The sequence below is a fragment of the Verticillium nonalfalfae genome, assembly GCF_003724135.2.
Source record: "Verticillium nonalfalfae strain VnAa140/NRRL 66861 chromosome Unknown scaffold_157, whole genome shotgun sequence".
NCBI lineage: Eukaryota > Fungi > Ascomycota > Sordariomycetes > Glomerellales > Plectosphaerellaceae > Verticillium > Verticillium nonalfalfae.
The window spans coordinates 1-61,390 of record NW_021167382.1 but is presented as its reverse complement, the minus strand read 5'-3'; the positions used below and the strand labels follow the sequence as shown (position 1 = coordinate 61,390).

The following is a 61,390-nucleotide window of genomic DNA, read 5'->3' as shown; positions in this document are numbered from 1 at the left end:
GGCTGATGAGAGTACGGCCGAGCCCTCAGAATGATCTTCTCATGCCTGCCCCGTATCCTACCTCGCAAGGATCAAACGCGAAACACCATGATCGCACGTTGCACTCTCGCGATCACATCATCAAAATGGACGTGCCGAAAGTTTCTTGGGACCAGGGGTGAGGGAAGGAGGGGAGGGAAGGGGGTGTGAGCTTTGACGCGACGAAGATATCCCGGCATCATCGGTGTTGGCGAGGAAACTTTACTGTCGCATTTCATGGTCGCCCGGCATGATCGCAGAACACAAACGAGACGAAAGCCACGGCGAGCGCAGCGCTCACAAGGACACTTGTTAGTGGAACTTGACGTGGGGGTAGGGGTGCGGTGTGCAATTGGCAATTGACCCTGGCTGTCGTCTGCGTCGTCGTCGTCGTCGTCGTTGTCGCGGTTGTTCGGCTGTTACGCCAGAGTCAGTGAGGCCCACATGGTTGACCGATCGCGACAGTGCAGCATGAGTAACCATGACAGGTCAGTTTCTCCGTCACGGTAGTACATGACCGATAAGATCCTGCGAGATATGCGAGGTGACACTGCGGCGTGCAAACTGTGAAGTGAAGCACACCGACTGAACATCGACCTTTCCTCCCACTTACCCACACAAGAGCAAGTCTGGCCAAGCGTCTGCCCCTCTCTCATCGTCGCTAATAAGGCCTCATCGTGTCGACGCCAGGTGGGTAGCCCCTCCCCCCCTTCGTCTACCCGACAGGGAGTGCCCGATATGGTCGGCGACTTGAGATTTGGACACGAAAAGCGACAGAAGGTCTAAACATGATCGACGGGTATCTGTGTAGATCCCGCAGCGCGCGATCTGTTGGAGTGCCAGCTTGGTCGTCAGTCTCCCTACATCGGGGCAAAGAGCCTAGATGAGGAAGGATGGCCGTGATCAAGAAGGGAGAGCTTGCGAGAGGACCTCTTGAGTCCGACAACCTGGGATTGAGGTCTTGATGCACGAGGGGCAGGATCTCATATGTATGTCACATCTCACATATGCAGAGAGTCAGCATTGCATCGAAAAAACAGAGCGAACAGTGAATGATGATGGGTGCGAGGCCTCTTGTGGCACACTCATTCGCCAGGAAACTCAGTCTTCCGACTGGCGAGGTTTTGCGTACCATGGGCGGCCCACATCTGGTTCGATACCGGGCCCCGTGATTGAATCCAAAAGACCAGGGCAGGGGTCACAGCACAGGATCGGGTCTTGCGTTCAGAGCTCCCTATGCCCCGGTTTCTCGATGAGGTCCTGCGCGGTTCATGTACTTCGCCGATTCTGGCAGCAGCGATCCCAACTTGGCATACGATCAGGTAAAGATGGCATGAGAGTCCGTGTGTCGTTTCGACTTTCATCGTCTAGAACCAAGTTGCCGTTGGTCTTTAATTTGGTCGACAGGGCTGTTGGCGAAGAAAAAGGTTTGTGCCTGCGTCGAGTTCATGCTTGCCCGTTTGGCCTGCGGATCTCAGTCTGAGGACGCCAGTGACGAAGCCTCGCAGCAGTGCAAGGGGACCCCTTGAAGCGACAACCACGATGGACGCAGGCGCGGCAACCGGCCTGAGCTTTTTTGGTTTTTGGGCGAGATGAAAGCGAGACGAGATTTCAACTCGTCGGATGAGATGGTTGGAGGGTCTCGTGACCCACCAATCTTTCGCCGGCACACATCATCCGGAGTTGACATATGCTTCTCAACGGCCAATTCAGGCCTCTTCGCGCCCCTTGCGCCGCGCTCCGCGTCATTAGTTGATCTTTAGGTCGACTAAGGTGAGACAGTGTGGTTTGACGGAGGCCTGGCGATAACGTGACGCACGAGACGGGCAGTGATGTGTGCCCACCAGAAACGTCGGTTCAGCGAGAGTGGTCCAGCGCCTGGCGCCAATGACAAACGAAGGTCGAGGTTCGTCTCAAGACTTTCAGTGTGTTAGCACACCACAAGCTCATTCCCCCCTCCCCCACCGAGCAGATCCGAATAGGGCCCAAGATCTTTGAACGCCACGATCCGGCAGGCTTGCTCTGACCGGCACATGATGCCGACGATGAGATGGTGTGCACTCTGTCATGGATGACGATTCGTCCCAGATATCGGAAAGCAACAGAGTCGACGAGTTTGTTCCCGCGGAAAACCTTGTATCGCGCCTCACCATCATGACCCTAAGCGTGCACTGCAAGAATGCCGGCATTCAGGTGACGGGAGAGTATCGCTGCCCAGCCTCATCAGTTTGTCAGCCACGGTGGCGGCATGTTGTCATCATCAAAGATTTCAATTTACCCCTGCATGGCCTTGTCTCAGAGCCAGCTCAAGTCCTCACTTGCATCATCTTGGCTCCAAGTCCGTGAGCGGGTCAACAGCATCTCGCAAGCGTGATCTCATCTTCGCTCCATCTCATCTCCGCTTCAACGGCAACAAGTCGAAGGGCGTTACGGGTGCTGCAGGGACGGCAGGCGGTCCCCCTACGATGTTTGGTTTGATGGCCCGATCACAAACAATAGACGACTACAGAGTCTGTGGCTGTCGTATCCACGTCAAGCCGTTTCGACCCTCCGCCAGCCGCCTGTTGCACGCGCACAGACCCAAATATGACAAGCGACGTTGATCAGATTCGTACTGAGTAGCGAGCGTTGACGATAGGCCAGATGAGGGAGCCCACTCAGGGGACGGGCCAGTGTCCAGCTTGCTGCACTCGGGCTTCGTTTGACATTTTGAGATGTGATAGGGAAGCTGATGAATTGCACTCATGGTCTTGCGGCGCTCCACTCCACTTGCAGTATTTTGTTACAGACAGTACTCATGTCAGGTCGGATGACACGGAGGCTTGCCACCAGTCAGTAGCCTGGAATCCTCAGAAATGTCTTGGTCGTGCTGATACTTGATAGTGGATTTGGTCAATCAGCAGAACGCCTCCTAGTCTCGAGCTTGTGATTGGCGACGTCAACAGTTGTGTAAACCGCTGAACCCCGCAGGGGCAGGTTCTGGGGTTGACCAATACAACCCAATGGTAAGGCTGAGCGGGCGCGTCAATTACATGGCCCCTGGGGTTCGGACTGCCTGAACAAAGAGCCCGCTGTTGGCTTTTGGCTAGTTGGGGAAAGGGGGTCTCTGGGCCCTTGTCGCACGAATGGCGACATGCTCAGAGCTCTGTTTCAAGCTGTAAATAACCAAGCGTGCGTGACTTTGCAGCTTCTTCTGACGTCTGACTGGCCGATGCGGGCTGAGGCTTGCTCGGTGCTCAGAACTGCCGAGCGTAATAATTACGCCTCTGGATTCGGAGACCATCTGGCAGCCTGTCGTGATCGTGACGCGGGAGAAAGCTATACGTCTGTGCTTGATTAGTTGGCTCACTAAAACATTAGCAAAGTACCTGAAGGCGGGACGGATCGTCTAGGCCCTTTCCTCTACCGTCACCCGATATTGGTCCATGTCACATGCCAGGTGTTCCTTGCCATATGAGCTGCTCGCAAGACATGGACCGAGTGCCTTGTCACTCGACCATGAGGTCGTCACGATGCGCCTGACCCAGCTTGTCTCCTCGGGTGTCCATTGGGGTGTTTGGTGCTATGGGCTCGATATGCGAGTTGGGTGGGTGGTGGATGGATAGATGGATGCGGAGACCCGATCCGCCGTACCCATTGGCCGGCCATGAGTTGGGATGAGAGAGCTGAGGTTGCAGCAACGGGACGGCTTGATAAGATCTTATCTTCTGGCACAGCCACGGCCCTGTGGACCTCATATTGAATGGGGTCTGAGAGTCGATTCCTATGTTCCGAGCTCACGGGCTGTTTGAACCCCAGCGTCGAGTTGCTTTCGGTGATAAGGTCATCAGAAAACCTGAAAATCGCAGTGGCTGGCCTGCCTGTCTGATCTTTCAGACATTCCATGGTCTTTGGGTGACGGCTCGCCAGATGGTTGGTCATGACCAACCAACACCGAGACAGTACATGGACGACCTTCACCCACTAACCGCATTTCTGGGTCTTGCGCACTGGCATCATCGGCCTGCAGCATAGCTAAGCCCGATTTAGCCCCTGCGTAATTGCTTTTGCATCGGGTCTCTCCTCCCAGCGGGCCGGATTCAAGGTGTTACAGCCTGGCTCGGCCACTGAGATGAATGACGGCTGGCCATCTCATGGCACACATTAGCGGAAAGTCAAATGGGCAACGCCTTACTGAGGATGCAGAGGAGGCGCTCCTGATGATCAAGTCCAGACTTCATCATATGCGAGCTCTGTTGAGTAATCTATAGCGCCTGGCAATGCAGGGTGGATCTCCAGAGTCACTCGGCCGTCAACGAGGAGACACTCGCTCCGATATTGTTCGGCGATCAACTCATTCGTGCTTGTTTAGGTCCCCGGCGACCCCCCGCAGAAACCCAATCCTTTTGATCTGTCTCGGGTTCGTTACCTAGACGAGGTTGTCTTCGCGTGATGAGGGAAAGGTGGCGGGCAGTCAAGGCAAGTGAATGTGTAGAGGGAAAGAACAATGCCTGATGGGCTTGCACAGCTTGCTCCTCGCCGCAACGGTTTTTCTGTCTCCAACAGAGAGACGCTGCTTCGGATTGCAAAGCGTCTGGAGCAGATCGTGGTGCTTGCGCGAAGCGCTGGTAGCGATCGATTTGTTACATCGTCGACGAGTGTGAGCATCGAGGAGTTTTCTGTCACAAATCATATCCCCTCGAAGTGGTGGCGGCTAATAGTCTCCCTGGTCCAAGTGGATTCCTGCCAAGACCCGCGGCAGTCCGGAAGCCTCCTAGGAGTGAGACTAGGGCAAGAGAGGGACAAGGGTGCTGGTTGTGTTTACCATGGGCAAAATCGAAATCTGATATCTGACATGACAAGAGACGGCGCCCCTTGTGGAGGTAGGTACAGTACGTTGTCGGACACCTTGAGATGTGCGCGGATTCATCCTTCAGATCGGATCGTGATCTCTTGTACGAATCATAATCATGATATGCTGAGGGGGGTTCATTCCACAACGGTGCGATCTGTTCAACAGCGAGTTTGAGCCGGTTGCCCATCACAAGGAGCAAGCCAGGTGAAGCGAGCCTACAATCAGCGTCCTGAGATGGTCCCCTCCTGCCCATGTCAGTTTGCTCTGACGTCGATGGCGAGCCTGCGGGATCTGACAACTCCGAAGACGGGCCCCGTTGTAAGAAGCTTCGCGCAAATGCTAGTTTGTATCTATCACCACACTAGTTGATCAGTAGTTGCGAGCTGGTGTTGCTGGCGGGGTGCAGCTGGATACACGAAGCACGTCGTTCTCCTTTTTCCTTAAAACGGACTGGTGGAAAAGCTGAACAGGTGCGGCTCGAGTTGAGCGGGATAGTACTCAAACACGCACACGGGGCCTGGTGTTATCAAGATCTGATCTGCACAACGCGAGATATACGATGATGCCAGATGCGCGGTAGGTACCTACGATAGGCGGCACCAAGTATAACGGACCGTACTGCGCGGGGATGGTGACTACCTGCGTCCCTTGCATGAGGACTGGCTGAAGAGCGCTGGGTGCCTTGGTATAATTGATTTTTTTTATGTCTGGTGCTGCTGAAGAGCGGAACACGTAGCGGATGGTTGGCGCAAGGGTTGTCTCGAGTGGGCCTCCAACCCTGGGAGGCCACCAAGCCAGGTGCATGTTGCGAGGGGAGTTTGCGAGCTGTCAGATATCCCATATCCAAGCGCGGAGGCACCTGGGCTAGGAACCAGCTTGCGCAAGTCGCATTGCGCAGAAAGAAGCGATGCGGCATGCAAAGCTGAAGACTGCTGATCAACGACATTCGCGGCACCCTGTCCGATGATGATGACCGCGGCAAGCGACGAAGAAAGTAGGGGTTTCCCAGTTGTTCCTTGCCGTGGTTGATGATGGCGAGATTTTACAGCTGCTCACGACGAAGGCTTGGACTGAGTGGTGAATGACACAAACGTAGAGCAAATGGCGTTGATGCCCATGGCGATATTGATGGCGCTGATACTCGTGGTAGCTGCTGATCCTCCAGAAGGGTTTCGTGGGGGGAGTTGCCTCGCTGCTCTGCGTTGCTTGCTGCTCTATTCTTGCACTTCGTTTCGTGACAAAGGGTTATGGGGGGTTCGCCAGGGAGCGTTTGGGGGTCCAGCATCGGCTCGAGCGGGTGCGTCATTAGACAGACAGCGGATCACTCGCGCTAAAGGGGCAGGCAGGCACACTGGACGGGGATACAAGCTGGGAGCTAGGGTGCACTTACCCTCTCTGTGCGCTACATGTACACGTCCCAAGTACAGGTGGGGTGAGAGGTGGGGTGAATGGTGAAAGACGAGGAGATGAGCGTAGGCATAGGCAGGCGCCCCCCCCCCGCCCCCCTTCCTCCCGCACGCAAGAACGAGATGAAGCTAGTGCAGAGTTGAGATCCCAAACAGCAGGGTCTTCCCCTGGTGTGCCTGCCGTGGACTTTGTCTGGGAACCCCAGCGATGCTGGACACTGCAGCAGCCCACTCGGGTCCTTTTCCCCACTCCACCAATACTGTGGCTGCGAGCCCTGTGTTCCGCAGGCTGTGCTGTCGTCAACTCCCTCGATGTCCAGCATTCATCGCCTGGTCCTCGCAAGCTCTGCCAGTCTGCTGAAGTACGCTACGACCTATCTATGCGTTGACGTCTCTATTCCCGACTTGCGACCGACCCTCTCACGCATCTTTGACCCCGAGATTCCCTTTCTCGCCGCCCTACCTTAGACCGCTCCACCGCGACCCTTGTCGAACGTTTCCTACGAAGCTCCCACACCAGCATAGGGCAGAGCGACCTGACTTGCGATATGGTGGTCATGGCGGGACTGGGCGGACACGTCAAGGTTGACTTAGTTGGCAGGTGGCTTGTCCGAGGGCTATGCCCTCTGTACCCGTTGCCGCCTCTGCGTGGCCGATCGATTCCACAGCACCCCGAGAGGCCTGCCTAGAGCCCCGGAGCATGAACAAGCAACAAGCAATGAGCAGCACCTCGTTGCATCTGCACGCCTAATGTTTATTCCGTCCAACTAACACGAATGTCTGTTTCAACATAGCACAGCCAACTCGGCCACGGCAGGCCTCAGACGTGCTTTCAGGGCCCTTTGACACTATCCAGCTGCTATCAGCCAGCCAGGTCAAGCCGATTTCACTCTCCCCACAACATGTCTCATTGACCGGCTCGACCTATCCCGACCTGACTTCGGCTGGCGACTGTCACTGATGGAGCCCCCGTTGGTCCCCCCAGCTCAAGCCTCTCAACGCCGCTCGTCGTCCAACAGGCAAAGCTAGTGCACCGGCCCTGGCCGCCGCCCCAGTCAGTCAGTCGGGATCATCGTCAAGGTCATAGTCAGGGCCAAGCCCGACCAGGCAAGGCGGGTTGGATCATGATCAGGGGGGATGACGCCTCAGGACCTGAAGTCTACCATCCCGCACCAAGCCTCTTTTCCCGTCTTTTGGTCACCACACCATCCTGGCAACCTGGCAGTTGGGGGTGGAGGAGGCAACAGCGGAGGGGGGGGGGTTTATGGCAGGGGTCGGTGTTTTCCCTCGTCCTGCTCCCAGAAGTGGGCTGTGCCAACCTCCCGATCCCTCACCCCCTTCTCCCCTTCCTGGGACCTGGACACGGCCCTCTCCCAGGCCCCTGGCCAGTGGGGGTGCAACCTCTCCCGAAAGGGGACATGGGACTTGGTGCTCACCCTCTGCCGTCGTCAACTCTGGGCCCGAACGGTAGACCTCATATCGACGCTAGGTATCTTGCTTTTGCTGGACCATGGCCCACGGCCCACGTAGAGACTTGTCTCGTGCATGGGTGCAACGTAGTCCAGATCTCTCACGGGCTTTTTCCAATCGCCTGGCTCTCTCAAGGATCGACCCCCAGCCATGGTACATCAGCCTTCTTCTCGCCGCCATTGTATATATATACAGTTGTACGACCCCTCGAGATACCACTTTTTGCTTTCTCGTCCTACGATACAGTGCTCTTGATAACAACCCACCAAAGCAGCTTTCTTAAAGTCTTACTTCCCCTCGTGTCACCCAAACATCCATCTCTGCTATATCTTCACGCGATCGACCCAACATTCCTGGACAACATGTCTCCCTCGCCCACCCCTCAACCCTGGGACCAATGGTCGCAACAGCAGCAGCAGCAACAACAGCCCCAACATCACTCTGGATATTCCCTGATGGATCAGTCTGTGTTCCCTCAATATGCCTCGCCAACACAGTATGACCCCAGGACAAGCCAGTATGATCCGAGAACTGTTGTCACCTCTGGTCCCCTCGTCGCACCTCACATGGCTCCTCACTATGTGACAGCACCAGCCTATGGTGTATCTCCCATCTCGAACATGAAGCCTCACTTTTCCACACAGACTCACTACTCCTACGGCCAGTACGACCAGCCTACAGGCCACCTAGCCATGCCTTACTCTCGCATGAGCCCCCAGCAAGAGCGCCACGGCCTCCCTATGGTATCTCAGATGCCCCAGCAGCAGCACCTTCACAGCCAGCAGCGCCAACAACGCAGTCCCTCAGCCGCCAGGAGCGAGACGCTGAGCGCTCCCAAGACACCGGATCCCATGAACACAAAGGAGATTACCTACAACAAGCCTGTCATGACAGATGATGTAGTCTTCACGACTCCTGTTGATGTCATGATGAAGGCTCTTCAGAAGAGGAAAGATAAGGAGGATCTTGCGAGCAGCAACTCCTCCGAGGCTGGTGCTGGCAGCGTCAAGTCTGAGCCCTCTTCCCCTCATCCGGTAAGCCTTCTGCCTCACTCCTAGGTCGACAAATGCTGACTTTTCCAAGTCCAGTACAGATGGTAGCCAGGAAACTACCGACAAGGTGAAGAAGTACAGGTGTCCCTACGACGGATGTCCCAAGAGCTTCCAGCAGAGCACACATTTGGAAACACACAAGCGCGCCCATACTGGCGACAAGCCCTACGTAAGTATGTTCCTGGGCCACATGACCGACACGTACTAACTCCGACCAGAAATGCGAGTGGCACGGATGCGGACGTCGATTCTCACAGCCTGGCAACTTGAAGACACACACCCGACTTCATACTGGCGAGCGCCCTTTTGAGTGCGAGATGTGTGGAGCCTGCTTCGCGCAACGCGGCAACTTGACTGCGCACAAGGCTACACACAGCAAGACGAAGCCCTTCGTCTGCAAACTTGATACGTGCAATAAATGCTTCACGACGCGGGGAAATCTCAAGGTAAGCTTCAGGTCATCAGGCTATAACGAATTCAGTTTTATTGACAGATTACGTGCAGAACCACCAGAACAAGTATCACAAGGAGACAATCGCCCAGCTTGTTGACTGGATCATTTCTCTTACGGACGTTGACGCTCTGTCAGCCAAAGACCGTGACCTGCTCTGGTACTTTTCCAATATCTACAAGAACAGCAACAAGGGCATCAAGGGCCGAGGTCGCGACCGCCGAGTCAGCGAGGTCCGCATGGGCAAGACAAAACTCAGCTCGCCCGGCATGGGCCTCCCCCGATCAAAAATGCTCGACTCCTCCTTCTCCCGCCTTGGACTCGGCTTCTGAGAGACGAAACACGAACAAACGCTAATGTGGCGACGACGATCACACGCTTCCTTACATCATCATTTCGCGGGGTTTCTCACAGTCAGTTTTTGAATTTGGCTCTCACTTATTTATTCCCCTCGGCCGGACTATGCGCCGGCGAGGACCATGTACCACCAAAAGCGCGCGAACAGGGACGGCACCAATATTATCGAGCGATACCAGGCGTGCCTTAGGGCCGCGGCATCAGGAAGATACACCGATGCGGAGGCTGCGAGTCTTTTCTTTCTTTTCCGTCTTTTTTCCTTGGACTATACTTCTTCATTTTTACGAAGCATGTTTACCACGACTAAAGCGAGCATGCGGGGGATTGGCCATGGCGAGGCGGTCAGCGGCGTTGTGTGCGGTTGCACTCTGGAGTTACTAGACCCGGAGATATTACGCTGCCGATTATGGGAGGATTGGGAAGATGATGCACCCCCTTGCCTTGTGCGGGACGGGGAGGGGGTTTTGCGTGTACAATATGGAAGAGAACATGGCGAATGACAAGAGCTTGGCGAACATGGGACGGTGAATACGGGATCACATAAAGAGGAGGGCACGGGACCGAGACCCAGACCAGGGCGGTCAAGCATTTGCGCAGTTCGCGGTGTCCTGCGACGACAACGAGATGAGATGGGGGGGTGGGTGGTTCAGTCATCAGGAAATAGGGCTCGCTCGGACTTTTTTCCTTGGTTACATTTTCTGATAGAAAACGAACAACTGACGAATCAACTATTCCTGTCACTTTGCCGTGTGCCACTGCATAGTATTATGGAACATGGGCGAGATTCAATGGCAGCACGTCTGAGGTTGCTGTCGACATAGGTCATTGAGGTTTCGAGCCGTATCGGGACAGCTGCACATGAACCCCTGTCGTTTCGCCCGTTGGAACCGGGGCTGGGCCTCTCCGAAAGATTTCGGTACCGCCGTCACTTGGCACACACCCGCCTCGACACGACACTCTTGAGTGAGGCTTGAACGGATGCTCCAGCGGGAGAGAGCTGTGGCGGCGCAGGATCTTCTCCCCCCCCCTTTCCCACCGGGGAAGCTCCGCGAGAGGCCAAGCGTCGACGGTAAGGCAGGCGAGCCGATCCAGCGTCCCAGTGACCCATCCAGCGGGGTGGGTTCTCAGGGCTGGTTGGCATACAGACTTGCTTCTGCTCTGGTCCTCTCCACTGCCCATGCCGCTGTCATATCTCGCACGCGCGCGCGGATGGTGGTGACGGGGAACAGGGCGTTGGGACCAGTTGCCTTGCTCTCGATTGAGGGTGTGCCCGTGACAGAGCCACCGATTTCTGTCTGCTCATCCAGATCCCCATATCGGTCGGAGGACAGGAGCGCGGGGAGGCGGAGACTTCTCGCCTTGGGACGTCAATTGAAACGTAAAATGGTAGTCATCAGGAAACACAGCGACGGTTCAGCTTGCGCGTGCTGGTCGACCTTGTCCACCTGCCTGCCTACCCGCTCCTTCCCTTGCCCTGGTGACCATTTTACCTTTCTCTCCTAGTGGCCCCAAGGCAAGGTACCAACAAGCAAGCAAGCAAGCAAGCAAGCATGAGGCGGGATCCAGTGCGGACCGAGGAGCGCGCCGGGACGTTGAGGTCGCCGATCCCCGCCCCTGATTGCTGGAACCAGGCCCTTTTTGGTTTCCAGGATAAGGTACTGTACTGTACGTAAGGGGGCTGATGTCGTAGCTTGATCTTAGGTGACAACGCGCCTTGAGGCTGGAGATGTGGCTAAATCCCGCAACGCTGCCATCGTACAAGCTTGCTTGATAACGTACCTACTAGGTACTGTAGCATGCTACCTAGTTAGCTCACTTGAGATACGGTTCACAGAGTGGTGATCCGTCAATGGGGAAGGGCTATTGTCCACCCTTCCCCCCCCCCCCCCCCCACGCGATACCCAAGCACGCGGGTTTTGGTGTTTGACGTGATGGTCAGAGAACGGACGGTGGGAAGAAGGGAAGGGGGGGAGATCCTTTTGGCATCCTCCAATCTCAACAACGTCCGGGGCTTTCATTATCTCCCCTGCCATGTGCTACTGTGCCGTTGCACTGGGAAATCCCAATTCTCGGGTGTCACGACATGAAGCGGGTGAGCAGACCTTTGGGACGAATAAGCCTTCCATCCATTCCAATCCCATGCCTTCCCTCCCTCCCCCCCAGGCGACCCTTTCCATTTGCGTGTACGGTGCTGAACTTGAAAATTTGGGGGCCATTTACCAAGAGCCATTAGAGCGCGTAGATCAACGAAGCCGGTTGGAAAAAGCCTTGATTGGTGACGAGGATCTTTCTGACCTGTCACTCACAATGTCATGGTTCAGCTGCCCTCTCCCCCCTCCCCCCTCCACCCTCCCTCCCGCCATCGCCGTGGCCGCGATAAACAAACCCCGAGCATCATCTCTACGCTCGAGGACCGAACCAAGGCATTGCGAATCCACTCACAACTGGCCTACCGGGTCTATTGAGAGGATGCCAGGTCAGCTGGTCAGGATTGCTGGGCGGGTTTATGACATGCCCCTCCACCAACACCCACCCACCCCCTGGTCCGACTGTCCGAAAGAGTCGTCCCGACGCGAAAGCATCTGGGATGATGTCCTCCCCCCCCCTTCACCCTGGGCCGACCCCCCCGGGCCTTGCATCGGCAGCGGCTTCGTTCCGGATCAATACCAAGGCGAGGCTGATTGATAGGTTCCCAGAAAACCGGTCGCGCCTGTGAGAGCGAGGGAGAGAAAGCATGACGAGGGGTCACCTTTTCCTGCTGCCCGGGGGTTTTCTCTTTCGTCAACGAGGTGGAGGGGGATTCGCAATTGAATCGTAACCCCCCCCTTGGTTTCCAGTCCGTTCCCAAAACCCTGATCCTGGGCCAACACACCCCCTCGTCGCTTTGCTCCCTGCTGGGGTGACAGAGAAAGGGAGGTGTAATGTGAGAGGTGGGGACGCATTGAGTGCAGTAGGCTCGCCGAGGAGACCAGGTTGAGGGGGGGGAGGAGTTGAGTGGCAGTGAAGTGTTCAGTCAACGTGAATGATGTGATGCATGCGTGTCCGTTTGCCCAACCTTGGCCGTTGGCGATACACCCCTCCACCTGGAGCCTGCCTTAGAAGTCCGAGGGCCGGGCATCACCGCCTCGAAGATGCTGTCGTTGAGATGTAGGGAGAACAGAAGAAGGCAGCAGCAGCAGCAGCATGTGCATTCTGCAGGCTTTCACCGCCCCGTGTCTCGGACAGCCGTTCGACGCCCTTAGACGTGGTCGTGGTTGTGGCGCGTCTTCTGCAGCAGATGCAGTGATAAAGTCAACAAGTCGTCGTTGACAGCGGGTCAAGGCGGTCAAGATGCCAAACTGTTTTATGCAGGCTGGTCTCTGTTGAGGGGCGGGTTGGCAGATCAGATAGGTTTTTTTGGGGGGGAGGGGGGGTTCTGCAAGTGGTGATGGAGGACCACTGCGCTGACTGTTTTCGAACGTGCATGGCTACTCTGTTGTTGAAGATGGTGGTGTCGTCAGTCGGTCGGTCAAGCAAGTCGGTCATCATGCAGGTGATAGACGGACACATGGCCGCGAGGAAATTGACCCCTCCTGCTGGATGCCATCATGATGTCTCGAACCAACAATGACTGGCAGCAAGACGCCGTGGAGAAAAGTAGAGCATTCCAGTCCATGGTCCATCCACCTACCACGTCGTCCGATAGCGACACACCGACGATCCGTCACAATCTGTCCGGCTGGAGGGGTCTCAGAAGCTCGAGAAGCTTCTGGAGGGTTGTCTGGGGTCAAGGAACAAAGGTATCGCCTGCATATGCACGTTGAACTCGACACAGCCGTCTACGACACTTTTTCTTCGCCGCCCCGTCCCTCCCTCGCGGCGATACTTGGTAGGCCGAACTACCCATTGCAGGTCGCTGCAGCGCAATGTACCACTGCCGACTTGAAGAGATTTCCGCCTACTGAACGTGGTTGAGGCAGCCGATACGCGGCTGCCGGCCAACCACGACCAGACCTACGCTGCTGCTCACACCTGCACCGCCTTTTTCCCTTGATCTACCGTGTCAACCGGAGATGACCTCTGACCGCTACTACACAGATGAACGAATCGAGAGCCTCCACCTGCGCAGACCCTCCGAGCCTAGAGGCTCGTATCGTCTGCATCCCTTTGCGCAGCGAGGATCGACAGGCAAAGTACAGCGATATTCCTCGTTAGAGTCTGGGCCCCCGATGCCTGACGTCCGGCAGCTATCCTGACCTTACACGAGGAACCGTCAGGCGCAATCTCCCCCTTCCCCCCAGTCCGACTGCCGTGAATACATTCTGAGACTCTCATTGTTCTGTCCACTCACGACAAGTGAAAGCTGACAGCTCTTTGTCCCCCTCCTCCATCCCTACCTACCGTAGGATTGAAGGAGGGGGCGGGGGGCTCAGGGCAGTCAGCAAGGCTGGGCGTTGCGAATGGCTGAAATGGACGAGGGGCTAGAACGGTTCCGTGAGTTTCAACCTTTTCTGACACTCGTGAACGAATCATCCTTCTCAGGACATGGAGCGACAATCTTGACACACGCCTCGACGATGCATCACGGTGCGTGATTGGCCGCGCGGAAGAGCCGAATGGAGGCAAGGGGGGGTGGTGGTGGCCAAGGGGAAAGACTGATTCTCGTTCTGGATCTCTAGCCACCGTGCAGCGTCGACACGAAGAGGATGTTGTCCCCGGCCTTCAGCTCATAGGCCTCCTCGCCCTCCAGCTCCCAGTCTGCGTCGTTGATGAGGACTAGGATGCCTGGTCGGCTGGGTGAGACGGGTCAGCCATTGACAAAAGATTTATGATGAGGATATCCATCGACAAGGTGGAGAAGAAGGGGGGGGGGTGGTAGGCAGTCAGTTGACAGCCCAACTACTGGACACAGGCGAAGGTTGTTTGTGATGAAGGCTCGACGGGACCCCAGGGAGTGTCACGACTGACTGGCTGTGACAGACAGCCTGAGATGTAAGGGGGAGGGGAAGGGGGAGGGGGGCGAGTGGCTGGACATACATGTGATCATCGAGGACGAAAAGCTCCTTGCGACTGTCTTTCATGACGTTCTTGCAGAGGTGGTCGATGAGATGAGCAATGGTCGCAGGCTGGCCATCCTCGCTGCGCGAAGGGATCGAGACAGCATGCTTTCGCTGGTCCTCGAACAGCATCTCGAGCCCGCCTCTGCACGAAAGGTCAGTCAGCGGGGAAATAAAACAGCCAAAACAAAAACAAAAGACGTGCGACGAGGCAAGGGAGCGAGTGAAGTCGAAGAAGGCTGGTTCTGCCTCTTGGTACCTCCAAAAGACACCCCCTTCACCCCTTCAAAAAGTCTTGAAGATGGGGGGTTCAATGCGGATAGTTGACTCACGAGAACTCGACGGTGAGAGATGTCTCTTCCATGCTTGTGTCTTGAACAGCAGAGATACCTTGCTACAGATGTGCTGTGTAAGGGTATCGGAGGCCCCGACGTTGATCTTGGATCTGATGGAGGCTGTGTGTGGTGGTGAAATGGAACGGAGCCGCAAGTTTGACAGCGGATGCGGGCGCCCGTTGCAGAACCCCCCCCCTCCCCCCTAGGGCGGTGCCTCAGTGGAGTGTTTTGACGTTTCTTGTAGCGAAAGTATACCGTACACTGACACACCAACCGAGCAGCCCGCCGTATTCTTGTTCTGCACAGAAAATTCGACGTCAACTCTTCCAGCCACTGCCATGAACCAATCAGAAGACGGTAATTGATGAGTCCTTGGATTCATCCATCAACCATCTACCACGTCGGTATCCCTCGTCCCATCATGCCCGACCTTCAAGCAACGGCCGAGTATCTCTCTACCGGTGCTAACAGGCACACTGCCATCGCCGACTGGAGCCAGTCTGGTGTGCTTGCCTTTGGTGCCAACTCCAACATCTGCCTCTGGACACCGTCTGTTAGTGCCCTGACCTGATCTGGTATCAGGCCCAGTGACTGACCCAAAGAAAACCCTCTAGGCAAGCAGTCATGTTGGTGTTGAAGGCATTCTGAGTGGTCACAAGGATGCGGTCAAGGCGGTGAAATTTCTGCCGCCAACGGAAGGCGGCAACGAGGTCATCATCAGCGGCTCAGACGACAAGACGCTGAAGCTGTGGGCGCTCAACGCGGACCGCGCCACAGGGCAGTGCATCCAAACTCTGACGGATCACACGGCGCCCATCAACACGATTGCCATCCTCAAGTCAAGAAATCCTTCGACGCCGACCCTCATTGCAACGGGTGCTGCCGATGCAACGTTCCGAGTGTGGAAGTACGAGGCAGGCCGTCTCCTCCTCCTGAGCACCATCAAACCGACACCCAAATTCTTCCCCCTCACTCTCGCCCTCAGCACCCTCGATCATGAGGACGATGTCGTTGTTCTCGCTGTGGCAGGCACCAAGGACATTATCCAGATCTATGTTGCCGCCAACACAGCCGCCACTCTAGACTTCCAGCTGCAGGCGACCCTGACAGGTCACGAAGGCTGGATTCGATCGCTCGACTTCACATGGGAGAGCAGTGCCGCTGAAAGTGACCTTCTTCTAGCCTCCGCAAGCCAGGACAAATACGTCCGTCTCTGGCGCCTCCACCAGGGCAGCGAACTCCCCGCCATGACGAGCAACGCAGACCCCGCAACGAGTGCTTTTTTGCCGGGCAAGTCACCTGCCAACAAGGCCCATCGACTGCAGTCCTGCGACAAGGTCTTTTCCATCACGTTCGAGGCGCTCCTTCTGGGCCACGAAGATTGGATCTACAGCGCAAAGTGGTTCCGTTCTGAGACGGAACAAGGTGGCGGCGGCGGCGGCGGCGGCACCAACAGGCCCCTGCAGCTCCTGTCCACGTCAGCCGACAACTCTCTCGCCATCTGGGAAGCGGACCCCGCATCGGGCATCTGGGTCAGCATGGTACGACTGGGTGACATCAGTCGCGAAAAGGGCGCCACGACAGCGACGGGCAGCATCGGCGGGTTCTGGACGGGCCTGTGGGCGCCTGGCGGCCAGTCGGTGGTGTGTCTCGGCCGCACGGGTAGCTGGAGGCGCTGGGTGTGGGATGGTGCGAGGGACGAGTGGAAGCCCGCGCTCTCGATCAGCGGACACACAAAGGCCGTGACGGGAATTGCGTGGGCCAAGGGCGGCGAGTCCCTGGTGTCGACGAGCGGCGACCAGACGACGAGGCTGCACGGGCGCTGGAAGGAGGCGCACGGCGAGACGTGGCATGAGATGTCGAGGCCCCAGATCCACGGGTACGACCTCAACTGCATCGATACGCTGGGAGCGACGCAGTTTGTCTCGGGCGCTGATGAGAAGCTCATGCGCGTCTTTGGCCGGCCGCGTGCCGTCGCTAAGCTCCTTGGCCGACTGGACGGATCTGGCTCCGATCAGGACGCTGGCGTCGACGATGTTGCTGACGCTGCCGACATGCCCGTGCTCGGCCTGTCCAACAAGGCCATCGACGCCGCTGACCCGCCTGCCCATGTCGAGGCCGAAGCCGACGTCGATGCTGCCCCCGCCGTTCGCACCACAGCCCTTGACATTGATCACCCCCCGTTCGAGGACAGCCTCTCCCGCCACACGCTGTGGCCCGAGGTCGAGAAGCTCTACGGTCACGGCTACGAGATCTCGTGCCTCGCCACGTCTCACGACGGCAAGCTCGTCGCCAGCGCCTGCAGAGCGAGCTCCCTCAACCACGCCGTCATCCGCATCTTCGAGACGGACACGTGGGTCGAGGTCAGGCCGCCGCTGGCCGCGCACACTCTGACAGCGACGCGTCTGCGCTTCTCCCGCGACGATCGGTACCTCCTCAGCGTCGGCCGCGACCGGCAGTGGGCCGTCTTTGAACGCGAGGGCGAGGGCGCCCCGCGGTATCAGCTCCTGCAGGCGAACCCCAAGGGCCATAGCCGCATGATCCTCGACGCGGCATGGGCGCCGTCCGCGAGCCCGGCGGCGTTCGCCACGGCGGGGCGAGACAAGAAGGTGCGCGTCTGGAGCGCGAAGACGGGCGACGATGGCAAGACGGCTTTCGGGCAGGCCGCGGAGGTTGCCTGCGGCGAGCCCGTCACGGCCGTAGACTTTCTGGGGAGGTCGCTTACGAACGGGGCACTGGCGCTGGCGGTGGGCACCGAGTCTGGCAAGATGTCGATTCACACGCTGGACGCGACGAGTTTGCAGGTGGTCAGCAGCACTCCGTTGCCAGAGCAGTATGTTGTGACCCTCCCCTCGTTATTTCATTATTATATCTTGCCTCACGTAGATCACATGCTCACAATTTGCCAGCCTCTGTCTCCCTACGAGCGTTCTCCAACTCGCTTGGCGCCCCGCGGACGATGGCAGTCAGGAGTATCAGCTGGCCGTGGCTGGAGAAGACAGCTCCACGAGAATTTATCGCTTGCCGGGGCTGGTTTCGGCATGAGGGGGAAAATGAATAGTCGTCGTGTAAATGCGAGCCTCCGTTCTCGGGTAGACGGCAGACGGATATTAAGTCTATGATGGTATGATTATGCAAAAAGAATAAGCCGCATGCTCTCGTCGAACATGAAGGGCTTCCTATCCGGGAGGCCCTTCTCCCTCCACTTCCCGAAAAACGCCAGAACCCTATGTGAGAACCTGCGGTCTCGGTCGGGCAAGGTACAAAACGCCAGATCCCATGCCGCCGTCCTCTCTTGAGCTTCCGTGGCCATGTACAGCCCCAGCGCGTGTGGCGCCTCCTCATTGTCGGGCGAAATCCAAGTGCACCTCCAAGTGCACCGCTGATGTGTATAGTCTTCGTCCAGTTTCCTCGTCACACGCTCCAATTCGCTCGTCGCGTGGTGCCCTCCTGTTCAAAGCTCCCGCACCACCGCCTCGGCCGTCTCCCCTGCCAACGCGGCCGCCGTCGTCGACACCAGGCCAACCGTCTGGTGCAGCGCGCCTTCGACGGCCTCCTTTGTCAGCTCGACGACGTCGACGTGCTCGCCGTTCATGTAGAACCAGGCGCGGCCGACAATGAAGGCGATGTGTTGCGGGAGGTAGAGGACCGTCGCGATGAAGGTGAGACTGCTGAGGAGGAAGAAAATCGTATCTGGACGGGTGTTAGCAATGTGTGCCTTCTTTTTTTCGCATCCTAAGCTCCGGAGACAGAGGCACAGGGGAGGCAGGCGTACAAAAGGCGAACTTTTCCCAGGGGGTGAAGATGTAGACGCAGAAGGTCACCTCGAGCTGGTACTGCTTGAGGTGCAGCCAGCGGCTGAAGTCGGTGATCATGGACATGTTGGCGATCGCGACGGGTGACTCGGTCGGGTAGGTGGTGCGTGTATCGGTACGGAGTGGCCGTGTCTGGTAGGGGCAGATCGTGGGGACGGGCTGAAGTTTTGCAACCGAGGGACGAGTGACGAAGTTGAGGATGCGGAAATGAAAAGGGGATGTCACAGGCGCGCCCGCGCATGATTTCGGCGGGCCCGGACTCGGCAAGGTACATACACTGCATAGCCATCTAGTTCGCCATTATCGTTTAATCAGATATATGAAACTAAAGGCACTTTCCATCATGTCGACGACGACCACGACGACGCGTTCAACTGGCAGCGGGACTTCACATCATCAATCCCATATATCAAGAAAGTAAAGCATCGCATGGATTACCGAATCATTACTGCCTAGGATATCGAATCAACGCCAAAACACCACAATTCTAACTCTCAGTCCACTCCAACCCAACACAGCACTTGCTCTTCTTACAGACCGTCCTCGTCAATGTCTGGATACTGCCACTGCTCAACAGCTCCAGCACCTGCATGTTCGCCTCGAGTTCCCTCGTGATGAAGTTTCGGATCTCAATGGCCACAAGCGAGTCGAGCGGGTAGTGTGACAAGCTGCGCGTGACATCCAGCTCCTCCGGCTCCATCATGAGCACGGCGGCAATCTTGTCGACGAGACCAGCGCACACCACAGCCTCGGCATCTGCCTCGCTGCGTGCCGCTCTCAGGGAAGCATTCAGCGATACCGCCGCACACCCAGCCGCACCCGCCTCGGCGGCAGCCTGCTCCTCCGCCGCGACCCGCATCGTCTTGAACTTGGCGTCTGGCGTCCAGAAGGGCTGCACCGTAGACGTGATGCGCATTCCCGTCACGACGTGCTCGTTGCACACCGACGTCTTCCCAGATATGGCCGCGCTCATCAGTGCCAGTACCTCCGCCTCGCAGATGCTGTCCGATCCCAAATTCTTGGCCACCTCGGCCGCGCGCTCGGCCCCGCTGTCGGCGAGGTAGCCCGCGTCCGAGACGGCGGTCAGATCGAGAGATGTCGCCGGCAGACCCTGCGCCAAGCGGTGCTGCACGAGCGCGTTGAGATATGTGTTGGCTGCAGCGTAGGCCGCTTGTCCGCGGTTACCGACGGCGCCAGAGGCCGAGGATATGGCGATGAAGAAGTCGAGCTTGGCGTCCTGATGCATCAGCGCCTCGTGAACGTTCCATGCGCCCTGGACTTTGGAGTTGATGACGGTTGAGTAGTCAGACCACGTCATCTTTTCGAAGAGCACGTCTTTGAGGACCATGGCACCGTGAATGACGCCGCGGACGGGAGGTAGGCCGTCGAGCTGGCGCGTGAAGAGACAATCAACACTCGCCTTGTCGGCGACATCGCAGGAGCGTACTGCAATGTTGGCGCCTCGAGCGCTCGCCTCCTCAATGAGGACGCGGACGTTGCCGGTGATGGACCCACGACGGGACAGGAGGACAAGGTTGCGGGCACCGTGGGCGACCATCCACCGAGCCATGCTGCGCCCGAGACCGCCTGTGCCGCCGATTAGCACGTAGGTCGCCTGGGCCTGCAGTAGAGCGTCGGCGATTTTGGATTGCGTGGCCTGTAACTGTGAGCGATGGTGCTGATGTTTTTGAGGCAGAAGAAGAACTTACCATGACCATCTCGTCCGCCTGAGGAACGACAACCACCTTGCCAAACACTGGGCCGCTTTGGAGCGCCTTGAACGCCGCATCGACGGCTGAAATTCCATAGTCCATAGATGTCGCAAGAGACCGCAGTTTGCCGTCTCTAACAAGCTTCGCCACACTTGCAATAAGTCTCTCCACCACCTTTGGCCGGTACTGGGCCAGGTTGAAGACATCCACGCTCATAAAGCAGGCATTCCTGTTGGACTGCCCAAGATTGACGCGAGCGCCCGAGTTGCCGTCACCACGTTCAACATCGACAAGATGGCCGAACCGACTGAGGCACGCCCAACTCTCTCTCAGGCTCTCCGCTCCCGGGAGTAGGTTGAGAACAACGTCAACGCCGTCGTTAGCGGTGACGTGCCGAATAGCGGGCCCGAAGGACAGGTCCTGGCTGTAAAAGATGTGGTCCTCTGAGACGTCAAAGGAGCCCATGACGAGGGCCTTCTCCTCTGCCGAGCCGACAGTCACAAACACCTCGGCGCCTATATCTTGCGCGAGATGCAGCGCCGCTTGTCCGATACCACTGCCAGCCGCGTGGACAAGAACCCGCTGGCCAGCTTCAAGGCGGACCTGGTCGATGAGGGCATAGTGGGCTGTGCAGTAGGCCAGGGGCAGGCTGGCGGCGTCCTTGAAAGACAGCGTCTCAGGGAACTTGAAGACCCTTGAAGCAGAAGCACGGGCACGCGTGGCAAAGGCAGAGCTGTTGAACGTCAGCGCGGCAATCGCATCGCCGACGCAGAAGGATGTGACGGCACTGCCAATTCTTGTAATGACACCCGACGCCTCGACGCCCGGGGCGTGCCTCTCTGCATCGGCGACATGGCTCTTGGCCAGCACGGCGTCTCGAAGATTGATACCGACGGCCTTGACCTCGAACTCGACTTCATCGTCCGCAACGGGGGCCTGACCGGCTTCGTCGTCGACAAAGTGCGAAACGTCACCTGTAACAGAAAAGTCCATCCTCAGCATCCGATCACCCTGCCCGAAAGGCTGCGCCTCAACGACATCAGGGTTTGTCTCGCGATGGACGTGCTCATTCATGACCTCGTCGCGCACGATCCTCGGTGTGAAAAATTCGCCCCGCCTCTCCATGAACTCAAGCTCCCTGCTCAGCGACAAAGCGTTGACGCCGAACACGAGGCCAAATACTTTCATGATAGCTGAGCTGGCCTCGCTGTCATTGAGGAGGCTCGTGCCATCGAGATCCATCGTCGCAAAGGGAAGCACGGCCTCGGAGCGGACCGTCCTACTAAGACCGAGGATCATGTTGCTCTCAGGTGACGTGGAGCCGGCGTACGCGCCGCGGACGACCCAGAGGGCGCCTTGGACCGTCGTCAGCATCTTCTGGACAGAGGCAAACTGCGACTCGGTGGGCGCGGCGAGGAATGGCGAGTCAATCTCCGTCAGGACGACACAGAGCTTGCCCTCAGTGGCGACCTCGCCAAGGCCACCCATCTCAGGAAGTTTGCCCGTTACGCTGGCAATGGCGATGGCGAGCCCGTTGGCGATGAGCTGCTGCGAGTTGGACTCGCCATGGATAATGACAATGTCGGCAGTGCTCAGAAGAGGTTTCTCCTCAAAGGACGTAACGGACTCCCACTCAATTTTGTAGCACAGCTCGCGCGCGGGGTTGCTGTCTGCCTCGATCGTTCCGTCAAGCAGTGGAGACACTGTGAGGCCATCGATCTCGAGAATCAAGTCCTGCGAGTCTTCGGACGATGCTGCTAGGACCGAGACTTGTGTAGGCTGGGGCTCTGAGGCAGCAGCAGGGAACTTGGCCTCGCAGAACGCACGAAGGCTGCTCCCGGCATCTTTGGTGAGTGCTGTGATGTCCGCTGAGACGACCATCCTGTTGAGAGACGAAGGCAAGTAGACTGTGTTGATTGATTCTCTCCCAGCACCGAGAACAGGCCAGTACATCTCAATGGCAGATTCGAGGAATGTAGGGTGGAGGACCATGCTCGTCATGTAGTTGTTCGGCATATCCTGTGCGACGTCATGCGAGATGATGTTGCCAACAGAGCAAACATCAGACGCCTTGCACTCTGCGACGCCCTGGAAGGCAGGCCCGTAGCCAACACCGAGCTCAGCGAGCGAATCGTACACGGCTGCCTCCTTGATGGCAACCGCATCACTCAGAGAGGATACAATAGCCTGTGCTCCCCGTCGCCACGCCGCCTTCTGCTCAGCACTCTCAACATCGTTGCTCGCATGACGCTGCGTGGCAATGCGACCGGTGCAGTTCTCCGTCCATCCGCTCGCCTGGCTCCACGAGCAGATGCGGAACTCGTACCACGCCTCCGTAGATGCGGACGACGTCTCTTGCTGTGGGCGAAGGCTAATCGTCATCTCGACGTCCGCCGTGTCAGACAGAGCAAGGGGCTTGGCAACGTTGACGCCCCTGAGCTCGAACCTGTCAAAGGCGATCTCCTTGCGCTTTGACCACTGCGCCGCTGCCTCGAGGGCCATGGCCACGAACCCGGAGAACGGATAGATGGTCAGGCCTTGCACCTTGTGGTGCCGAAGCCAGGGCAAGTCGTCGAGGTGCACCATGTTCCGCCACGTCGGCTCGAGGTCGCTCGAGTAGATGGCCTCGACGCCGATGATGTCGCTGCGCGCGCCCTCGCGGTGCTTGTGCATTCGCGTCATGCGCGACTCGTGCCAGTACCGCGTCTGGCGGTTCCACGCGTAGCGCGGGAGATCCGTCAGCAGCGTGGGCGGCTTGGCCATGGACAGGGCGTCAGACTGCGGGAAGTTAACGGCGTCCATGTTCAGCATGGCTCCCTTTGTGATGAGCGTGGCGGCCAGGTCCATGGCCGACTCGACGGCGTCCTTCTTGCGGGCGAGGGCCGAGGCGTAGGGGACCTTGGCTGCGGGACCGCCCATCTCCTTGAGAATCTGCTTGATGGGACCCTGGAGGGCCGAGTGAGGGCCCAGCTCGAGGATCATGTTGACGCCCGTCTTGTGGTCGCCGACGGGCTGCAGCATCGTCTCGAAAGCTTCGGCGAAGCGGACCGGACAGGTCAGGTTATTGACCCAGTAATGGGACTCGCACTCGGTGCCGTCAATCTCGACGCCATGCAGGGAAGAGTGGAAGCGAACAGCGGTCTTCTGCGGCGCGGGGAGAGTCTCGATAGCGCTACGGTACTCCTTGGCGACGAGGTTCATGTGGTGGGAGTGGTATCCGACATCCACTTGCAGGCGACGGTTGAACATTTGTTTCGCCTCGACGACCTGGGACAGTTCGTCCAGGCCAGCACTGTCGCCGGAAATGGTCAGACTGGACGGGCTGTTGAAGCAGGCGATCCTGATGTTGGGAATGGCATCGATGATGGGCTGCACCTCTTCCTTTGTGCCGCCAACGGCCATCATGGCGCCCTTGAGGTCAGGGAAGCGCTGCTTCAGGACTGGAATCATGCGGCCGCGGTGGTACGCAACAGACATGGCCGCCTCAAACGATATGACACCAGCAGCGTATGCGGCACCAATCTCGCCGCTCGAGTGGCCGACAACAGCCGTGGGACGGATGCCCCAAGCCGTCAGCAGATCGGTCAGAGCGAGCTGGACAGCCGTGCAAGATGGCTGGCTAATATGCGCTTCAGAGACCTTGGACGTGTTTGCATCTCTATTCAGCTCTTCGACCAGGCTCCAGTTGGCACCGAAGGCTCGCAGGCAGTCGTCAGCCCGCGCAATAGCGGCAGCGTAGATGGGATACTGCTCAAGTAGCTCGCGACCCATGCCGTACCACTGCGCACCCTGGCCAGTGAAGACAAAGCCCATCCTCAGAGGCTCACTCTCCTTTCCGGGCACGAGCTTGCCGCCATTGAGAGCCTCGATGAGCTCAAAGGAGTCGGCGGCAGGGATGGCCACGCGACATGGCAGCAGAGATCGTCGAGATCCGAGTGTGTAAGCAACGTTCTTCATGAGGTCCGCTTGAAAGATCTCGGGCCTCTGCTCGAGATAGATGACCATCTGCTTCATGACGGCGGCGACCGAGTTCTTGTCGTTGGCGGAGACGACAAAGAGCTTCTTGCTCCGGGCCTTCTCATCGGGCGTCGGCGACCTTGTTGACTGCCAGCTCTCCGACCGCTTTGCGGGGAAGGGAGCCTTGCCGAGGACGACGTGCGCGTTGGTGCCGCCGAAGCCAAAGTTGTTGACACTGATGTACTTCTTGTTTCTCGGAAAGGGTCGTTGTGTGGCGGGGACCTTCAAGTGCCACTCGCTCCAGGGGATCTTCTCATTTGGCGTCTTGAAGTCGTGGTTCGGCAGGAGAAAGTTCCTCTCCAGCATCATGGCCGCCTTGATGACAGCAACGATACCAGACGCACCCTCCAGGTGGCCAATGTTCGATTTGACGGAGCCGATGAAGAGCGGATCCTTCGCCGTCCTTCCTTGGCCCAGCACGTTGTGGATGGCCGTGGCCTCGAGGGGGTCGCCAACTTTGGTGCCCGTCCCGTGGGCCTCGACGTAGCCGCAGTCGGAGGGGTCGAGGCCTGCATTTCGGTAGACCTGTCTTATGAGCTTCTCCTGCGCTGAGCCGTTGGGCATTGTAATGCCGGGCGTCTTGCCGTCTTGATTGATGCCACTGCCTCTGATGACGGCACGGATTGAGTCGTTGTCCCTCAGAGCTTGGTCGAGCGGCTTCAACACGATCATGCCGCAACCCTCGCCGCGGCCGAAGCCGGTTCCGCGGTTGTCGAAAGCTATTGAGCGACCCGAGTCTGATAGAAGGCTGTGACGCCGTCAGTCTGAGTTGCTTCCAACACTGGAGGTAAGACACTAACCGGCATGATGAGAAGGACACCCAAAATTCGGGTAGCATATTAAGATGGCAGCCACCGACGATGGCTTGATTAGACTCTCCGGCTCGCAGGCTCTGACACGCCTGGTGAAGCGCCACGAGACTGGAAGAGCACGCTGTGTCGACGGTATAACTAGGACCTCGAAGATCGAAGAAGTGTGATAGCCTGTTTGCTTGCATTGCTTGTGCGCAGCCTGTCGCATGTCAGTACTCGCAGGGCCTTCTGACGGAGTCTACAGAGAACAAAAAGGAGATGAGGCTCACCTGTGGCCTGGTGCATGGGGATCGTGTCGCTGTCGCGGAACAAATGGCTCTCGTACTCGGCAAAGTTGCCGCCAATGAAGACGCCGACATCCTCCCCGACAATTGAGTGTTTGGGGATGCCAGCATTCTCGAGCGCCTCAAAGGTGCACTCGAGCAACAGGCGCTGTTGCGGATCCATTGAAATGGCTTCCTTTTCTGTCAGCCCGAAGAAGGGGGCGTCAAACGCGGCAAGATCGACGTCCAGAAAGTTGCCTCCAGAGGCGTGGTACGTCCCCGTCTTGCCCGGGTTAGGGTGGTAGAACGTGTCGTGGTTGAAGCGCTCCTTGGGCACCGGCGTGAAGCCGGTCCTGGCGCGCGAGCACAGCTCCCAGAACTCGGCAGGGCTGGCGACGCTGCCGGGCAGGCGGCATGCCATGCCGACAATGGCAATGGGCATGCTGCTCTGGTCCTGGCTCGGACGGCGGCCGGCGCTTCCGTTTCTGAAAGCGCCAGGGTCGACATGCTCGTCGGTGCTGGCTCTGCTGAAGCCGCTGCTACTGCTGCTCCTGCTCGCAGGGCCGTCTGGACGGACGCCATCAAGGCGCCTGCCATCGTACGGGCCCACGGCCAGGCCAGATAGTGAGTCGACGGAGGATGTGTGAGAGTGCGTAGCCGGGGTCCTGACGCCCGCGCTGGCTGATGGCGATGTGCCGCGGGACGAGTATGACAAGATGCCAGGAGCCATGATGAACTATTAATTGGGGAGATCACAGATCCCCGAGTCTGCTGCTGCGGATGTTTGATTTGTGGTTTAGGAAATGGTGTAAGTCACGGCAAACTCACTCGTCCAGGAGGAGGTTAAAGAAAGACGAAGTGAAGTAGTTGGGTGCAAAGAAACGCACAAGGCAAGACACACAACGACCAGAGACTTCTCTGTTGCTTAGATGGAAACGGGCGAGGCCGGTTGATATGACCCGGAGTAAGCAAGGTTCCAGATCGGCCATAGAGATGCTATGCCGCGGGACCATAAGTCCGGCGCATGAGATCGCCCGGGAGCGGAGGAAGGTGGGCATGGCACAGGGTACAGGGTCAACGCTGGGATGAGATCAGCTGCAGCCGAATCGACATGGGTTTGAGTGATCAGATCGCCAAGTAAGCCGAAGCTCTTTGAGGTTCCAAACACGTTTCTGGTAGTACGGGTGGATGCTGGCGACAACATGGGCTACGGCATCCGAATCGCCTACCTTAGCTCGAGTGCCACGGGGAAACCTGAGATATCAGGGGGCTCCCCGTCTCACCACGACTCGTGAGCTACTTCGATTGGGACCTGACTAATTGACGTTAGCCGCCAGCAAGCACCCGGTCACTTGGAGCGCTTCCTCGCTAGGCTTGTGATCTTGGCCCCTCAGGGCAAAAGCCAACTGAGCATTCTGCGCGATCAAATACAATGAACACTTATAGCAGCGGTGGCTTGATTGCTCCGAGGGCCCTGGATGCAAAAGCAACTCAATGACGAGAATGAGATGGCTGGGCGAGGACTGAGCACCGGTTGCGAGAGGAGAAGTGAGGATGAAGTCAGTGCGCCATCGGTAAGACCCCGGATTGTGGAGTCGGCTCGCCCCTGAATATGGCACCACGCACTTTGAGGTAGAGAGATCTGATGCTTGGATGCGTAGGTAGCTGGTGGGCTGAAAAAGGCACGAGGCATTGCCGATTTCCATTGCAGTCCTTTCTTAGACCATAGTCAGGACCTTGATGGGGGAAAACATCTCCAAACACGTCTCTAGGTAGATTTAAAAACCCTCCCAGATCCCCCGGCTCTCTCTTGAGATGTAAGGAAGGTACTCGAAATCTATCTACATCTACATATTCGTATGGGCATACAGAGACGCTGTCACGGATGCCATTTTCTTCCTCTTCATTCGCGACCCAACGTCTTCAACGTGGTTTCGCAAACTTCACCTCTATCAAAAATAGACCATAATTGCGCCATGGTCGCTTCGGAAGGCTGAGTTTACCGATCAGACGAGGCCTAAAAGCCTGGAGAATAGCGGCACCAGTGCAACACCAACGCACCGCCCCTGACGTTCGGACGGAGAACAGACTGCGGCTTCTGGGCCCGGTCCCCTCACCCGCGAGGGCTCATGGGCAACCTCACTGGTCATTCAACACAGATCGTCAAGGCGCACGGGGCTAGATCAGTTGGTGGCACGGTATCGCGGGCGGCAGCTCACGTACCATCGTAGGTAGGCGCCATCAATGGAACCATGTTTGCTGGCTATTCCCCACGCCAAGCAAGGGCCATCTCAAACACTGACGATACCATGCTGTCAATTGTTTCAGCTTCTGCGGATCGCTTTTGCTATGGAGCTAGGCTTGCTTCTTGTTGTGTGAGCCATCGCTTGTGCGGGCATCATCACTGCGACGCAGTTGCGAAGCGCAAGGGGCAGTGTCTGGTTGTGTAGCGCACTTGGCTCAGGGTCTCTTGGGAGTCATGTCGTCCCCGGGCTCTCGGTTCTCAAGAGTCTGAGCGGCTGGGCAGACCTTGAGGCGATCACGTACATCATCCGAAGCGAATCCTACCTTACCTTGTTCTCTAATCCAATCTCATGTTTCCACATCGTATGTTCTCGAAGGCCGTTTGATTTGGCTGTACTTGACGTATTTCGGCGCCAAACCGACTCAAAAGTGTTGTATCAACGGCAACAATCATGAAGTTCCTCTGTCTTCCTGGCGCCTACGGCAGTTCTGATGTGAGTTTGATGTCTGTGAAGCATTCTGGATGAGATCATGTAGCTGACCGGACTTAGAAATTCCAAGTCCAACTGGGTATGCTCCAACATTGTAGGCTGAATTTAATGCAGCTGACAGACTTCAAGCTCCCATTCTCAAGGAACTGACCGACGACGGCACCGCCACCTTCCATTTCGTTCACGGCCCTTGCATAGCAGTGCCGCCCGAGGGCTTTGAGGAGTATTTCGGCCAGCCGCCTTATTACCGCTTCATAGAGCCCGATCAAGACGTTGAGATATCCGATGACGAGGATGTCCTAACACGCATCCGGGACTTTCCCGACTGCGAGACACCAGAAGACACCATGCGGGAGCTCATGAGGGAGGGTGCTTCATCCGGCAAGAGCATCGACCAGGCCATCAAATATCTGTCGGATATTGTGGTCAAGAGGGGTCCTTTTGACGGCATCATTGGGTATTCTGAAGGCGCGACGGTCGCTGCGACGATGATGCTTCACGAGCAGCGCCGGCAGCAGCAGTCTGGCGCGACGCCCCTCTTCAAATACGGTATCTTCTTCGCCGGCTGGCCGCCCGTTGATCCTACCAATTACTCAGTTTTGCTGTCTGACCAGACTGAGGAGCGCATCGAGTCGAGAACATTACATATCAGTGAGTCGGTCTCTTGAAAAGAATAAGTGGTAACGAACCTGGGAAAACTAACTATACCGCAGTCGGATCCCTGGACCCCTACCTGGACGGCTCAATGGCGCTTTACAATGTCTGCGACCCAGACTCGGCGTATCTTTTTGACCACGCCAAAGGCCACACGCTACCTCGTGACAAAGGAACAATCAGAGAGCTCGGGGACGTTGTCCGTGAGGCCATTTGCGCCATGAGGGAAGAAGGTGTTTTGTAGTAGATTGGCAGCATATACCCTTTGTTTTTGACCTGTTCCTAGAATTTGCTCCAGGGCATGATGTTAAAATCTGCGGCCTTTGGCTTCGACACTTAATAGAACAGATGCTGGCATCTTCCCAATACCGCGATGTGCCCACAGCATGAGGTGGCCAGCCATCCTTTCCACTCGACCTTTCAATTGCAAGGAAAACGTGCAGAGCGCGCAAAGATGACCTCCGCACAGGACAATTGTTCAAACAATCTTGTTTCAAACTTGTCACTTCAGCTCGCACCCAAACAATCGCGTGCCCCGCGCTCCCGGCCACATCCGTGTGGTCTATGTGCTCGAGCCCACGCCACTAGGCCGCTGGTTCACCCGCCGTTTCGACAACGATCAAAAGGAAAACCACAATGGCCCAGGGCTCGGCTCCTTCTCACTCCCTAAGCAGCCGGTATCTTTCTTGCTGTATGGAACCTTGAGTCGGCGCCTGGAACGTCTGCGCTCATGTTCTGCCTGAACCACTGCATCTAATACTTGCTTCAAACACATTTTCCGTCTGCTATTGCTCATGACTTTTTTTTGAGTTGAGGCTGGTCTCTCATTCATCCGATTGTGCCTGTCACTTTTCTCAATCATTTTTCCATTTTCCCGGGTGGTTTTCTTATTATATGTCCCGGTCTTTACGGAGTTTGTGATACAGAGAGTCCGCGCCCGCTCCGATGGCTGACAATGATGCCGGCGTCGCACCGGCGGACGAGACGGAGGATACGCAGCCGAAGCCGAAGATCGACCCCAAGCATTGGATCACCATATTTAATTTTATTGTGTGTTTCATGCCATATGGTTTTCCTGTTTGTTTGCTGATCAGCCTTCAGAGAGTCTTGTCATATGCCACGGCATGGGACAGACTGCTGCTCATCGTGTCGGTGGCTGCTGCCGTCGGCGCTGGCTTGACGATGCCTTTGATGAATATTCTGTTTGGTAGGAAAACCACAATGTTATAAATCCCTTCAATGCCTGACAATACATACATAGGCCAGCTTGTCGGTGTTTTCACTGGCTTCTTCAAACAAGGCTCCGACGAGACGGAACAGGAGTTTCTCGATGCTGTCAATATCGGCGTGTAAGTCATCCTCTCACGCAGGCTTCTGGTATTTGGACTGATGACGCGCCTAGCTTGTACATGGTGTACTTGTTCCTCGCAAGACTAGGCCTGACCTATATCGCCAATGTTCGTTTCACTTCTTAAAGCTTCTGAACAAGACTGATACTTCCTTAGCTCGGTTTCCGCATGACGAGCCTCCGCATCTCAGCTGCCATACGCTTGACTTACTTGCAGACCCTATTCACGCTTCCAATCTCCATGCTTGACATGCTCCCTCCTGGTCAGACAGCTGCCATCATCACCACGACTGCCAGCATTCTCCAGAACGGCATATCCGAAAAGATGGGCCAGTTCTTCTCCAGCATCGCCACCGTGGTCGCAGGCTTCTGCATTGCCCTCTCCTATAATTGGATGCTTACCCTCGCCACGAGTACGGGTCTCGTGTTCATTGCCATCGTTTATCTGCTCTCCGCGCCGCCGGTAGTACGTATCATGGGCGAAGTGCAGGCAGTTGAGGTGCAAGCCGCGTCCGTTTCAACCGAAGCATTCGCGTCGTGGAGGATGCTAGCAGCTTGTGGAGCGGAAGGCAAAATGATAGCAAGGTATGCGAGCTTTGTAGATGAGACAAGGCATAAGGGTTTTGGGCTGGCGTGGATCGTAGCGGCGCAACAGTCTCTGAGTGAGTTCGATGCTTCCGACGGTATCAACGCCTGCTGACTTGCCAGTTTTCTTCGCCATATACGCGTATGACTCTCGATGCCTGCACTTGAGAGATACTTTCCGAGAGGGTTGACCGACTAACGGGTGCTCAGTACTTTTGCCCTAGCCTTTTGGTATGCCTTCATGCTGTACTCCATGATGGCTATTACTAGCCCCGAGCCTTTGATTGTGTACGTCCTAGTCACTGCATAGAACTATTCCAGCAGCTGATGCATCCAGCGTACTTCTATGCGTCATGGTCATGGCCTCATCTATCGGACAGATCACGGCGCCTCTCTCTGCCGCCTCCCAAGCTGCGTCAGCCGGCGCAATCTTTCACACAATCATTGACGCCCCAAAGACAACGTACGGGACACTCAAGGCGCCTGAAATCTCAGCCGACGGAGACATTGTCCTCGGAAACGTCAATTTTGTCTATCCGACTCGTCCGGACGTCAAGATTCTGGAAGGCCTGAACCTTTGCTTCCCAGCCGGCAAACTCACGGCAATAGTCGGTCCCTCGGGCTCCGGAAAAAGCACCATCGTCGGCATCCTGGAAAGATGGTATGAATTCAACGGCGATCCCGTCACGAACCAACTAGTACGCTGCCATCTGAACCTCCCCCTGGTACACTTCATGGCTAACAGGCAAGGTTCTCTGGCTCCGCAACGGTCTCGTTACCGTAGGCGGCCACAAGCTCAGCGACATCGACCCTAAATGGTGGCGCAACCAGATTGGTCTGGTCCAGCAGGACAACGCTCTGTTTAATACAACCATTTACAAGAATGTCGAGCATGGCCTCATCGGCACAGAGTGGGAGTGCGAAGCCCACCACGTCAAGGCCAAGCTTGTCGAGGAAGCGTGCAGAGATGCTTTCGCCGACGAGTTCATTGTCCGCCTGCCAGATGTACGTTTCCCTGTCTGTTCTTGGGTATCTGTGCCCTTGATCAAGATGCTTACTTCGCCAGGGTTACCAAACAGCCGTTGGCGAGTCTGGCATCAAGCTCAGCGGTGGCCAGCGCCAGCGCCTTGCTATCGCGCGCGCCATTATCAAGAAGCCCAAGATTCTCATCCTCGACGAGGCAACATCTGCCATCGATGTGCGCAGCGAGCAAATTGTCCAAGCAGCCCTCGACCGGGCCTGCAGAGGACGCACGACGATTGTCATCGCACATCGTCTTGGCACCATCAAGAAGGCGCATAATATCGTGCTCCTGCGCCATGGCAAGGTTGTCCAGCAAGGAACGCACGAGAGCCTCATGAAAGAGGTCGGTGGTGCATATCACACTCTTGCAACAGCACAGCAGCTGGACATGGGGGATGGTGCACAAAACAACCTTGATAGCTCATCATACGATTTAGGGATGGGGGAAAAGTCGGCTTATACTGACGACACAGATATGCAGGAAGATTTCGACGAGAAGGCAGTCAGTCAAGACAGGCGATCAAGGCGGAGGAGCCGGGATAGTTGGCGCAGTCTTGAACTTGACGATGACGATTCTGACGACGACCTGCTTGATGCTGAGGAGTCACTTCTGAGGGTCATGAAAGGCCCGGACCAGCGAACAGGCAGAATCGGCCGCCTGTTACGACCTTTTGGCAGCTTTGGTACCCTTCTGTCTGAGCAGACATCCAGATGGCCGGTATATACCGTGATCCTCATTGGAGCATTGGGTGCTGGAGGTCAGTCGGGCTTTTCCCCCATCCAACTTGTTACACGTTGGCTGATTCTCCTTCAGCTAGCACGCCAGTACAGGCCTACCTGTTCGCTAACCTTGTATCCCTTTTCTCGTTCTGGGGAAGCTTTCTTATGGAGATGGCAGACTACAGGTGCCTTTGGTTCTTCTATCTTGCCGTCGGCGTCGGCCTCAGCTACCTCGCCCTCTGCTGGTCCACCACCAGCATAGGCTTCGTGCGTTCCTCACTTCTCGCCCAACTATGAGACGCTACTGACACATACAGGGCATAACCCGTGCGTACCGCAAGGAATACTTTGCCAACATGCTCTCCAAATCCGCCTCCTTCTTCGATGCAGAGGCAAATTCGGCTGGCGCCCTCACCGCTAGGCTCGCCACGGACCCAACACAGCTCCAGCAGCTCCTGGGCACCAACATGGCATTTGCTCTTGTATCCGTCTTCAACGTTGTGGGCTGTGTCGTCGTCGGCCTTGTCTTTGGTTGGAAGCTTACCATTGTGGCGCTGTGCACCTCAACACCCCTCATCGTCGCGGCTATGTACTACCGCGTGCGACACGAGATGGGTTTCGAGGCGATGAACAACGCCGTCTTCACCGAGAGCGCCAAATTCGCGTCGGAGAGCATCGCTGCCATGAGGACGGTGTCCAGTCTGACGATGGAGGCTGGCATCTGTGGACGGTACGAGAACCTGTTGCGCGACCATATTGGTGCCGCGTTTCGCAAGTCAGTCTTCTCGGTGATGCTGTTCTCCTTCAGCGACAGCATCTCTCTCCTGTGCATGGCATTTGTGCTCTGGTAAGACTTTCATCGGACTACAAAACGAAATATCGAGCTGACTGTGCTAGGTACGGAGGTCATCTGCTTGCCCGACATGAATATTCGCCTTTCCAGTACAGTGAGTCCACTGCAGACAACGTACTTCACCGTTTTTGGAAGCTGACAAGGCTAGTGATCGTTTATATTGCAGTAGTTCAAGGCGGCATGAGTGCCGGACAGTGGCTGAGCTATGGTCCAAGTAAGATAGTAACATGACGTGTTCACCTCATCTTCTAACGGCGACAGATATTGCGAACGCAACCGCTGCAGCTAACCGAATCCTGGCGATGCGAGAATACGATGACGGCGATGTGGATGCAGATAGTGTGGGCTCAAGACAGTTGGACGACGTCCCAGGTGAGAAGGAGTTTCACGTCGAGTTCAAGAACGTCTGGTTCAACTACCCAACACGGCCGGGGCCAGTGTTGAAGGGATTGAGCCTCCAAGTGAGTGCTCTTTCAGATCATGTGTCTGAGTATATTACTGACGTCAACCCCCAGATCAAAAGGGGTCAATTTGCCGCCGTCGTTGGTCCATCAGGTATGCTCTTACTTCCAAGACTCCCTCGACGCTTGCAAGCTCACATAAAACAGGCTCTGGCAAGACCACAATCATCTCCCTTCTCGAGCGGTTCTATTCTGTTGAGACAGGCACGATTGCTATCAACGCCCAAAACATCCTCTCCCTCGACCTCCACACCCATCGATCAAACCTCTCTCTCGTCTCCCAGGAACCCAACATCTTCAGCGGTAGTCTTCGCGCCAACATCCTCCTCGGCGTGCCCAACGAGTCCTCCGTTACGGATGCAGATCTCCATCGCGCTGCCCGCGACGCAGGACTCCATGATTTCATCGCCTCCCTGCCCGAGGGCTACGAGACGCCCGTCGGCGCCGCGGGCGTCGCTCTCTCAGGAGGCCAAAAACAGCGCGTATCCATCGCCCGAGCGCTCATCAGGCGGCCGGAGCTTCTTCTCCTCGATGAAGCGACGAGCAGCCTCGATAGCGAGACCGAGAGGGAGGTACAGGCCGTCTTTGATGCGGCAAAGGGCCAGAGGACCATGATCACGGTTGCGCACAGGCTTGCTACCGTGCAGAACGCGGATATCATCTTCGTCATGGCCGACGGACAAATCATCGAGAGGGGAGACCATGCAGCGCTCATTGCGAAGAGGGGGATGTATTTCCAGATGGTAAGTCCTACTTGGCAGGTTGCTCCCGATCATTTACTTACGTCGCAGTGTCAATCGCAAGCGTTAGACAGGTAAATCAACGAGGCGGAGGATGTACGTCGCCCCAGATGAGATACCGGAAGCGGGTTGTAGTTTGTAGTTAGATAGCCTCCAAAATATTTTTCTTCTTTCGGTTCGTCCCGTAGTTCCGCAATGACAGCGAATTCTGATCGTGAATCTAACGGCTTTTTGTCTTTCTTTGATGACTCGTTGGATTCACAGGTGCCGTGCCGTCCCCCAATGCCGCCTCGTCGTCACACGAGACGGACCTCTTATCTTATCGCAATATCCACCCGCCCCAAGGCGCCAACGTCAATCGCAGCCCGCGATCGAGCAGAGCATCAAACCGTCATCGGCCCCCTCCTTCAGCGAAACACGATGGCCCGGATCACGACATGAAGCTCCTCGCCCGCACATTGCTACCCCTCCTCCGCCCACGCAATGGCCCTCCGCTCCGATGGCTCGGCCATAGCGCCGTGCGCAGCCAAGCCCTGAGCACCACCATCTGGAATCAGAAAGAGCAGATGCCCCAGCGCCCCAAACCCCCGCCAGACAGCGACATCGAGGAGTCCTACCTCAAAGGCAGCGGGCCCGGCGGCCAAAAGATCGTACGGTCCCCCAACCTCAAGAAAATTACTCCCACCACTATGCATCCGCTGACGAACCCCCTCCCCCCCTGTTGCAGAATAAGACGAACTCCGCGGTCCAGCTCAAGCACATACCGACCGGTATCGTCATCAAGTCCCAGGCCACGCGCTCGCGCTCTCAGAATCGGAAGATTGCCCGCCAACTCCTCGCCGAGAGGCTCGACGACCTAGAGAACGGCGACCAGAGCCGCAATGCCATTGTCGCTGAAGCGAAGCGCAAGAAAGCGGCGAGTGCAGCTAAGAAGAGCAAGAGAAAGTACAGGAAGCTTGAGGATGCTGGGCGGCACGACGGCCAGCCTGACGACGATATCACGGCGGCAGCGGCACCAGAGACTGGCACGGGCAAGGTTCAGGTACCAACAAACCTCGAAAAGACCAACCCTACAGATGACAAACCAAGCAAGTTATAGACCCAATATGATACACCATGTACAACGGCACCACATCACAAATAGACATCAAAATGAAATAGAACCTCGATCCTATTCCTGAAGGATTTCTATGACTCGATTCATGAACCATGGCCACGTAGGCTGGTAGGTCCTCGCAAGTAAAAAAGGGCTGAAAGCAAAGTGTATTGGATGATCAACCTCGATTGACGAGTTCCACCCCTAACCGTGCGCGCACACCCTGCTACTGAACAAAGACCATATCGCCTGTGAGAAACGTCGACCCCAATTTCTTGACCATGTCAAAAACTTTTCGTAGATACGAGACTCGGACTGCGTGCCATCCCACCGGGACAGACTCTGCATCGGTCGCGACCTTCGTGGACTCGGCGTGGTTTTGCGGTGAGGGAGGGAGGAGGAATTGGGACGCGAAGCGCTGCACACTAAGGGTCAGAGACGACAGGTTGTTGGGCGGGTAATCTACAAACATACCTTAGAAGCACTTGCGGTGGACAATGGAGGGACCGCTCTCGTCGTACTCCTGCTTGGAGATCCACATCTGCTGGAAGGTGGACAGGGACGCGAGAATGGAACCACCGATCCAGACGGAGTACTTGCGCTCGGGAGGAGCAATGATCTTGACCTTCATGGAAGAAGGAGCAAGAGCAGTAATCTCCTTCTGCATACGGTCGGAGAGACCGGGGTACATGGTGGTACCGCCAGACTAGAGAGGATCGATCAGCATTGGCACACCAGAAAATTGTGACTCAGGCAAAGCTTACCATGACGATGTTGCCGTACAGGTCCTTACGGACATCGACGTCGCACTTCATGATGGAGTTGAAGGTGGTGACGTGGATACCGCCGGACTCGAGGCCGAGAACGGAGGGCTGGAAGAGGGCCTCGGGAGCGCGGAAGCGCTCGTTGCCGATGGTGATGACCTGACCGTCGGGAAGCTCGTAAGACTTCTCCAGGCTGGAGCTCTGGGCGGCGGTCTGGATCTCCTGCTCGAAGTCGAGGGCAACGTAGCAGAGCTTCTCCTTGATGTCACGAACGATTTCACGCTCGGCAGTGGTGGAGAAGGTGTAGCCACGCTCAGCCAGGATCTTCATGAGGTAGTCGGTCAAGTCGCGACCAGCCATGTCGACACGGGCAATGGCGTGGGGCAGGGCGAAACCCTCGTAGATGGGGACAACGTGGGTGACACCGTCACCAGAGTCAAGCACGATACCAGTGGTACGACCGGAGGCGTACAGGGACAGGACGGCCTGGATGGAGACGTAGAAGGCGGGGGCGTTGAACGTCTCGAAGACGATCTGGGTCATCTTCTCACGGTTGGACTTGGGGTTGATGGGGGCCTCCGTCAGCAGGACGGGGTGCTCCTCGGGAGCGACACGGAGCTCGTTGTAGAAGGTGTGGTGCCAAATCTTCTCCATGTCGTCCCAGTTGGTGACGACACCGTGCTCGATGGGGTAGCGGAGGGTAAGGATACCACGCTTGGACTGTGCCTCATCACCAACGTAGGAGTCCTTCTGGCCCATACCAATCATGATACCATGGTGACGGGGGCGACCGACAATGGAAGCTTGAAATGGTCAGCATCGAAGATCATGACGAGCTTTGCCCGCGGCACCCAAAGTTGCGGTCTAGGGAAATTGGGTAGGGCAACTTACGGAAGACAGCACGGGGCGCATCGTCACCGGCGAAACCGGCCTTGCACATACCCGAACTACAGTCAAGTCAGCTCCATGTTTCTTTTCTTGCCTCTGCTTATCATGGCGCTCCATGTGTTGAGACATTGTGCCAGTATATGGATATCGAGTGATGAAGGATCGCGGCGGGTCCCTCATCAAAGGCGGAGAAGCCGGCGACAGCGGCGGGCGAAAAAGGGGGGGGGATTAGACGAACCCATTGTCAATGACGAGGGCAGCAACTTCTTCTGTAACGGGAAGATGTTGTTAGCAATGTTCATTGCCTGAGCATCGAGTCCTTCAGAGATTATATGGGCAACATCTCGATGGGACAAGCTTTGGGGCATCATGACGGGTAACCTACCCTCCATTGTGAATTATGTAGCGGTGGGGAGAGGACTTGAGGTGGTCAAATGATAGCTGGAAGAGATGGAATTAGCTCGCGCGATTCACGGATCGTAAAAGCGAGATGGTATTCGACAGCGTCTGAAGCTGGTGGTGAGGAGTCGGAGGGGTGGGAGGTGGTCGATGGGAAGTGATGTTAAAGTGGGAAGGTTGGTATATGGGGACGCACCTGTGCTTGTTGGCAAGTTGGGTTGGGCGGAGGGGAAAAGGGAAAGTGCGAGAGCGAGGTGCGAAGTGGAAGTGGAAGGTACAAGGTGTCGCTGCTTCTGAGGAGGTGCGGTCAGGGTGGGGAACGGTCCGGGGGGGGCGATGCCAGCGTGGATGTGAGATGGTCCTTGGGAAACCTGACTTGTGGGCGGGCAATTGCTGGCGATCGGGTACGCTCGCTGCTTTAACATGTTTGTGGCTGACGGCTGATGCCTGGGTACGTATCGCTCACCTTTTGGTGGGTTTGGAGCGTAGGTGAGGTGGGTGACGAGGAATCTAGAGGCTGGCCCTGGCCTGCGGGTGCTTGGGGGGGCACATGGGGGGCACAGCTCTAGAGGTGGCTGGGCGGCGGACAGGCAGCACGTTTTGAGCCTGACAGGCATGTTCTGATGCAGGTGCTTCGCGGCCCGCGGCCCATCAAACCCAGAAGGACCCCGAAGTTGAGGTCGAGAACATCAAACATCGTGATCACGGGATCAGGCACCAAGAGTGGTTGCCAAGCATCTGGAGCCACTGCCCATACACACGATGGTCAACCCTACTCAAGGCACCACAGAATGACCTACTTCCGGTGTTCGCTACATCACTATGCATGTCGTCACGCACCAAGTCAGCCAGCCCTATCTTATATGCAGGCGTCATGGTACCCAATGAGTATCCGCGCATCTGAAGCTTCATCACCCTCTCACCACGACATCAGCAGGGTCGGAAAGTCGACTTGCAGCATCATCACTTAGGCTTCACCCAAGAAACCCCTCAACGGCGCAAAAGCGCAGAGAGTGGCATAAGCATCGAAAGCACAAACCCACCCCGGCTGCCCCGGACTTTGCCCCCGTGCCTACGATCTACGTAGTTGACTCGTACACCACTGTTTTGGCATGGCAAAGTAGACACGCGTACTAGCAACACTTGTGGAAAGGAAACCCTTTCATCAACCCGAGTAATGACGCCACCCGGGAGCATTCCCTAATCACGAGTATCCGACCGCCTATTGTTCAGCGTTGTTTCACGCTGCGCTCTCAAACGCGCCTCGCCAAGACGCCCTACTCATGGTCTTTCGGGCTTTAATGGATGCCTATAGCTGCCGCGTGAGTGGGTTGCGTATGCAGGGCAGGCTTCCGTTAAATGACCCGCGGCCGACTAACTATGCTAAACATATCCATCTGCAGACGGAGCAAGGCTTCAAGCTCGCTGCCCCGGCTTGTTGCCTTCTTGAGGCACCTGGTGTCTGGGAGCCAACTCGATGGATCTGTCTGTGTCGGTGTGTAAAGGGTTACTAAGAGAGAGAATTGTAGCCCCTGCTCCTCAACAGATTTTACCCCTCGTCTGTGGCGGAGCTGAGAATCCAAGAGCACCGCACCAGCCTGGGGAAGATATGATGTTCAAACCTTCAATTGGCTTGTTACATGTGCCATAAGAATGTACAAATCGTAGGAGGCTTTCAACTTTGGGAATGACACCAACCGCGCTGCATCAGGGATCATGTCGAGCTTCAAGGGGGTGGGCGTCCAATCTCCTCTAAAGCGGCAATGAGGGGCAACTCATCTCATGGTGGGGCAGCTGGGAATCCTGGATTCTTCACCAACCACCCACGAGACCGCTGCCCGACCACCGGAGGATGATCTCAACCTAGCTGCGAACCTTTTGTGCAGTACATCGTGGTCTATTCGGTCGTCACAAGTTCCCTATGCACACCGGGAGGACAAGCTGATTCGCAACCTCCGCAGTTTCTGAAAGTGATGTTTAACGGACGTTTGACAAGTGGGATTGATGACATGGCCAGAGCTTCTTGGACCTTGGGCCGCCGTTCCGCCAGGACCAGGGCTTTCACGTGAGATCTGCGCTAGTCCATTTATGTCTAGAAGCCTTCTTGAAGATTCCAGAACGGGCAGGATCCCGGCAGGCTCAAGTCATGGTGATGAGGAGGCCGAAGAAAAAAAGCAAAATCATTTGAATGGCAGCGAGTGAAGTCGAGTTTTGCGTAGAACACCACAACTCGAAATTCCATCAAGATCAGAAGACCTGACTTGATCACAACAAGACTTGTTAAGAGCAAAACTCTCAAACGTAGTCAGAGTTTATTTTCCCTCCGTCTTATTCATTGAGACGCTCATCGCCAAGTCACCACCCGCTTTCATCACAAATCACCTCACACATACAAATACATCATGGGCGACAGGAACCTCAACGATCTCCTCAAGTGGAGCATCGCCAACCAGGACATTCCTGAAGGCGCCGAGGCACCCCCCGGCGAGGCCCCTCGCCTCAACCCCGAGGCCATGGCTGCCCTCTTCGGTGGCCCCAGCGATGCCGACCTCATGAAGGACTCCATGGCCGCCATCCACAGCGCCGATGTGCCTCTCGACCAGAAACTCATCGCCTTTGACAACTTTGAGCAGCTCATCGAGTCGCTCGATAACGCCAACAACATCTCCGCCCTCTCCCTCTGGACGCCCCTCCTCGACTGTCTCGTGCACGAGGAGGCCGAGATCCGCCGCATGGCTGCTTGGTGCGTCGGGACCGCCGTGCAGAACAACGCCCCCAGCCAGGAGAGGCTTCTCGCCATGGGAGGCGTGCCGAGTCTCGTCGCGCTGGCGACAAAGGAGGGCGAGCAGGAGGTTGTCCGCAGAAAGGCCATCTACGCGCTGAGCTCCGCCGTTAGGAATTACCAGCCCGCCATGGACGCCTGCATCGCCGAGCTTGCCAAGCAGGGCGGCTCACCAGATAAGGTGGACGCCGACAACATGGACGCCGTGGATGTGATCATGGAGGACCTCAAGGCGAAAGCCAAGGCGTGAGGAAGGCCGGGGCCGGGTTGGATTTGCATGCATGCATGAACGGCGTTTTGGGAGGTACGTTGACGGTATAGCAAAAGAGCTGGGCTTGCGTTTCCAGAGCACCAGAATTTTATGATCAAGATTCCCCACAGACATAGACACGCGATTACACAGCTTCCCTGTGACATCGATGCTTTGGTGATACATTCATGTACAAAAAGTCTACGTGTTGTACAACAAGGTAATGTAGATAGGCCCACCCGGTGGTCTCTATCGCGGTCTACCTAAAAATCCTTGACCTTTCCGTAAAAGGGGAATCCAAGGGCCTGGAACAGCAGGCGGGCGTGCCTGTCAGATGTGGCTGTCGTGTGGATGAAGATGCGGCAACCAGGGAGGAGCTGTGCGGACAGTTAGCAAACGGTATTTCTGGGTGTCCGGTGCGCAGGCAACTCACTCTTGCTGGGTACATGTCGTAATTCACCCCAAGCTCCGGGAACCATGCCATGTCATCAGGTCGCAGACCGAGCGCCAGGTTTCCGTTGCCGTCTCCGGTACTGGCCTTGATTCCAGGCCAGTCCTTGATCTTAGGCAGGACGATGTTGACAAGCTTGTCCACAAACTCCAACGCCGCAGGCCCGTGAATCGTTGTCTTGACGCCGACACGGTCACCTTCCTTGACCTTCCACTGCGAAACGCTGTCCTTCATCTTCACAGTCGTGGGAGTGCTGCCGGTGATGGCCTGGACAGCGGACCGCATGACTGGGAGCGTCTGTGGCAACTTAGCCGCAGTAGGCATGAATGCGGTGATGGAGACGGCGCTGATCTCGGGGATGTTGCGGAAAGTAATGTTCTTCTCGAGAAGATCAAGGTTCGCGGCACCTCTGGGGCCACGACGCGGTCGGTTGATGTTGTAAGGAGACGAATCGTCCCACTCACGCAGGCGATCGGGCTTTGGTGTGACGACGGTGCCGGGCACCTTGTGCATGTACGCCAGCGTCAGCAGGTCGGAGGCGATTGTCGAATCGTACGTCTGCTTGAGACGAGGGTTGTTGAAAGGCCCGGGAACGAAGTCGCGGGCTGTAGGATCGGTGCAAGGCGGCGACTGGATGGGGTGGAGGGGGCCACGGTCGTACTTGGGCGGATGGTATTGGAATCTCGAGACTGGTCAGCATTGTCGAGGCTACAAAGCGGCATATCATTGACTCACCTCTTTCCAGGAAGCTGCTGCGGCCTGTCCTCTACACGCTTGGCCGTGTTGAAGGACTTGACAGTGGCCTCATCGGGGCCAGGGATGGCAAAGCCGGAGCTTGATTCGAGATCGGCCAGATCAGGGGCAGGTTTGGAGGTTTCGGAAGATGCCCATCGTCGGGGGGCTGATGATGCTGATGTGGGTAGCCAAAGTGATGAGCCCTTTGTGCCGACCGCACGGGCTAGCCGTGATCCATCTCGCATTGTGGCAGCCATGGTCAATCGCACGAAGTGTTGGTGGTTGTCACGATCATGGGTGTCGCGACGCTGGAAAATTCAATGGACCTGAATTCACGACATGGATCTCAAGCCACACCCATGTGGCGTAGTGTTCATTTCCTGTGGCTGATTCCAACGGAGCATTAGATAATCAGACCCAGCAACCTATCCAAGCGCCTTACCTAATATTGGTCCGCACCAAATAGCGGGGCCATCAGTCCACACCCCCCAAACGGAATAATGATCCCTGGGATGACGGCGCGAATGGCTGCTGCGCAATTACGTAGCTGTTCTTGTAGGCTCCTGTCTGTCAGCGCCCGGCGTAGGAGATGTGTGACCTGTCGGCCAGACCGAATACAGAACTTCTGACGATCGGCTGAGAAGATCTGGGTGGTCTAGCGTGCATATGGAATCAAGGAACGTTGACCTTCTTCCTACGCTGACAGAGAAATGTCTAGTCACTCGGCGTCCACGGGAGGTGCGTTGACAAGATTTCATCCAACTGGCCAGTGAAGGATTCCCCCTCTTTCACTCGTGCACAGGTAGAAATTATGTGATGTGCTATTCTTGACATCCAAGGCTTCCTTCGCGGCCCGATACTGCGGCTGAAGTGCATTCTGTGTGAGGCAGACAGGTTGAAACTCGGCCGGAAACCTTGCACTCAACGCAACTCTGAGTCGACTGTTGAAGGGTCCAAGGCCTCTCTGTCTTGGCTTAAGTTTGTCCAGAACGAGCGACAGGGGCCCTATCAGATGTTCCAAAGGGACCTGGATCAGAGTGGAGAGGGAGCAAATGCGTGAGCCTGGTTGTTGTCAAGTCTTTTGCCCCCTTCCTCGCCCAGTTTTCAGGCTTCTACATAACAGTAGGTACTGTGTGACCTGTCATCCAGATCAGCTGGCGCGTACATCGTAGGCAGCTGCATAGAGACGTTTTCGCGCTACCGAAACTTTTTAGTCAATACGCTGGAAGGTTCTTACGGAGAACGTTGAGCCATGATGGGGACGGGTGCTCCAGAGCCGTCACGCCCCGAAAAACACCCCCGAACCCGAACCCGAGGGCTGTCACATTATCCGCGTTCCCTGCCAGTGTCTTCGCCAGCAGTGTCATGCTCTCTCCACTTGTAGGCTTCACCGCGAGAATTGAACCGGCTGGGATGTCAACAGGCGTTGTCGCATGTTCGCCTGGACCATTTGGTCCAGGTCCATCAGGTGAGGCAGGGGCTATCACAGTCGCTCCCGCCCTGGTCGTCGAAGATCACGCCGATCCCCAATCATGCTCTTCAGGATCACCCAAACAGTCGATAGCGTAGCGGCAGCATCATGATTATTACCAATGAGCATGTTCTGCCCATGTCCCAGGATACCGTACGTAGAAATGGTCTGCTATGTGCGCATGGGACGAAGTACCCCTCCTCTGATAACAGGTGCGGCCATTCGTTCAGCGCTCGTTGCGGATCCCGTTGATCGCAAATCCAGGGAAGGATTCGCCGTGGCGTGCCTGCTTTAGCCGTTGCTTGTGCACCCCTGCCACTAAAGGCTGGCCCCTGCCCCTTCTTTCGACCCCTACACTTGCACCCTGGTATCGCACCATGCCTGCCCCCCAACAACTGCTGGTCCCACGTCACATCCCTAAACTCCCCCATCAACCCCGCCAAAGCGCGCCGCAGCGACATCCAAGACAAGACAGCCCGAGACCTCAATAGACTCCTGGCGACCAGCAAGGCAACCATTCTTCTAGAGTTTGCTTCGAAAAGCCGTAATCCCCCCCCGAGACAGCGGTCTACCTTCCAACGAAAACAACTCGACCCGTCCTGCTTCACAAATCGCTACAATCCCGTTGGAACGATCACAACACCTCCCGTCATGAAGGCCAAGAGGCTCTTCAGTGTCAAGGACCGGGAGAAGGACAAACATGGCTCTCATCGCAGGAATAAGTCGTCAGAGCCGGGCCATAAGGTGAGAGTTCTTCAATCGCTCGGGTAGCGCTTCGACCCCCTGGTTAATCGGACCTCTTAAGAACCGTCCTCTCTCTGCCGACAACTTTTTCTCGCTCTTCAAGTCTGACGCCTCCCGCCAAATAAACAGCAGCCACGAAGATAAAGCTAAGGTACGAATGACGTCTTGCCATACTCCATGTCCCAGCAGACTTTAACAGCACATCAGATTGAGGACGTATTGCAGCTCCTTGCCGAAGACAACCCCGAATATACCAAGCACAGCATTTCTCCCGACCACATTCGCCAAGTCCTCCACAGCTATTATGCGGCTGGTGATGTCAGGAAAGCTGCCGAATTCATACAGATGCAGAGCGATGCGAGTGCTGGCAAGATCTACCCATACAACCCTAATGTGCAGATGAGCGGCGCCGAGAACAGGGAGGCTGTGACCTGTTACCTGGACTCTTTGCTCTTCTCCATGTTCGCACGGATGGACGCTTACGAAGGCATGCTCAAGCATGAATTCACCGACGAACCGCGGCGGAAGTTGGTCACGCTTTTGCGACTCTGGGTCAATATGTTGCGGTCGGGCAAGTTGATTTATACAGACATGGTATGGTTTTGTTCAACCCTTCGGGAATAATACTACAGTTCAGCTGACTTTGGCAGACGAAACTTATACAAGACAGCCTCGCTGAGTGTGGATGGCAAGACGCCAAAGAGCTGGAGCAGCAGGACACATCCGAGGCATTTGCTTTCATCACGGAAACCTTGCAGCTACCCTTGCTACAACTACAAGTCGACCTATTTCACCAGGGCAAAAACGACGATGATGACCACAAGATAGTCAACGAACGTCTTCTCAATCTCGCTGTACCCCCAGATCCAGAGGGCAAGGGACTTCGTCTCGAGGATTGTTTAGAGGAATACTTCAACACGCAAGTCGATGTCCTCCGAGACAGCAACCAGGAGGAGAAGAGAGACGCAAGACGGCCGACAACGTCTCGACTGAATACGATTAGAGTCGTGACGCAGAATGAGGAAGCTGAGTCGCCTACGAAAGGAGTTGTCGCCTCCCCAGTTGAACTTACTCCAGTACTGGATCGGAGGCCGACGGAGACTGTCCATGGCTTGATCAGCGGAGAGACGGCCGGATCTTCGAGACCTACCGCTAGACACCGTTCCACTAGCGTGATTCAGCATGTTCTCGTGGACGGAAAAGGTCGACCGGCGGAGACGGACAACTCCTCCCTGCTCGAGAGGGCACGACGCAAGAGCTCGACCGTTGTCAAGGCTGTGACTATTCCAGCGTGGCAGTTCTTCCGACTGATTCCTTGGCACTCTGCAGGAAATAGCGAGCCTCAGAATGACCAGGACGTGGCGGTCAAATTCTCTCAAAGGCCAGTAGTCGGCATCTGCTTGAAGCGCTACGGCCTTTCCGATAGAATGGTCCCGCAACGCCTCAACACATTTATCGATATCCCAGACAGTCTGCGTCTGCCACACTTTATGCTAGCGGACGAAAAGCACCTAGAAGAGGACCCAAATGGGTTTAGTACGGAGTACAAGCTCGTGCTGCAGTCGGTGGTCTGCCACAGGGGTGAGTCTGTGAATAGCGGCCACTACATTGCATTCTCCCGAGTTGCGCCAAAGCTCCTCACGGATAACCGAAGACACGATCTCGATCCACCTCCGGATTATGAGGAGGCGCAATGGGCTAAATTTGACGACCTCCATATCGACAGCCGAGTCACGTATGTTGATGATATCAAACAATCGATCAAAGAAGAGATGCCGTATCTTCTCTTCTACCAGATTGTACCCATGATGGAAGTAGTATCTGCGGACGAAACTGAAACGGAACCACCTTCCTATGCAGACTCGAAAGCAAGCATCGCCACATCGACAGATCCCAGTCTGGCTGACAGCGGGCATCTGGGAACTGCCGGGTCTTCCAGCGGTGATTACTTCGAGAAAGCGACAAAGACGCAGGCCCCGAGCATTCGATTCTCGTCAGATATAGAGCGGCCCAGCCGTGACAGCATCGACGACTTGGACCCACACTCCAAGGACTCCCGGCGCACGAGCATCAATCCGCTTGAGTCCGTAATTGGTACGCCAGGGAGAACGCCCGATACCGCATCTCCGGCAATCACGCCGAATGAAGAGACGACGCGTGAGCGCTTCTCACGCGCGGCTGCCTTGTTCTCGAACAAGTCTAGGAGTCGCCCCCCTAGTCAGGCGGGCGAAGGCCGCATCAGCCTTACGATGGGCCGTCTCGGCGGCTTCATGCGGCCAAGCAAGGAGATATTGCGAGACGGCAATTCCATCAGTCATATTGTCAGCGCGCCGCCCGTACCGAACGAGGCCGGCCCGACGGAGGTGACGGACAGGCCATCGGTGGACCTGCCACGTCCGTCGTTCGAGTCAGATTCCTACCCAGATACTCGGGCAGACGTCAAATCAGATGTGACGGCCACGCCCAGGAAGCACAGGCACGAGCACGGACACAAGCGCGGCAAATCCAAGGTCAAGGGCGTACAGCCTGAGCGAGAGTGCATTCTTATGTAGAGCCAACATGTGTACCGTACGTGCAGGTTTGGTCCTGAGAGCATCATGTTCCCCACCATGATGAGGTGAGGCATGATGACGAATATGAGGGCACCTTTTGGCCATTCATGGCAACGAAAGCAGAAAGCAGTTGGAGTTTGGGGAGGGCGTCGCAGAAACATATACCACTATCGCGTTTTATTCACAGGCATTCGGCCGGTCATGCATGACGAACATGCCTTCAGCGAGGAGAGTAGAGCGGGCCTTTGGACGTAATGAAGCATTTGGTTGTCATAAAAATCATCAGCCTATCTTGTTCATCTTAAAACAAAAAAACTCCAGCAGTTGATTGGTAGCGTGCGTGTTTCCCGATTGCATACCCGACCAGATCTGAGAGGACGATGTTTGTCTTGCCTTGTACCTCCAGCCTCGTTCCTGCCATGCGAGCTGTGACATCATATAGACCCGCACTGAACAGCTTAATCCTCATCATGCACCTTGTCGGCAACAGTCTCCTTGGTCAAGTTGACAACCTTCTCGATCGGCCTTTCCACAGGTTCAGCGGGGGACGAGAGGCCGGGCATGGGACTCAGCGCGCCGCTGGCGGTGCCGGAGCCGGGGATACTGCCGGGGACGGGGATTCGGATGTCCTCTGGCGAGCCGGGGGTAATCTTGGGGTCGATACCCGGGATATGAATGCGCTTGGCCTCGTTCTGGTAGGCGGCTGGGATGATCTCGATGATCTCATCGCGAGGGAACTTGAGGAAGGGAATGTCCATTGTGGAACAGTGCATGAGGTAGGCGTAGAGGACACGCAGAACCGACTCGTGAGCGATGATGAGGAGATCATTCTGCTCGCGCTCAAGCTCGAGAATGATTGGCTCGAGGCGAACGGCGAGGTCGTGGTAGGACTAAGAATGGGTTAGTCATGGAGTATCGAATGAACAGGTTACCGGGGACACTTGCCTCTGCGCGGGGGTAACGGTGATGATACGGGTCCAGTTCGTGCTTCTCTACTTCCTCGGGATAGATGGTGCGGATGGCTCGTTCGGCCATCTTCTCGCACACGCCGGGGTTGATCTGGCTCATCTGCGAGCGCTGACGGACTTTGTAGCCCTTATCCCTGAGGTAGTCTGAGGTCTGCACCGTGCGAAGCCGGGTCGACGTCCAAACGGTCAGGGGTGGCAGGGGGACGTTAGCTCCCTGCTTCTCGACCAGAGCCGCCCGCTCTTGCTCGCGGTGCTTGATGAGGACCTCGGACATTTTGGCGGCGTAGGATTTGCCCTGTTCGGAGAGCGGTGCGTCGGCTTTGTAGGAGTCTTCTTCGGTTGTGGTACCTGCTCGCGCGAAAAAGGTGGTGCGTGACTTGATGTGCAAGTTTGTGAGGTAGAAGACGATGCGATGAGACAGGTAGTTGAATGAGAGATTGTTGTAGAAGAACCTGCGACCGGCGTTGATCATTCGGATGTAGTTCAGTTCCTTCTCCTCCATGATCTCAAAGGTGGGGATCTTCATGTCGATTCGCTTCAGGTAGAGCTCGGCGGCGTCGTCGGGATCCATGCCGGAAAACTACAATGGGTAATTAAGCATGCTTCTTCGGGCACGGCTTGGAATATGAGGACTCACGTCTGGAGAAGAGATCTTGACGTTTCGTGCATTGTCCCGCAGGATGGATTCGTCGTCGACGAAGGACTCGATAAACAAGGTCTGCGAGTTGGGGTTGAGCTTCTGTCTCCGCGAAACAGCTGGCGAGCATTCTTACCTGAACGTCATGCTTGGCAAACTCCTTGGCCAGCGAGCGACGACCTCCAGCGGTCGGGTTGACGGCGTCGTAAATAGCGACTTGGCCGTTCTCGTGATTGAGCCAGGCGTAGATGTCCTCGCGACACTTCTTGAGAATCTTCTGCCGCAAGATGACGGATGCCGGTGAGGCGTTGGGGAAGAAGTAATCTTCAGGGACAGCACCACCGTCGCCGACCGTCGCCCGACGATAGTCGCCGAGATGAAAAATACGAGTCTTCACACCGAGCCTGCTTACGTCAATAAGAGTCACCAGCTGCTACGACAGGAGAACGTTCTCACCATCCAAGATATCGTGCCAGGGAGACGCAAATATGCCTGCTTCTGTTAGCAAACGTGACCAGATGACTGATAAGGGGGCCATACGTTTTGCCGCGTGCTGGCAGGCCCACCATCACGATGGCGATGCGGCCCGAGTGGAAGAGTCGTCCAGACATGGTGCTGTACAGCTGGGCTGGCGCCATATCCTGGTCCTCAGGTACATCGTGAATGCCGTCGATGAAAGTCGAGCTCTTGCGGCGATACCGTGGGGCGTTGGCCGCAATTTCGGCAGTGCTGTCTCGTGGGTCAGTACTGTTGGGTTCCTTAGGATGATCTTGATGCTCGTCGTCGTCTTCGATAGCAGCCGATGCGCCGTCGAAGCAGAGTTCGGGGCGGGGACGCATGGCTCAGGGCAATGCGATGCTTGATACGAAGGGTAATCTGGTGTGGTTGCAAAGGTTGGCAGAGAGGGAGCAGGGGAGGGGATTTTTAGGATGCGCTCAGGGAACGAGTTGTAAGAAACATTACAGATCCGTGTATCAGTATTGACAATGAGACGTCCGAATAGGTTGTGCCGGCCCGTTACGTTACGGAAAGATGACCAGGTTTGCAGGACCGGGTGTTGGGTTGTGATTCACCAAATTGCAGAATGACATTGCAGGCCCATGCTCATGACCTGGCACTTGCACCTGCCAGTAGTGGCAGGGGGATTGGAAGTGAGTGGCTTTTAAAGGTGACTCCTGATTTGAAGGGTGCAAGCAATCGTCTCAATAACGGAGGGAATGACGGGGTGATATGAAGGATTGCGGTTGGACTGTGGAAGTACCAAGGAAAAGGCCTTCACTCACAGAAGTGTGTCCATGTTTGGTGATTTGCAGTCAACCTCTTTGTGTCAGTCTTGTCGGCCGAGATCTGGTCCTTCTTCTTCCCTTCCTCTGCGCGATTGAGGTTCTATTCCATGCAGCAATACTTTGGAGTAGTGAAGCAAGACAGGCTCGCGGTTAAGTGGCGTTGCGGCGTGAAATGCGGAGAAATGGAAGTTGCTCAAGTTCAAGATGCTGGCGCGAATCCAGTTATTTGGGTGCAGCGGCGACAGCAAACGATGAGAGGGACGTGTGCCTGACTGCCCAAAGTAAGTATCTAGGCAAGTATACGTAGCGTTGGTCAGACCGCTTGAGGTATTATGTTTTGAGTTGGTAACTTGATATCGATGTCCCGCTTTAACCCGCCGTCGGTTATCGTGAGTATGTCAACGGTCTCTCGGCTACGAGAGAGCACTTGGCTGGATGTGTTTCCACAGAAACACCGCTGCTCGCCCAGTGCTCCAAAGGATTGCCTGCCTTCTTGTGAAAGCTCTTAGGGGGGATGCCACGTCGTGTCAGTCCGAGCACAGAATCGTAAAGAAAGTCAGTCCGGAGGGCTAGTGGTATGCAGTGCAGTGCTGTCAAGGGGACCTCAGATGCCTCTTTCTCTTTCTCTCGCTCTCGCTCTCTGTCTCTCTGTGCACCACCCAATTGCCCAGACGAACCTAGGTCCGATGGTGGGGTCATGCCGTCTCCACCCCCTGGCTATTTGTCGGGTATGCGTCCCGACGTCACGTGCACCAGGATAGTGGAGCGAGACGAGGGAGGATTCGGGTCGTAGGCAATGGAAGCGAGGCGAGTGGCAGCAACCAAGCAGCTGGTGCCCTCTCTCTCTGTTAGCTGTCCTTGTCTGGAGTCTCATCCACCCCCCCCCCCCCCCTCCCCTCGCTGTGCACCACTGAAAGACAGAGGCCCGTGCTCCCCCCAAGAAACACTCCCAGTGCTATCAGAGGCTGAAGAAATTTATTTTACCAGCAACGTCACGACAAGTCAATTCCCGACATCCGCCCGACCAAGCTCCTTCGCGATCGTGAAGCCTCGCACATCAAGACCATCTCTGGTTCCATCGACGCAACAGGGCACAGCTCCTAGCATCTCAGACGCGCCTCTCCCTTTTCGTCTTCTCGCATCGTGCGCGTTCCTCCCATCGCGTCCCTCCGTCGCCGTCTCCAACCAGCTTGCTGTTGCTTCTCGCTCACCTTCTCCTTTTCCGCAAACCTACCTCGGCCACGGCCCTCATCACATCCACAGCCATGGCTTCCACCATTGACTCCCTGCGAACCTTCCTCACGACGAACCCCGTCGCCGATGCCGTCTCTGATGCCGTCAACTCCTTTTCCAGCAGGAGAGCGAAGCTCGGCCTGTCCAACCCTGGCACCGTCGAGAGCTTGAGCAAGGAGGTGACGCGCGATGTCTTCCTCAACAACTACATGTTCACCGGCCTGCGTGCCGACGTGACCAAGGCCTTCAGCATCTCGCCTCTTTTCCAGGTCTCCCACGCCTTCGCCATGGGCGAGCGCCTCAACCCTTACACCTTCGCCGGTCTCTACGGCACGAGCAAGGTGCGTCCGCCAAATCCCACTCGGACCCCCCCAAAAGATGTGCTCATGCAATCGCTAACGTGCCGCGACACAGGTTTTCCTCCAGGGCAACATGGACAACGACGGCCAGCTCTCCACCCGTTTCAACTACCGGTGGTCCGACAAGCTCGTCTCCAAGACGCAGCTCCAGGTTGTGCCCGGTTCCGGCCAGGATATGGTCCAGCTCGAGAACGAGTACACCGGCGACGACTTCACCGCCTCCTTGAAGATGCTCAACCCGTCTGCCCTTGACGGCGGCATCACCGGCATCTTCATCGGCAGCTACCTCCAGTCCGTCACCCCCAAGCTCGCCCTCGGTCTCGAGACTGTCTGGCAGCGTGCCGGCCTCACCCAGGGCCCCGAGATGGCCACCTCGTACTCGCTGCGCTACAAGTCCGACGACTGGGTCGCCACCGCCCAGCTGCAAGCCCAGGGTGCCCTCAACACCTCCTACTGGCGTCGTCTGTCGGAGAAGGTCCAGGCCGGTTGCGACCTGACGCTGTCTCTCGCCCCCTCAGGCGGTATGATGGGTGGAATTCAGAAGGAGGGCATCGCCACCATGGGCGCCAAGTATGACTTCCGCATGTCCACCTTCCGTGCGCAGGTCGACTCCAAGGGAAAGCTCAGCTGCCTCCTCGAGAAGCGCATCGCCGCCCCCGTCATGATGACCTTTGCCGCCGACGTCGACCACTTCACGGTACGTGATAATCATCATGCCTGAGCTAATGTGGCCTCGAGCGTCTTACTGACTGTTCCGCAGCAACAAGCAAAGATCGGCGTCGCCATCTCTGTCGAGGCCGCCGGTGAGGATCTCCAGGAGCAGCAGGAGGTTCTCGGCGCCCAGCCTTCCCCCAACATTCCCTTCTAAGCCTGGAGGCCATCACCTGCCTCTGGTTCACTCGGTGCGACCGACCACAGGAAAAAAAAACCCGAAAGCTCCCCTCCTAATCAACCAAAGACACGAATGGCCCCGGACGGCCAGCAGCATACGCACGGCGGCGCATCCTCTCCATGACCTCTGATCGCGGGCGCATCTTCCTCGCTTATTTTGTTGTTTTAGTATACGCCCTCCCCGCCCCTCGCAGAGGTCCATTTGGCCCCCTACTCCTCTCCCGCCTTTTCCCACTCCAAGCGAGGAACTTGGCCTGCGGTCGGATCTGGAGTGACTTGTCGTTGCTGTTTTTGTTTTTTGTTCTTTTCCTCCCGCGGGCCGCCCGAGCCTCGTTCTGTCCTCTGGCCCAGGGTTTGGGAGGACAGGTGTACAATAACCGCTCTTGGATGAGCAACATGGCAGTCGGTGGGAAGAACACCGGCTGCCCCGCGTGAACTGTGATTTAAGCCACTCGCGGCGTGGCTTATCCACAATCATGAGGGCGGGCATGGCGGGCCCGTCTCATATGTACTGTGTATGAAGGAGAATAGAAGAAAGTTCTGATGAAACAGGCTGCGAGGAAGCTCTGTAAACCGGTGACCTTGTCGTGTGTCTGGTGAGAAGCCATGGTGAAGACTAGACAATGACATGCATGTGAGGCATCACCTTTGGGTTACTCAAAGTCAACGCCATTCCGCCGGCAGTCTCACGTCTCCCACCTCCAACAGCGTCAGCCCTATCCACGGATGCGATCTTCCTAGGGTTTCATGTCGTAGATCAGCTCTACAGTAGCATCAGCGATAGGGCGCATAGCTTCGATCCAGTCGACCCTCCTGAACTCGCCAACTATGCCACAGCGCCGTTCCCCTGCTCTCTCAGCAGGCTAGACAGACTGGGCTACAATGCACGCGCTCTGTATACGCCGGCCAATGCTGTAGGGTGAGAAAGGGATCGGTCGTGCTGGATGCGTTGACCATGGCTTTGGGCAGCAGGTAGACAGTTTATTAGACGCTGACAACGTGTCGTGCCTTGTTGTTAGATAGTGGTCCGGTTCGTTGCGAGCAGATTTCCTCCCAAGCTGGCGGGTTTGACGGTCTGCATCATTTGCTGGCACACATCCCCGCGCGCCTTGGTCATGGGCAAATCAAACACGATCGTAGTACTTACTGTAGGCGACTTCACTTCATACTAGGTACATCCCTATGACTTGTAGGACCTGTAGTCGCACAAAATCATTGAGCCTTGCCCTCGGTGCTACCGAACGACACTGCAGCTCCTGCTTCCTGTGCATGCCATCCATGCCTAGGACCGATTGCAAGTCATGCTACGAGGTCACACGAAGCATGAACGTCCACAGCATGTCCCCCGGCCATCAGAACCGGACCTTCCATTTATTTCCCCTGTAGCCGTCCTCCAGACAACAGAGTGAGACACCCCGTTGACGGCGCCGGCACTGGTCAGACAGGCGGCCGGTAGAAGCAGGACTGACTCGCCCAGCGGCCCCAATCACACTACCACGCCCCGAGCTTCCGAGCGTCAAGGCTCCGTTGCGATATCAAGGACTGCCATATCCCAGATTACAAAAATGATAAAAGCAAAAATCATGGCGGCATTGCCCGTGTTCTCACGAGTTCCATGCGAGCGCCGGGAATCGAACCCGGGGCCTAAGCATGGGAAGCTTAGATGTTACCATTACACCACGCTCGCCATTGTAGCCCTGGCGACCGAGGGAGCTTCATGACTGCGGGGTCGCCCTTTCGGCGAGGTTCCACGACACAAGCTGCCCCGCCCCAGTCCAACCCTCCTGCAATTGCCCCCCCCCCTGTCGAGAGGCACCGTCATCAAGCTTCCAAGAACTCCAAGCCAAACATTCAGACGTCCGACTCCTGCTACGCCTCCTCTGCCGCCGACACACAGTATCCCGACACCCTTTTGTCTCGTCTCGATCCAGGACCCGACACCTGACGCTTTCCCACGAACGAGAAGCACGCACGAACCCCCCCCCCAAACACACATCCTCCGCCATGGCCTCCAAAGCCGACAAGATCGAAAAGATCATCGCCCGCCTGCAGGCCCGCACGGCCGAGGGCCAGTACTACGAGGCCCAGCAGCAGACCCGCGTCGTGGCCGCCCGCTACGTCAAGGCCGCCAACTGGCCCGCCGCCGTGGACATACTCGCCAGCGTCGCCCAGTCCCTGCTCAAGGCCGGCCAGGGCGGCTCCGGCGGCGACCTGTGCCTCATGCTCGTCGACGTCTACAAGCAGGCCGAGCTCAGGCCCGACGCCGCGAGCAAGGGCCGCCTGCTGACGTGCCTGCGCCTGTTCGGGCCCGGGGAGCCGACGAGGAAGACATTTATCAGCGAGATGATTGCGTGAGTTTTCCCAATGCATGCTTTATTCATTTCTATTCCCGCGGTCTATTGTACCTTGTTTTTCTCGCTGCCACACGCCTCCCAGGACAGAGCGCTGACATGCATGGGACGCAGGTGGTCCAGCAAGTTCGGCGACTACCCGGCCGGCGACGCCGAGCTGCACCACGTCGCGGGCAGCCTGTACGCCGAGGAGCACGAGGCCTACGAGGCGGAGCGCCACCTGGTGCTCGGCACGCGCGACTCGGCCGAGGTGCTGGCGCGCATGGAGTACGCCTGGTACAAGGAGGACGAGTCGCACACGGCGGCGCTGTACGCGTCGCGCGCCGTGCTGCCCTACCTGCTCGTCGGCAACCTGCGCGCCGCCAACGCCGCCTACCGCCTCTTCGCCAGCCAGCTCGCCGACGCCGGCGCCGGCGGCGTCCAGGACGTCAGCACCGCCACCGCCGACGTGCGCATCTTCCCGGGCCTGCCGCTCCTCAACTTCCTCGGCCTGCTGCTCCTCGCCATCCAGCGCGGCACCCCCGACGCCTACCGCACCCTCGTCAACAAGTACGCCGCCAACATTGCTGAGCTCGGCGCCTGGAACGAGGCCCTCGAGATGGTCGCCGAGATGTACTTTGGCATCGTCAAGCCCAGGCAGAGCAACCCCCTCATGGATATGATGGGCAGCCTGTTCGGCGGCGGCGCCGCGGGAGGTGGTGGTGGCGGTGCGCAGCAGAGGAGGGCGCCCACGAGGCGAGTCGAGGCGCCTGCGCCGGCGGGTCTCGACTAATGGGGATTTGGTTGTTGAGATGCTGAGGTAACGCTTTACTGGGGTGTTTGCTTTATAGGTAAGGAGGTCTAGGGGTGAAAATGAAAAGCGCATGAAGGGACGGGCATGGCATGGCGCATCACGCCGCAGAAGAGCAAGGAGGGAGCCAGCCAGCCAGCCAGCCAGACGGAGAGGACGAGGCTACTGCTGCTCGTCGTCCCCGCCCGGCGCGAGGTCGGACTGAAGACCCGGCAGGGGAGGCCAGGGGAGCTTGGGCGGCTGCTAACGTCGCAAGCATGCATCCCCATCCTCGTACATCCACTGGTCCTCGTCGAGAGCCGCGACCTTGGCCCGGAGGCTCTTGCGGACCGCCTCGAGGAGCTCTGCGGGCGGGAGAGATGTTTTAGCTTGACGAGGCACACGAATACCCAGACGATAGACTGAGGGTGGGAAGGGAATGATACAACGTACCTTCTGGCTGCTCGGGGATTGTCGAGTGATTGACCTGATGCTGCTTGACTGCCTCGGCAAGGCGCTGCCTTTCCACTGTGATCGTCAGCGCCGCTTCCAGCGTCTCTCCACACGAGACTGTTCTGGCGGGAGGGTGAATGCGACCGACCCTTGCTCTCCTCCATGTCATGCATCCCCTCCTCCCCGTCATCCAACACGCCCATCGGCAGATCCCCAATCTCAATCTCACCGTGCTTGTCCCTGACGACGAGTTCCGTCGAGTCGCTGTGGATGTCCACGTCCGGCAACCGCAGCGTCTCCGCCGACCCGTTCGACGAAGACGTCGCCGTGCCCGTCGGCGTCGGGCGCCGCGTGAGGTGGCTCTTGAACAGGTTGCGCGAGACGCCGCGGCGCGGCGCGGCAGGCGGCGCTGCAACCTGGGAATGGGCCGCGCCCTGGGGCGGCAGGCGGTGCAGGCGATCGGCCATCGGAGGCCCGCCTTGCTGGACAATGGAACGAATCGATAGAGCAAACGATGGTCGTTGTAAGTTATGTTTCCGGGGTGGTGATGCTCATGCTTTTGATGGAGGATTGGGTAGGTGCAGCGTTGACGTGAAGGGCTGCCCCTCTGTTTACTCTTGTTATCCGGCGGCCTACACGCGCTTATCGGGGGTGCACCGTAAGAGGCTCTCGACGACACTGTCCAAAAGGGCCCATTGGATCGCCATGGTCGCTTGATCATGGGCGACACAGAGATGATGGGCTTTAGAGCAAAGAAGCAGAAATAAACTCTCTCTTGTTCTCCGTCCTCCACAGCTGGACACCGCGGAATCGCCGAGCACAGAGGCGCAGTTGTTTGAACTTTTGTATGTATCGCGACAGCCATATACTCAGCTGTTCGCCAGTATGGTACAGGCAGTCCAGTCATTATGGTACGCAAGTCAGAACATGGCAACGCAAATCAGACGCCAACTCCCGACCATGCAGAACATATCCCCAGCCTTCCTCATGACAGTTCCCAGATAACCCCAGAAGGTCCCGTTGACCCAGACACCGAGACCTGGCCGTCCCTCCAGCTTTCATGATGCAGATAATCGACAACGCAACGCAAGCCAAAAAACAGAATCATCCGAGGCAGACCCATTCGGCAAAAACACACCAGCGCGCAGTGCGGTCAGCCAGCACCAGACCCCTCCAAACTCCCTTCTCCGAGCACTTGATGATAGTCTCCCACGTGCCCCCGTCGCTGCCCTCCTCGTCCCTCGTGTTGCGGCCACCGACACCGATACCCTTGCGGTCGTCCTTGCGCATCAAGCGCAGAATCTTGCCCGCCGGCGTTTGGATCGCGAGCTTGGCCGGCTTGTTGCCGCTGACGGTACTGGGGTTGGACCCACTGGCGCTAGAAGCGGTCATGCTCATAGCAGAACTTGGCCGAGCGAACGGTATGGGGCTCGCCGCGCCCGGGTTCGACGCCGGCGTCATGATCGAGTCCACGATAGCCGAGCTCGGGTGCTGTCTGATGGCGAACACAAAGGTGTTGTTGAGCGCCAGCCGCTGGCACTGTGGCTGGACGACGTAAATGTCGTGTCGTTGGGCGTGCGGCGTCGGATGCCTCGTGACGAAATCATAGGGCGGGTTCTCGCCCGTGTGTGTGATGGGCAGAGCAAAGGCCATGGGATGGGGAATGTCCTTGATGCTGTGCATCAGCCCACGCTTGCCTGCGTAGACCTTGAGGACGCCTTGACCCTCGTCACCAGGTAGCAACGCCTTGACAGTGTATCGTTTGTATCCGTTGGACCACTCGGCCTGCGCAAGGGCCCTCTTCTTGACCATTTCGCCGCTCTCAAACACATCGCCGTCTTGGTCCCGGCTGTATGCACGCACCTCAACTTCGGCAGCCACTTCGACATCGGCTGGTACGTTGAACTTGATGTGCACCATCTCGAGGTCTTCAATGCGTGTAAGAGACGTGTTATAGTCCACCATCTGCATCATGTTCTTGAAGTACGGCGAACACGCACAGGGCAGGTTGAGCAACACCTCGTGCGCCTGCGGTGGGCAAATGTGTTGCTGCTCATGGTGCTCAGGAATGTGCGTCCAGCACAGCTGGGTCGGGCGAGTGAGGAACCACCACGAGTCGGCAGCTGAATTGCCGGCACCAGAGTAGAGGTGCCGGCGAGGGTTGGAGGGGCTGGCGAGACAACAATCAACCATACGCCACTCGTTGTCGACCAGGACTGCGTTCCACCAGTGGTTGGACCGGGGCATGATGCCAAAATCGGGCGTTTCGCCCGGTGTCTTGAGGTACCCGCGGACTACCTCGCACTCGATGCCCACGGCGGCACACATCTCCATCACCAAGACAGCGTACTCTTCGACGCAGGCTCGCCTGCTTTGAATGACGCGCCTGGTGTCGATTTCGCCCTCAAAGTCTTCTTCCCAAGCTATCCTCTCCGAGACCCAGGAGAAGATGGCGCGCATGCGCTGGACGTCGCTGCGATACGGACGGCAGACATAGGATGTCGCCAAGGTGACGGCTGTTGTAAGCGGAGGTAGACTGCTGATGAAGCGAGTGCTCTTGTCGACCTGGCTGAGGTTGATAGACTGGTAGTCGATTGGATCGTCAACAGGCATGCCATTCGCGCCTTCGTCACCCTCGGCACCCTGGTAGAGTTCGTCTACGGGGTTGAGAGCGGGGTGGTCAAGCATTTGGCACCGATCTTGGCGCTCGTGGCGCTCAATCTTGCTCAGCGAGTTGGAGCGATTGATGTCTCGGCGGACCTGGACCCAGTCTACCCCAGACCCCAAGCCCATCTCCTTGGCAGCATTCCTGCCGACGGACGAGCTGCCAAGGCCTGTCATGGAGGACATTCCAGAGGTTGCAGGGGAGGCTACGGTCGTCGAGCGGGAAAAGGGTGATGGCCTGGCCAGATCGCCGCCGGACCCCAGGTTGCTCCGGCTGGTGGCCACGCCAGTCTTTGCTGTGTCGAAGAGCTTCTTGAACAGGCTGCGTTTCGGCGCTCTAGGCTGCACAAGCCCACCAAGGCCAGAGCCCATCTCGTCGTTGAAACCTGCTTGCGATTTTGGTCGGGAGGCGTCGGATGCGTGACTGCTGTGGTATGTCACACCAGTAAAAGGGCTGTCGGGTCGGTCTATATCAAGGTCTCGAACGCCGAGGGCGCTCTGGGCGCGTTCTCGTCGCTCATTCTTCCTGGCTAGGCTGCCGGCACTGGTCGCGCTGATAGCACCGGCCGATACGCCGCTCATCAGGCTCCTATTCGTGCTTTGCGTCGTCGCGCTCTGGTTACCGGAAGATGCGCTCGTGGAGTTAGTCTTGGTTGTAAAGGAGCGGCCTAGGACATTTCGACCAACATCGTAAGCTGACTTTCGAGTCCGCACTTTCTTCTCCGGGGCAGGAGCCTCGCCCATGGATGACTTTGGTCGCTGATATAGGTTGCCCTTTGGTGGCGGGGGTGGGGGCTCATCGTGACTGGTTGTGCTGTTGCTGTGCTGCAAGCCTTGTAGTCGAGTTTCCATACGTTCGACATAGTTGCTGAGCTGGGGCGCGTCGTGTGCATCCTCTCGCTGGCCGTTCTGGTAAGATGCCTCCTGCGAGGATCCTCCGCTCCAGGTCTCGTAGCCCTCATCTTGATGACCCAGTCCCATGGACGTCTGGGGCCGCTGAGCCGCCTTGTTTCTTGCACGGTGGCTGACCATGTCAAAGCACTCCGGAGACCAGGGATCAAGCGGTGCGGGTTCGGGGGTCCTTGTGTCCCTGGGCATACCCAAGGCATCAAGCTGCTCAATGACACCGTCCATGGCTTCCCGGAGAGGTGATGGCGTCATGTGGCTGCCACCAGGTGACGGAGGGCAGGGGGAAGGCATTCGAGGGGTCTGGAGCCCGTCTTGGCGGTGCTCATAGGAGAGGTTCGAGCCATGCCTCCCACCGCCGGCGTACCGTGGTTCTTGGCTGGGGTGAATGCTGTTGCGGGAGGCATTGACGTGACGATGGGGCGGTGGAGGCGGCGGCGGCGGTGAATCTTCGCGTGCTGGCTCATCATACGTCTCCTTGTGATACGTGTCGATGAAAGAAGGAACCGGTGACACACTGCGTGCCAGAGGCGGGGCCGGGGACGGAGCCCGCGAGTGGTGGTTGTATCCGAACGAAGGCGCAGGAGATGGCGCGCGAGATCCATAGCTGCCGTGGTGATGGTGTGACGGAGGCGGTGGTGCAGGAGATGCAGCCCTGTGATAGTCCTGTGGCGGAGGTGCTGGCGAGAGGGCTCTTGGGTGCTGCTGATAAGCTTGCGGCGGGGCAGGCGATGGCGCTCGCGATCCGTAGTCAACGTGATGCGGTGGGGCTGGTGATGCTGCCCGGAAGTCGTTCCTATGATGTTGTTGTTGAGGAGGAGCGGGGGAAGCAGCTCGGAAGTCATGATTCCTCTGCGGAGGTGGAGCTGGTGAAGCAGCGCGGAAGTCATAGCTCCTCGGTTGAGGGGGCGCCGGCGAGGCGGCTCTGAAGTCATAGCTCCTCTGCTGGGGAGGTGCGGGTGAGGCAGCTCTGTAGTCGTAGCGATGCTGCTGTTGGGGCGGTGGCGCTGGTGAAGGCGCGCGTGAATTGTAGCTGCCGTACTGCTGATGAGGGGCAGGCGACGGCGCTCTGGCGTCGTAGCTCCTGTGATGCTGCAGCGGCGGCGCTGGCGATGGGGATCGGCCAAGGTGGGCGGGAGGCTGGTACGAGCTGGCCGAGTTGTCACGGGCGCGCGTGTGCGGGCTCTCTCGGACGACCTCTGGCTGCTTCGCCGTCGTGTAGTGAGGCGCTTTGGCGTATGCCTCAAAGGGCTTGCGGAACGTCTTGGATTTCTGGGGCACAGGCTTGGGACCGGGCGTGTTGTCGGGCAACGGGCTGACGGATCTCGTCGTCGGGCGGAAGTTGGGCGGTAGTAGTTCGACAAAGTTGGAGGGGAAGACGCCGACGGTCCTCCTGTCGCGCCATAGCTTGCCCGTCCACCAAGAGCCGTCTCCGGCGTTGAGGCATTCGATCAAATCGCCTTCGATGAAGCCGAGGTCGCGTTTCGACTGGGCTGACGTATTAGCAATCAAGAGCTACAAGACAGCAGGGCGCCGTGCACAGGTCTCGAACTGACCTCGCCTCCCCAGGAGTAGACTGCGCGGCACCAGCAGGGAAACTGCGTGGGCAGCGGCGGCGGTGCGGGCACCATCTCGGGGAGCTGATGGAGAGAAGGAACTCTCGCGACCTCCTCAGAGGGGAGTTGGCGAGATGATGGTTGTTGATTGTAGGCGTGGCCTGTTCTCGATGGCAGCCCAACGTGGTAGAAATGTCGGTGAGGCCGCAATGGGCGAAGCGGTGAAGAGCAAAAGCGTGCGACTGGAGAGGCAGCGAACGATTCAACAGTCGCAATACACTACAGCAAGCATAACTGCCAAATGGTCGAGAGGAAGAGACAGGCTGCGCAAAGGGCGAGCGTCACGACGACCCTGTCGACGTAGAAACCCGACCAGTGTGGTATGTAGGCAGGCCAGGTATGAGCAAAGTGGGATATACAACCTCTGACGCGACGGTGCCAATGCCAGAAAGAGAAGGTTTGGCGGTGTCGTGGAATTAGATGAGCAA

At 57.1% G+C, this 61,390-nt stretch overlaps 16 protein-coding genes and 1 non-coding gene across 17 annotated transcripts; 8 read left to right on the top strand and 9 right to left on the bottom strand.

The window, feature by feature from the left end:
- Positions 1 to 8,090: 8,090 nt before the first annotated feature.
- On the top strand, positions 8,091 to 9,563 carry D7B24_002364 (uncharacterized protein; the record flags this gene model as incomplete). The annotated part of the gene is made up of 4 exons (XM_028636573.1): positions 8,091 to 8,762; positions 8,812 to 8,949; positions 8,999 to 9,226; positions 9,285 to 9,563. 4 exons carry the CDS (start codon positions 8,091 to 8,093, stop codon positions 9,561 to 9,563), a joined length of 1,317 nt encoding a protein of 438 aa, XP_028491265.1.
- Positions 9,564 to 14,242: 4,679 nt separating this feature from the next.
- URM1 (Ubiquitin- modifier 1) lies at positions 14,243 to 14,988 on the bottom strand (the record flags this gene model as incomplete). Its single annotated transcript, XM_028636572.1, has 3 exons — positions 14,243 to 14,360; positions 14,605 to 14,769; positions 14,957 to 14,988. The coding sequence occupies 3 exons, from the start codon at positions 14,986 to 14,988 to the stop codon at positions 14,243 to 14,245; spliced, it is 315 nt and encodes a 104-aa protein (XP_028491264.1).
- A 392-nt stretch (positions 14,989 to 15,380) lies between these two features.
- Positions 15,381 to 18,004, top strand: ELP2 (Elongator subunit elp2; the record flags this gene model as incomplete). Its single annotated transcript, XM_028636571.1, has 3 exons — positions 15,381 to 15,512; positions 15,574 to 17,792; positions 17,869 to 18,004. The coding sequence occupies 3 exons, from the start codon at positions 15,381 to 15,383 to the stop codon at positions 18,002 to 18,004; spliced, it is 2,487 nt and encodes an 828-aa protein (XP_028491263.1).
- A 409-nt stretch (positions 18,005 to 18,413) lies between these two features.
- D7B24_002361 (uncharacterized protein) lies at positions 18,414 to 18,840 on the bottom strand (the record flags this gene model as incomplete). Its single annotated transcript, XM_028636570.1, has 2 exons — positions 18,414 to 18,652; positions 18,735 to 18,840. The coding sequence occupies 2 exons, from the start codon at positions 18,838 to 18,840 to the stop codon at positions 18,414 to 18,416; spliced, it is 345 nt and encodes a 114-aa protein (XP_028491262.1).
- Positions 18,841 to 19,261: 421 nt separating this feature from the next.
- D7B24_002360 (Type I Iterative Polyketide synthase (PKS)) lies at positions 19,262 to 26,308 on the bottom strand (the record flags this gene model as incomplete). Its single annotated transcript, XM_028636569.1, has 3 exons — positions 19,262 to 20,431; positions 20,484 to 25,240; positions 25,585 to 26,308. The coding sequence occupies 3 exons, from the start codon at positions 26,306 to 26,308 to the stop codon at positions 19,262 to 19,264; spliced, it is 6,651 nt and encodes a 2,216-aa protein (XP_028491261.1).
- A 1,966-nt stretch (positions 26,309 to 28,274) lies between these two features.
- Positions 28,275 to 29,211, top strand: D7B24_002359 (uncharacterized protein; the record flags this gene model as incomplete). Its single annotated transcript, XM_028636568.1, has 4 exons — positions 28,275 to 28,316; positions 28,374 to 28,392; positions 28,443 to 28,964; positions 29,027 to 29,211. 4 exons carry the CDS (start codon positions 28,275 to 28,277, stop codon positions 29,209 to 29,211), a joined length of 768 nt encoding a protein of 255 aa, XP_028491260.1.
- A 701-nt stretch (positions 29,212 to 29,912) lies between these two features.
- On the top strand, positions 29,913 to 35,796 carry D7B24_002358 (uncharacterized protein; the record flags this gene model as incomplete). Its single annotated transcript, XM_028636567.1, has 18 exons — positions 29,913 to 30,017; positions 30,069 to 30,174; positions 30,229 to 30,316; positions 30,370 to 30,424; positions 30,473 to 30,981; positions 31,111 to 31,188; positions 31,238 to 31,598; positions 31,651 to 31,905; positions 31,967 to 32,681; positions 32,738 to 32,910; positions 32,961 to 33,490; positions 33,541 to 33,590; positions 33,645 to 33,710; positions 33,758 to 33,957; positions 34,012 to 34,051; positions 34,105 to 34,771; positions 35,077 to 35,347; positions 35,425 to 35,796. The coding sequence occupies 18 exons, from the start codon at positions 29,913 to 29,915 to the stop codon at positions 35,794 to 35,796; spliced, it is 4,641 nt and encodes a 1,546-aa protein (XP_028491259.1).
- A 472-nt stretch (positions 35,797 to 36,268) lies between these two features.
- ACT1 (actin) lies at positions 36,269 to 37,837 on the bottom strand (the record flags this gene model as incomplete). Its single annotated transcript, XM_028636566.1, has 5 exons — positions 36,269 to 36,499; positions 36,558 to 37,360; positions 37,449 to 37,504; positions 37,684 to 37,714; positions 37,831 to 37,837. 5 exons carry the CDS (start codon positions 37,835 to 37,837, stop codon positions 36,269 to 36,271), a joined length of 1,128 nt encoding a protein of 375 aa, XP_028491258.1.
- Positions 37,838 to 40,246: 2,409 nt separating this feature from the next.
- SIL1 (nucleotide exchange factor sil1) lies at positions 40,247 to 40,876 on the top strand (the record flags this gene model as incomplete). The annotated part of the gene is made up of 1 exon (XM_028636565.1): positions 40,247 to 40,876. The coding sequence occupies one exon, from the start codon at positions 40,247 to 40,249 to the stop codon at positions 40,874 to 40,876; it is 630 nt and encodes a 209-aa protein (XP_028491257.1).
- Positions 40,877 to 41,139: 263 nt separating this feature from the next.
- Positions 41,140 to 42,319, bottom strand: D7B24_002355 (uncharacterized protein; the record flags this gene model as incomplete). Its single annotated transcript, XM_028636564.1, has 3 exons — positions 41,140 to 41,253; positions 41,310 to 42,009; positions 42,063 to 42,319. The coding sequence occupies 3 exons, from the start codon at positions 42,317 to 42,319 to the stop codon at positions 41,140 to 41,142; spliced, it is 1,071 nt and encodes a 356-aa protein (XP_028491256.1).
- Positions 42,320 to 44,184: 1,865 nt separating this feature from the next.
- D7B24_002354 (uncharacterized protein) lies at positions 44,185 to 46,829 on the top strand (the record flags this gene model as incomplete). Its single annotated transcript, XM_028636563.1, has 4 exons — positions 44,185 to 44,277; positions 44,339 to 44,428; positions 44,485 to 44,871; positions 44,928 to 46,829. The coding sequence occupies 4 exons, from the start codon at positions 44,185 to 44,187 to the stop codon at positions 46,827 to 46,829; spliced, it is 2,472 nt and encodes an 823-aa protein (XP_028491255.1).
- Positions 46,830 to 47,287: 458 nt separating this feature from the next.
- Positions 47,288 to 49,273, bottom strand: D7B24_002353 (uncharacterized protein; the record flags this gene model as incomplete). The annotated part of the gene is made up of 6 exons (XM_028636562.1): positions 47,288 to 47,719; positions 47,775 to 48,377; positions 48,435 to 48,515; positions 48,571 to 48,838; positions 48,891 to 48,926; positions 48,975 to 49,273. The coding sequence occupies 6 exons, from the start codon at positions 49,271 to 49,273 to the stop codon at positions 47,288 to 47,290; spliced, it is 1,719 nt and encodes a 572-aa protein (XP_028491254.1).
- Positions 49,274 to 50,985: 1,712 nt separating this feature from the next.
- Positions 50,986 to 52,180, top strand: TOM40 (translocase of outer mitochondrial membrane; the record flags this gene model as incomplete). The annotated part of the gene is made up of 3 exons (XM_028636561.1): positions 50,986 to 51,294; positions 51,368 to 52,009; positions 52,073 to 52,180. The coding sequence occupies 3 exons, from the start codon at positions 50,986 to 50,988 to the stop codon at positions 52,178 to 52,180; spliced, it is 1,059 nt and encodes a 352-aa protein (XP_028491253.1).
- Positions 52,181 to 53,819: 1,639 nt separating this feature from the next.
- On the bottom strand, positions 53,820 to 53,890 carry D7B24_002351. Its single transcript has one exon. It is a non-coding gene; the product is annotated as a tRNA-Gly (tRNA).
- Positions 53,891 to 54,207: 317 nt separating this feature from the next.
- Positions 54,208 to 55,326, top strand: D7B24_002350 (uncharacterized protein; the record flags this gene model as incomplete). Its single annotated transcript, XM_028636560.1, has 2 exons — positions 54,208 to 54,554; positions 54,669 to 55,326. 2 exons carry the CDS (start codon positions 54,208 to 54,210, stop codon positions 55,324 to 55,326), a joined length of 1,005 nt encoding a protein of 334 aa, XP_028491252.1.
- Positions 55,327 to 55,587: 261 nt separating this feature from the next.
- D7B24_002349 (uncharacterized protein) lies at positions 55,588 to 56,243 on the bottom strand (the record flags this gene model as incomplete). The annotated part of the gene is made up of 3 exons (XM_028636559.1): positions 55,588 to 55,688; positions 55,777 to 55,851; positions 55,925 to 56,243. The coding sequence occupies 3 exons, from the start codon at positions 56,241 to 56,243 to the stop codon at positions 55,588 to 55,590; spliced, it is 495 nt and encodes a 164-aa protein (XP_028491251.1).
- A 637-nt stretch (positions 56,244 to 56,880) lies between these two features.
- Positions 56,881 to 60,977, bottom strand: CYK3 (cytokinesis protein 3; the record flags this gene model as incomplete). The annotated part of the gene is made up of 2 exons (XM_028636558.1): positions 56,881 to 60,834; positions 60,903 to 60,977. 2 exons carry the CDS (start codon positions 60,975 to 60,977, stop codon positions 56,881 to 56,883), a joined length of 4,029 nt encoding a protein of 1,342 aa, XP_028491250.1.
- Positions 60,978 to 61,390: the final 413 nt, after the last annotated feature.